Genomic DNA, 72,089 nt, shown 5'->3' with positions numbered 1-72,089 from the left:
GTCAGTCTGCCTAGGGCCTCAAAGGCTCAACGAGCTTCCATCATGGGGAAGAAGCCAGTACACACACAGACACACACACACACACACACACACACAGAGTCACACATCCTCTGATGAGTGCTGTAATAGAAATATACTCAGGAATTTCCTGATCTCTGGATCTTCCATAACTTTTATTTAAGCACTTCTTTTGTCTTAGACAACTGAATAGTGTGGCCTGTTGGGATATCTGATATTTCAGTTCTGGCTCATTGTACACATTTCTTCGTACAGCAGCATATATTGTTCTCTATCATCTAAGTATCTATTGCTTGGCACCACAACATGTATTCTCCTCATCCATGTAAACATATGGGCAAGTATCCCTCTTTTTTCCAAATTTCCATACTGGTCCCAGGCAACCTCAATCACTCACGATAGAATCATAGTGTCTTTTTTTTTGCTCTTTATGATTTGTCTACATTTGACAGAGCAGGGTGGGAAGAGAGAGGAGTTTCAGGCACTCATGGTAAGGGTTTCATCACCCACGGAAAGAAACCATAAGAAACGCTACGTGGTAATACAGGAAAATTAGTCCCCAACAATTCCAGAGGAGCACTTTGCAGATTCTCAAACTGTGGAGGGTGTGTTACAATGCAGATCCTCAGAACCTATCTGTAGAATTTCTGATTCAGTAAGTTGGGAAAAGGGCCAAATAGTCTTTATGTGGGTAAGCCTCCCCTGTATCTGATGCTAGAGTTATACTGGCCACTCTTGGAGAAACACTAGTATCTGTTACTTGTATCATTGTATCCTATGCCTTCTAAATGGTAGACAGAGGAATCATATTCAATATAAAGTTTTAGAGCTAAGGATAATAAAAGAAGATAGATAGTTTAAAGTTTCTATGAACTAAACCTCCTTCTATTCTTTTAAATATCACAGTTTCAAGAAGATGATTGCTCTTAATTTCAGATCTAGTCACATATAAAACACATCTGAGTTCCCAAATATGGATTGTCTTAGGCTATTCCCGTTATTTTTAATGGAGTCAAGCAGGCTACATTTGAGTGATTTTATAAAAGCTGATTTTTTAAAAAAATTATGTTTTTGCCTAGGGCAAAACTTTTAGGAAGAGCTTTTGTGACTGCAGTCAGTATCTTCACATTATGCATAATTTTGTTTCTAACATTCTCATCTTGGATCACAAGATGTCAAGTATAATTACTAACAAGATGGAGAATTCTACCCTCACCTTGAGACATTAACATCTACTCTCACTAACACTATAGGAAAAGGTTCAAAGTTACAAGGAAAATATATGGTACATTTTATTGTTCTCTTCCCAAGCATATGAATTTCAGTGAATAATCACAAACTTCAGGAAAACGATTATCAACTTCTAATGCTATAGAATCCTTTTGGAACAGATCCGCCAGCATTTAATGTAATTATAATTATCCATGTTTCCATTAACTTCCTAGGTGTACTTTCATTAGGTGAAATAAAGGTTTTGTACAAATTTCTGTTTTTAAGATACTCCTTGGCTTTTAAAAATTTTACCACTACATTAAATAATTTAATGTTCTAGGACAAACTGTTCAGCTAAACTTTATTTTTAATAACATATTTAAGAAATATCTGAAAAAATCAATACACTTCTAAATTAATTATTTTTGTGTAGAGTCTCATAAAATCATAGATGAAAGCTCTTAATCCATTAAAAATTAATTCACAACTTTTAACACAGGGTAGCTTGTATCTCTAGCATTTTCTCTTATAATATTAGAAAATATAGATTTTTATCAGAATTACAGCAAGTTCATTTTCATGACGTCTATTATATTATTCATAATAAAATTATTTGTCATGGTGATGGATGGCTTAATAAGTATAAGCTAAGATAATGAAAGCTACTATCTTATAACTTGAGTTGGGTCTTTGAATGAGAGAAAGACTCTAATTCAAACATCACTGAAGGGACCTGGGCAGAGTCCCCTAAAGAAGGGAAGCCTTTGAGTTGCTCGTGGAGCAATGGATTTGAAGGGTAGCCTTTTTCAAAAAGCTGTTTGGGAAACTAGAATTCAAAACTAGCTGATCTGGGACACTTTAAAAAAAATTTCTCTGTATCCTATACAAGAGTTTAAAAAGCATAAAAATTAGCATTAGCTAATAAACCAAAAACTAAAAGAGAATTCTGCTATCACATGCAAAGTGCCTCAACAATTGAAATATAATCTCTAGTATTAATATTTCATTTCTCTGGCCTTCTTGGATCACATGTATCCCATTCATGGTTCCCCTAGTTAGGTACAGCCCTAGACAAAATTGTAAAGAAAGCAAAGCCTGTTTCCCTTTCTACATCTTTTTGTCTCTTCTGACTATCAACCACCAACGTTCTTCTGCAAGCCATATGTAGTTTCACAGAACATCGACCCTAAATGCCAACGCCACCTTATGCAACATTCCTGGAAGTGGGGGTGTACTGACATTACAGAAGAGAACTTTAGAGAGACAGTCATGCCTGAGCATATACAGTTAATCTCTAATGGTGAGATTTCAAGCACCATTCTGATACCCAGGCAGGGACACCAACTTTTATAAATCAGAACCTAAAGCGACTAATTCATACATCTGCATAAGACAAATATTTTCTCCCAAACTTGGATCAATGAAGACAGGAGGGAAGAAGGAAGGAAGGAAAGGAGAGGGAGTGACTGTAATTGATCATCTTCAAGAATTACCAGGCAGGTTTCCTTGCTTCCCTTATTGATCCCAGTCTGCTGACTGGATCCCCCTTCTCTTGAGCACAAGGAAGACCCTGGAAACCCTTGTTTCTTCTGACGCTAGTGGAAAGCAGTATGCACAGTGGTTAAGAGAATACACTGTGGAGTCACACTGCCTGGGTTCGAATCCCAGCTCTACCACAGACAAATTCCTTAGCATCTCCATACCTCAATTTCCTTATCTGCTAACACAGGGATGATACCTTACATGGTGGTTGCAAGAAATAACTGAGTTAATACATACTGAATATTTAGAGAATAATAAGAATGGTGAGAGCTTGACAAATATTGAATATCCTCATTTGTGGAGGTGCAAGCTTCTGTTACTTCCACTACATCTTACAAGGCAAATAAACAGAAGGAAGACATTTCTGTTCCTCACAAGGGTGCTAGAGGAACAGTAGTACATGGAAGAAAGAATTAAGAAGAACTGCAGGAGAGATTGGTTCAAGATGGCAGAGTAGAAGGACATGCTCTCACTCCCTCTTGCGAGAGCACCAGAACCACAACTAACTGCTGAACAATCATCGACAGGAAGACATTGGAACTAACCAAAAAAGATACCCCACATCCAAACACAACGGAGAAGCCACAGTGAGACGGTAGGAGGGGTGCAATAACAATAAAACCAAATCCCATAACTGCTAGGTGGGTGACTCACAAACTGGAGAACACTTATACCACAGAAGTCCACCCACTGGAGTGCAGGTTATGAGCCCCACACCAGGCTTCCGACCCTGGAGTTCCGGCAACACGAGGAGAAATTCCTAGAGAAACAGACTTTGAAGGCTAATGGGATTTCATTACAGGACTTCGACAGGACGGGGGGAAGCAGACACTCCACTCTTGGAAGGCACACACAAAATAGTGTGCACACTGGGACCCAGGGGAAGGAGCGGTGACCCCATAGAAGACCCCATAGACTACCTGCTAGTGTTGGAGGGTCTCCTGCAGAGGCGAGGGGTGTCTGCATCTCACCATGAGGACAAGGACACTGGCAGCAGAAGTTCTGGGAAGTACTCCTTGGCATGAGCCCTCCCAGAGTCTGCCATTAGCCCCACCAAAGAGCCCAGGTAGGCTGCAGTGTTGGGTCGCCTAAGGCCAAACAATCAACAGGGAGGGAACCCAGACCTAACCATCAGCAGAAAAGCGGATTAAAGTTTTACTGAGCTCTGCCCACCAGAGCAACAGCCAGCTCTACACACCACCAGTCCCTCCCATCAGGAAACTTGCACAAGCCTCTTAGATAGCCTCATCCACCAGAGGGCAGACAGCAGAAGCAAGAAGAACTACAATCCTGCAGCCTGTGGAACAAAAACCACATTCACAGAAAGATAGACAAGATGAAAAGGCAGAGGGCTATGTACCACATGAAGGAACAAGATAAAACCCCAGAAAAAAACTAAATGAAGTGGAGATAGGCAACCTTCCAGAAAAACAATTCAGAATAATGATAGTGAAGATGATCCAGGACCTCAGAAAAAGAATGGAGGCAAAGATCGAGAAGATGCAAGAAATGTTTAACAAAGACATAGAAGAATTAAAGAACAAACAAACAGAGATGAACAATACAATAACTGAAATGAAAAATACACTAGAAGTAATCAATAGTAGAATAACTGGGACAGAAGAACGGATAAGTGACCTGGAAGACAAAATGGTGGAATTCACTACTGTGGAACAGAATAAAAAAAGAATGAAAAGAAATGAAGACAGCCTAAGAGACTTCTGGGACAACATTAAACGCAACAACGTTCACATTATAGGGGTCTCAGAAGGAGAAGAGAGAGAGAAAGGAGCAGAGAAAATATTTGAAGAGATTATAGTCGAAAACTTCCCTAACATGGGAAAGGAAATAGCCACCCAACTCCAGGAAGCACAGCGAGTCCCATACAGGATAAACCCAAGGAGAAACACGCCAAGACACATAGTAATCAAATTGGCAAAAATTAAAGACAAAGAAAAATTATTGAAAGCAGCGAGGGAAAAATGACAAATAACATACAAGGGAACCCCCATAAGGTTAACAGCTGATTTCTCAGCAGAAACTCTACAAGCCAGAAGGGAGTGGCATGATATACTTAAAGTGATGAAAGGGAAGAAACTACAACCAAGATTACTCTACCCGGCAAGGATCTCATTCAGATTCAGTGGAGAAATCAAAATCTTTACAGACAAGCAAAAGCTAAGAGAATTCAGCACCACCAAACCAGCTCTACAACAAATGCTAAAGGAACTTCTCTAAGTGGGAAACACAAGAGAAGAAAAGGACCTACAAAAACAAACCCAAAACAATTAAGAAAATGGTCATAGGAACATACATATTGAAAATTACCTTAAACGTGAATGGATTAAATGCTCCAACCAAAAGACACAGGCTTGCTGAATGGATACAAAAACAAGACCCATATATATGCTGTCTACAAGAGACACACTTCAGACCTAGGGACACATACAGACTGAAAGTGAGGGGATGGAAAAAGATATTCCATGCAAATGGAAAGCAAAAAAAAGCTGGAGTAGCAATACTCATATCAGATAAAATAGACTTTAAAATAAAGAATGTTACAAGAGACAAGGAAGGACACTACATAATGATCAAGGGATCAATCCAAGAAGAAGATATAACAATTATAAATATATATGCACCCAACATAGGAGCACCTCAATACATAAGGCAACTGCTAACAGCTATAAAAGAGGAAATCAACAGTTACCCAATAATAGTGGAGGACTTTAAAACCTCACTTACACCAATGGACAGATCATCCAAACAGAAAATTAATAAGGAAACACAAGCTTTAAATGACATAATAGACCAGATAGATTTAATTGATATTTATAGGACATTCCATCCAAAAACAGCAGATTACACTTTCTTCTCAAGTGAGCACAGAACATTCTCCAGGATAGATCACATCTTGGGCCACAAATCAAGCCTCAGTAAATTTAAGAAAATTGAAATCGTATCAAGCATCTTTTCTGACCACAACGCTATGAGATTAGAAATGAATTACAGGGAAAAAAACGTAAAAAACACAAACACATGGAGGCTAAACAATAGGTTACTAAATAACCAAGAGAACACTGAAGAAATCAAAGAGGAAATCAAAAAATACCTAGAGACAAATGACAATGAAAACACGATGATCCAAAACCTATGGGATGCAGCAAAAGCAGTTCTAAGAGGGAAGTTTATAGCTATACAAGCCTACCTCAAGAAACAAGAAAAATCTCAAATAAACAATCTAACCTTATACCTAAAGGAACTAGAGAAAGAAGAACAAACAAAACCCAAAGTTAGCAGAAGGAAAGAAATCATAAAGATCAGAGCAGAAATAAATGAAATAGAAACAAAGAAAACAATAGCAAAGATCAATAAAACTAAAAGCTGGTTCTTTGAGAAGATAAACAAAATTGATAAACCATTAGCCAGACTCATCAAGAAAAAGAGGGAGAGGACTCAAATCAATAAAATTAGAAATGAAAAAGGAGAAGTTACAACAGACACCGCAGAAATACAAAGCATCCTAAGAGACTACTACAAGCAACTCTATGCCAACAAAATGGACAACCTGGAAGAAATGGACAAATTCTTAGAAAGGTATAACCTTCCAAGACTGAACCAGGAAAAAATAGAAAATATGAACAGACCAATCCCAAGTAATGAAATTGAAACTGTGATTAAAAATCTTCCAACAGGGCTTCCCTGGTGGCGCGTGGTTGAGAATCTGCCTGCCAATGCAGGAGACACGGGTTCGAGCCCTGGTCTGGGAGGATCCTACATGCCGCGGAGCAAGTAGGCCCGTGAGCCACAACTACTGAGCCTGCGCGTCTGCAGCCTGTGCTCCGCAACAAAAGAGGCCGTGATAGTGAGAGGCCCGCGCACCGCGATGAAGAGTGGCCCCCACTTGCAACTAGAGAAAGCCCTCGCACAGAAACGAAGACCCAACACATCCAAAAATAAAAAATAAATAAATAAATAAAATTAAAAAAAAAAAAAAATCTTCCAACAAACAAAAGTCCAGGACCAGATGGCTTCACAGGTGAATTCTATCAAACCTTTAGAGAAGAGCTAAGACCCATCCTTCTCAAACTTCCCAAAAATTGCAGAGGAAGGAACACTCTCAAACTCATTCCATGAGGCGATCATCACCCTGATACCAAAACCAGACAAAGATACTACAAAAAAAGAAAATTACAGACCAATATCACTGATGAATATAGATGCAAAAATCCTCAACAAAATACTAGCAAACAGAATCCAACAACACATTAAAAGGATCATACACCATGATCAAGTGGGATTTATCCCAGGGATGCAAGGATTCTTCAACATATGCAAATCAATCAATGTGATACACCATATTAACAAACTGAAGAATAAAAACCACATGATCATCTCAATAGATGCAGAAAAAGCTTTTGACAAAATTCAACACCCATTTATGATAAAAACTCTCCAGAAAGTGGGCATAGAGGGAACCTACCTCAACATCATAAAGGCCATATACGACAAACCCACAGCAAACATCATTCTCAATGGTGAAAAAGTGAAAGCATTTCCTCTAAGATCAGGAACCAGACAAGGATGTCCACTCTCACCAGTATTATTCAACATAGTTTTGGAAGTCCCAGCCACAGCAATCAGAGAAGAAAAAGAAATGAAAGGAATACAAATTGGAAAAGAAGAAGTAAAACTGTCACTGTTTGCAGATGACATGATACTATACACAGAGAATCCTAAACATGCCACCAGAAAACTACTAGAGCTAATCAATGAATTTGGTAAAGTTGCAGGATACAAAATTAATGCACAGAAATCTCTTGCATTCCTATACAATAATGATGAAAAATCTGAAAGAGAAATTAAGGAAACACTTCCATTTACCATTGCAATGAAAAGAATAAAATACCTAGGAATAAACCTACCTAGGGAGACAAAAGACCTGCATGCAGAATACTATAAGACACTGATGAAAGAAATTAAAGATGATACCAACAGATGGAGCGTTATACCATGTTCTTGGATTGGAAGAATCAATACTGTGAAAATGACTACACTACCCAAAGCAATCTACAGATTCAATGCAATCCCTATCAAATTACCAATGGCATTTTTTACAGAACTAGAACAAATCATCTTAAAATTTGTATGGAGACACAAAAGACCCCGAATAGCCAAAGCAGTCTTGAGGGAAAAAAATGGAGCTGGAGGAATCAGACTCCCTGACTTCATACTATACTACAAAGCTACAGTAATCAAGACAATATGGTACTGGCACAAAAACAGAAACATAGATCAATGGAACAAGATAGAAAGCCCAGAGATAAACCCACACACCTATGGTCAACTAATCTATGACAAAGGAGGCAAGGATATACAATGGAGAAAAGACAGTCTCTTCAATAAGTGCTGCTGGGAAAACTGGACAGCTACATGTAGAAGAATGAAATTAGAACACTCCCTAACACCATACACAAAAATAAACTCAAAATGGATTCGAGACCTAAATATAAGACTGGACACTATAAAACTCTTAGAGGAAAACATAGAAAGAACACTCTTTGATATAAGTCACAGCAAGATCTTTTTTGATCCACCTCCTAGAGTAATGGAAATAAAAACAAAAATAAACAAATGGGACCTAATGAAAGTTCAAAGCTTTTGCACAGCAAAGGAAACCATAAACAAGATGAAAAGACAACCCTCAGAATGGGAGAAAATATTTGCAAATGAAGCAACAGACAAAGGATTAATCTGCGAAATATATAAACAGCTCATGCAGCTCAATATTAAAGAAACAAACAACCCAATCCAAAAATGGGCAGAAGACCTAAATAGACATTTCTCCAAAGAAGACATACAGATGTCCAAGAAGCACATGAAAAGATGCTCAACATCACTAATTATTAGAGAAATGCAAATCAAAACTACAATGAGGTATCACCTCACACCAGTTAGAATGGGCATCATCAGAAAATCTACAAACAAGAAATGCTGGAGAGGGTGTGGAGAAAAGGGAACCCTCTTGCACTGTTGGTGGGAATGTAAATGGATACAGCCACTATGGAGAACACTTTGGAGGTTCCTTAAAAACCTAAAAATAGAATTACTGTATGACCCAGCAATCCCACTACTGCGCATATACCCAGAGAAAACCATAATTCAAAAAGACATATGCACCCCAATGTTGATTGCAGCACTATTTACAATAGCCAGGGCATGGAAGCAACCTTAATGCCCATCAACAAATGAATGGATAAAGAAGTTGTGGTACATATATAGAATGGAATATTACTCAGCCATAAAAAGGAATGAAATTGGGTCATTTGTACAGACGTGGATGGATCTAAAGACTGTCATACAGAGTGATGTAAGTCAGAAAGAGAAAAACAAATATCATATATTAACGCATATATGTGTAACCTAGAAAAATGGTACAGATGAACCGGTTTGCAGGGCAGAAATTGAGACACAGATGTAGAGAAGAAACATACGGACACCAAGGGGGGAAAGTGGCAGGGGGTGGTGTGGTGTGATGAATTGGGAGATTGGGATTGACATGTATACAGTAATATGTATAAAATGGATAACTAATAAGAACCTGCTGTATAAAAATAAAATAAAATTTAATTTAAAAAAAACTGCAATTAGAAGACCTAAATAGGCATTTCTGCAAAGAAGACATACAGATGGCCAAGAGGTACATGAAAAGATGCTCAACATCACTAATTATTTGAAAAATGCAAATCAAAACTATAATGAGGTATCACCTCACACCAGTCAGAATGGACATCATCAAAAATTCTACAAACAATAAACGCTGGAGAGGGTGTGGAGAAAAGGGAACCCTCATGCACTGTTGGTAGGAATGTAAACTGATACAAGCACTATGGAGAACAGTATGGAGGTTCCTTAAAAAACTAAAAATAGAGCTATCATCTGATCCAGCAATCCCACTCCTGGGCATATATTGAGAAAAAAACACAGTTCTAAAGGATACGTGCATCCCAGTGTTCACTGTAGCGCTGTTTACGGTAGCCACAACATGGAAGCAACCTAAATGTCCATTGACAGATGAATGGATAAAGAAGATGTGGTACACATATACAGTGGAATATTACTCAGCCATTAAAAAGAATGAAACAATGCCACTTGCAGCACCATGGATGGACCTAGAGATTATCATACTAAGTGAAGTAAGTCAGACAAAGACACACTCATATGATATCACTTATATGGGGAATCTAAAAAAAAAAATGATGCAAATGAACTTATTTACAAAAGAGAAACAGGCTCAAAGACTTACAGAACGAACTTATGGATACTTGGGTAGGGTGGGGGTGTGGGTGGGGGGAGGGATAGACTGGGAGTTTGGGATTGACATATACACACTGCTATATTTAAAATAACCTACAAGGACCCTACTGTATAGCACAGGGCACTCTGCTCAATATTATTTAACAACCTAAATGGGAAAAGAATTTGAAAAAGAATAGATACAAGTATATGTATAACTGAATCACTTTGCTGTACATCTGAAATGAACACAACATTGTTAATCAACTGTATTCCAATATAAAATTAAAAAAAAATAAATTTTAAAAAAAGAACTGCAATTATTTAATCTGCAAAGAGGAAAGCTAAGGACTATTTCTGGTAATAGCTTCTGTTTTGCCCAGAAGAAGCAGAAACGCTCAAATGGCAGCAAGAGAGCGGAGGGAATTCATTTATGTGGGCTCTAAAGATAAATGCTCAGACTGAAAAAGTTGTTCAAGTCTGAGATCACTGCCATGGGAGTGGAGGCGGCTGTCTGCTGCAGACACGGTTGTGCTGGGGGCAAGCAGATAAGCAAGGTGCCCTCGAAAGCTTCTTCATGCTCTGTGTCAGTATTTCCCGGGAAATCTTTTTGTATGTATGTTTAAACATAATAGAAGTGTGTAAATCTCTGGGCTGAAAACTTAAGATTTTAGCAGGAAAGTATTTGTTCTGCCTTCAAGTGTAATAGGAGCACAGTGTCATGTTGAAAGGGACCCGATAAAGCCGAAAATCCTTCTTCATTCTCCATTTGAAAATACTTACACAGAACAATATCGGGAATTCTGTAGCTTGATAGTGATCCTTAGATTTAGGGACAGATACAGAGTTTTGAATTCAGGGAATTTGATTTTGAGACTATTCATGACAAAGTCACCTTAATAGTTTGATAGTCAGGTCTGGGTGAATATCCAATGTGTAAGAGAATGAAACTATAAATAAAAGCAGTAAGTAACTCATTTATAAGCCCTCTTCTGGTTTGGAAATGCAAATTAATTCTTAGTATATAGGCCAATTGTTCATCTAAGAAGTGGGAGAAAAATATTCTTCAGAAAAGTTCCCAGGAGGGATATGGGAATATTTTTAGTAAATATGTCTAATCATTCTTTTTGACCTCATGGCACAAATCATAACAAATTGAGTTATACAGTAACTTTCTGAGATGGCATAACAAAATTCCTATTAAAATATCTCAGGATCTGTACAGTATGCTGTCATAACACACAAATTAAGGGTTTTATATGAAAGTTAAAAAATGTTTTTGGTTTGTTTTCCATCTAAGCATTAATTCTTTTCCTCCTGTTACTTAGGACAAATAGTTGAGGGTTTATTTAATTCCAACATTCTTTTGGTCAATAATCCCAGCAGGAGAATGTTTCTGTAGTTAACTCGCTTTATCTCCCCGAATAAAGAAAAGAAAACAGCAATTTGAGAGTTAAGTAATAGCAACTAGAATCTATCAGGAACTTTATAGTGTACTGATGTAACATTCTTCACCCTGTTTTACAGGTAAAGAAAATGAAGCATAGGGTTGTTCAGTCAGCCAAAGTTACAGGGCTTCTGACCTCAGTGTCAGACTCGGGACCACCTTGCAGCCCCTGTAACAAATTCTCAAGCATTTGGATTTCTGCATTTCTGACAGGGTGGGCTATTATCTATGTGTCGAGATTCCCAGGGGAGTCTTAGTATTGCTGCTGGCTAGAGAAAGACATGGAACAGGGTAGGAAGAAGAGAAAATGTCCTGAGGTCCTTAAAGGAGTGGAGAAATTTGAAGACCACACACAGAAATGCTCTGTTCCTGGGGAAGGACACTCACCATTGAGAAAAAACTGAGGGTCACAGCCGCTGTGAACCTTCACTCATTTCCCACCTCCACCACAGGGCTCCCAGCTCCCAGCAGCTCTAGCCTCCACTGAGGTGATTTCCAGGGAACCCAGTTTTGTCCACCATATGAGTTTTCCTCAGGGCACATATTATTCCTAGAGGGTGAAGAAATGAGTAAAATAAAAGCTAGCATATGTTTAATTTATAGTTAAGTGAACATGCAGATGAGATTGTTTTCAATTCAAGCAATTTCGCACAATTGGCCAACTTGACAGAAACAGATGCGTGGCTAAATTCATTTTTCTAAATATTTTCTAAAGAGTTCAGACATGTTCATTGCAGGGTTTTTGCAAAGTAAGATTCTATTCTCCCGCTCTTTAAGCGAAGCATGGCAACTTTTTTGTGAGAAAAGGAGGTTCTCTATTTCTTCTAAAATGCCTTAATGAATGGGAAAAGATATGGTTAGGTTACAGAGTACAGCAACATTTGCTTTTGGCATCAGTATCTGGGGATTTTTGTGCTTTTCTTCCTCCTTCGCCTTATCTCTTTTCCCTTTTCACAGTTCACACTTACACAAACTGTGTCATTCATTGTAATGATAAAGCAAGTACTGAGTGTTTAGCTTTCATTCTTGTCCTTGGATGTTAAAACTGACAGCTTAGCACCTCTATTACTTTTTATCGGTGAGTCATTGCCCTTGCCAGCACTCAAGATAAGAAAGTCTCACACTTGCCAGAGGGAGAAAAAAAAAAAAAAAAAAAACAGGAAAACTGAAAAGAGCACTGGGGCTGAGTTGTACTAACCACAGAATGGAGGGTAGGAGGCTGTTTTGAAAATGGATGGACCTTGCCATTCTCCAGGACAAAGTTATAAATGAGAAACTGTCCAGTGTGATTTAGGTCATTTCCAATGGAGAGTCAATTTTCAACTACCCGGTTAACCAGTATAAACCTCTAAGGAGTAGAGAAATTCAACACTTGATCGCATTTTAATCCAAATGTTAAAAGACCTACATTCAAAATGAATCTGATCACCTCACACTAAATCCTTATTTATGAAAGATTAGCCACAAGAGCTGAGAATTGCCATTTGATACTACTGCACCGTGTGTGTGTGTGTGTGTGTGTGTGTGTGTGTGTGTACGCGCGCGTATGTAGTTATTCTGAATAACTACAGAATAACTACACCATGAGAGGATCAGAGAATTCAGTGACACATTAAGGCTGTTTTGGGGGTCACTGTTATTCACTGATCAATTTGGGGAGATTAAACAAAATTGTATGTTCCTTTTTCCCCTCTAATACAGACCATCTTTCCTGGCACTGTGTCTTCATCCCTATTGTTTAGGTACTAAAAGAAACTACACAGGGCTGTGAGAGACCTCAAAGACATTCAGTCCTCACCTGCTCAGGGAGACACGCCATGGAGGTTCTGCCCTGTAGTTTGTGAAGGGTTTGGGAAATCTGTGAAAATATTACATTGATTTTAAGTTCCTATGTTGGACTAGTTCATCTTTCTATTGACTGAATGGTTCAGGATATACTGAGATGGAGATTAGCTATATTTAATGTGCAACAGTGACTTTCTATATCATCATAGTTTGCTTTCTCAAAAACTACATGAAGTTCTGAGTAAGCACAAGCCACACCCATAAAACATCCTCTGCTAATTGATTCCCAATTATGATGACTTTAAAGTGGAACAAGAACTTAAAGATGCTTGCAAAGCAAGGTGTGTGAAGAAATCTAGATTTCTAATTTCTCCCCAGTTTTTACAATTGTCTCACCCAAATCTAATCTGATAGCATTGCATGTTAGTGATTACCTGTAAAGAATCTTTCCCAAGCTTCAAATTCATTATTATAGAAATGAAGTTACTTCTGGTAGATGCAATATTTAATTGTGTAATTATAGATATAAACAAGTCTGGAACTACAGTGGGTAGGAGCAAAGAGAGTACTGGGGAGGGGCCGGTAGCCACTAGATTTCAGCTAGTCTTAGGCATTAGTCCATAAATCTTAGAGAGGAAACAGAGAATAATAGGTAATCCAGTAAACTGATAAATGGAAAACAGATAAGAGAGTGTTTATTGTATTCCCAACTTACAGATGAAGAAACTGAGGTACTGAAAATTTAAGTAACTTAATCAACATCACGTAACTGGTAAAACCCGTAAAGGGTATATAGGATACATGGTTATATGCAAAGTCATTATCGCACATTAAGCATTATTTAGGAAGTACTAGAGTGAAAATGGCCAATTACATTCCAGTGAATACCGGATGTGCTGGGAGTGCATTCAAGGGATAGCTAAAACAGGACTCAGGGAAACCTTCTCCAAAAGAGGGATGCTTAAGTCGAAGGGCCAACCAATCAGACAAAAGAGGGGCAGAGAGTGATCTGGACAGAGGGACCAGCATGTGAAGGAAGGCCAAAGGCAAAGAGCACAGCGTGGGAAGAGAACTGCAAATAGGTCCTGGAGTAAAAGAGAGATGAGCAAATAAAATGAGTTAAAGAGGTAAGTAGAGGCCAAGCACACAAAAACACTGCATAAGTCACTCTAAAGAATTTAAACTTTACTTTGAGGACAATGGGAGCCCGAGAAAGGAATTAGGCAGTTGAGTCACAGAAGCAGATTTGAGCTTCTGGGATATCACTTGACTGCACTGTGGAGAAAGGACTGGAATGCCAGATAGGAAAGAGGCTGTGTCAGTAATCCAAGCAAGAAGCTGATGGGGGGCTGAGTTTGCATAATGTCTATAGAGATAGGAGATATATTTAGTTGCTAGCTTCATTAGGACTTGCTAATTGATTGATTGTAGAGGTGGTGGTGAGAATGAGGAAATGTGAATTAGGCTTCTGGGGCAGTAGTCATATGAATGGAGGCAGGTATCATTCCTTGAGATAGTGAACTCAGAAGGAAAAGGAGTAAGTTTCAGGGGTGGTGAAATTTAATTCTAGATACGTTGTTACATTTGAACATTCAATTTGAGACAACCTACAGGTGGTTGAAATACATGGGTCTAGAGTTTAGGAGAAAGATCTGGGCTAGAAATATAGATGTGGTAAATATCAGCATATGGATGTAAATGGAATTCACAAAAGAAGATGAAATAATATAAGGAGCATATAGAATGGGGAAAGAAAATGAGCCAACCCCCCCCCAAACGGTACCCAATTTCTGATTATCTGTCACATGCGTGACACATCAATGAGCAGGCCACCATACTCGTGGCACCATGCCTACACCTAATGGCACGTGTATAATGGCATCTTTCTTCTTTTTAAAAACTCCAGTGCACTAAGCCTGATTTTCCTTATATGAAATAGATGAGAGAGACTGAGCTGGAAAATCCATACCATGACTGGGGTGTGCCTTGACACTCCCAAGCAGGCAAAATAATAACTCAAAACTGAAGTACCCTCATTATAAATATTTTCTAATTGTACATCATTTAAAAAAAAAGGCGGTGGGGTGGATGTTAACAGTAGCTGGAAAGAAGAGGATGGGGTATCATATCTAAAGTGGTGTGCCTCAACTTACCAGTTGAGTCTCTTCCCGCCCTCGTGAATGGTGTGTTCATACAGGTAATTTGCCACAGTGGAAATCAATGGGCATGAGTTGAAGTTAAAGTCTCAACTCTCCAAGCGATCTCCACTCCTCAATAATGAGGAGTTTAAGCAGCCCCAAAGCATGCTTTGGCAGACAACATGCAAGAAACAACGTGTAGAGGTGAAAGGATAAAAATAAGTTTTCAGTTTTTGCCACAAGCAAGTGTATCTCCTCATCCAGAGGAGGAGGGTGTCCCCAGATGGGCTCGGAGGTCTCCATCATTTCCTGTGGCCTAGTCACCTGCAAGAGTAAGTCAAGGCACAGACTTCACTGGCAAGTCCTGTAGGCCTGAATCCTCCCCTGACGGAGGGATCCGGCAAGTACTACTTCTAGCCTGGTAGCACTCTCAATCAGGATTTGTCAGCACTCAAGGCACAGGTGGGCCATGGTGCATGTATTAATTTTTCCTGCAAGTTCCTTGTTTTCCTTTGGCTTTGAAATATTACGGTGACTACTTTTATTATTTTTACCTATTGCGTGCGATCTATGATTGCCATCGCGGTATATTAGAAGGTCATTTCCCATAATTTCCTCCCAGCTCTATCCAATGCACTAACGCTGGCTATTTGTAACTCAATATACCCTTTCCAACACCATGACTTTTTCATTTTATTATTCTTTTTACTTTTGGAGCTGACATACGGAAAAAACGCGAACAGTGTTAATGTTAAAAAAAAACTATATTTTTATTTAAACCATTGTTTCCTCTGTGAATAGTAGAATAATTTATACTTATTTTAAAATTTGGAACGCAAGGTTTCCTCATAACAGAACTAACTTTACTCCCCTGAAGTGCCCCCAAATACCTCCAACTCCGAGAGCTGGCCTAATATTTGCTCACTTGGTTGCTCACTCCCTTTTTCTCCTCAGCTCCATTTGATATATGTTTCCCAGGACGTAGTGGAGACTTCTGGCCCGAGAGGCTGGAAAATGTAACTCGGAATTTCCTACAATCTCAGCTCCGCTTTCTCAGCGCTCCGACCCGGGGCGGGAGCCTTGTTATTGTCACGTGGCCATGGGGGCGAAGCGCCCGGCAGGCCAATGGGCTCGCGCGGGCCTTGGCAGTCCCGCCCCTCGGCTCCGCCGCGCGGGGACTTGGCGCTCCGCCGCGGGGAGGAGGCGAAAAAGTTTCTTTTGCGGGCGAGGAGAGGCCTTGGCGCGCGGACGCTGCTCACACTGCAACTCTGCCGCAGCTGGCCGTTCTTTTCGGTTTCCCTCTCGCTTCCCCGGGGCATGAAAGAGCTTTACTGCCAGGACTAAAAGAAAGGGGTTTACCTGGGAGCGTTAGAGGAGGGCGCGCGCACACGGCCCCGAGCGCGGGCGTCCACTCCCGACTGGAAGTTGGTGCCGGGCCCCGAGCGCGCGCCGGCGCGGAGCCCGGGTCAGAGCGAGAGCCTGCAGGACCGCGATGGGCGCGCCGAGGCTCCGCGCACCCGCGGCGGCTCTGGGATTGCTGCTGTGCGCGGTGCTGGGATGCGCGGGCCCGGCCGAGGGCGGCGGCCGCGGGGCCCTGGGGCCGGCTTCTGGGGTCGGCGCAGAGCACCGGTGCCTCGTTCCGTGCCGCTGCCTCGGGGACCTCCTGGACTGCAGTCGCCAGCGGCTGTCGCGTCTGCCCGAGCCGCTCCCGCCCTGGGTCGCTCGGCTGTAAGTATTCATCCTGAGGGCGGAGGGGGAACCACTCGAGATTCGGGACTGCGGGCGAGGGGCCAGGATGCTCGGCGCGCAGCAGCCTTTTCCAGGGCACCTCCTCTTGGCCCAGGCCTCCAGCGGCCCTCCGCGGAGATGGAAAAGGAGCCGACCGGGCCTCAGTCTCCCTCCATCCCCCAGCGCCTGGCGGGCCGCGCAGGTGGCCCCTGAGTGCGCCCCACCCGGCCGCAGGTGGGCGAGGGGATGCAGCCGCTGACTACTCCCAGGGGCAGAATCGACGTCCTGCACCTGGAGCTCGCCAAGGGGGCTCAGATGCGCGCCCTGCCAGGCCGGGGCGGGAGAGTTGGCAACCTGCTGCCGCCGAGTTCGCAGTTCTCACTTTGAGAGGATGATCCCGGGGCTCAATAGTTTCTAACAGGTTCATGCCACTTTTCGTGTTCCCAACTAGTAATCGAACGCGCTCCTTTCGTTTGGGAAGCCCCCTCTACAGAGTTCGGTCACTGTCCAAGCTGTGGTGGACATCTTTTTGTTGTTCTTTACCCTGGGCTTAATTTCGCGTTAGTAAATTCCCCTCTTCGACCAAACTGTAAGAAGTTGGCAAGAGTGATCAATGGATAAGGAAGGGAAGGAACGAGAGCTGTTCCAGAACCGAGAGCGTGATTTCTGTAGCTTCTCAGCAGGTCCAGAAGGTTTAGGAGAGAGCGCTGGGTGCTGTTATGCAAGTGTTTGGATGCTAGTTGTGGAGTCTGAAAACCTGAAATCACTGCCAACTGCCAGAACGAGGAAGAAAATGTAGTTTAGGTCCAAATGTCATCTTATTCTCTCCCACTCTCGTTTTGTTAAAATTGGAAGATTGGTGCAAAATGTAAACAGTCAAAACTTGTGTTTCTTTTTTTTCAAAGTAGCTATCCTGTTAAAATAACAAAAGTGCAGTCCTTCCTTAATCCTTAGATTTGGCCGTAGCAGAATTGCAGTGGAAATTTGAAACGCTGGAAACAACTCTAGTCGACTGTCCTAACATCCAAATAATAGTGGTAGGAAGTTTGGTCAGGTAGTTTAAGAAATTGTGTTTTTAAATCACTGTGCTCATCAAAGTCTTTATTTGTGAATTGTAGAATTGTGGACCATCAAAAGCATGTTCTTTGTGTTAATATGCCTTAGTTTAATAAAAAAAAAAGTAGAAGTAGAGAGTTTTAGATTGATATGTAATCTCTTATCATGGGATGTCTTGTTTAGTAGTTTTTATTACAATTGAAGAAGGAGATAAGGGCTTTAACCTAAAGCAGGAAGACTTTCAATTAGTTGTGGCTAATTCTGTTCAATTGCCTCTTGTGGAGGTCATGTTGCCTTATTCATGAGATGTGAATGGCTCTATTGACATCATATGGAACTGAACATTTGAATGACTGGAGGTGAACATGTATGAATAATAGAGGGATGAGAAAGAGAAAGAATACAGTGCTTCCTGGGGTGTGTTTAGAAATGCTCGAATCATTCACCAGATCTAACTTATTATTCAGTAGTTTCTCAATGTTAAGTGGCCTATCGGATCATGCCAGTGTGCAGTATATTTTTGTGTGTGTGTGAATGAATGTCTCTTTTAAAAATTGGATGTCTTAAAAAAAAACACAACTGTATTGCTCTTGATTAGAAGTTGAGTTAAACCAAAAGGGGTTTGATACCTATTCAAACATTGTCTTAAAAGTAGCTGACCTAATTAGGATTTTGTTTTGCAGATAATTTGGTGGCACACTAACAACAAATTACAGTTTATTTGGTTAGCACAATCTTTAATTACATTTCCGCCAGCAGTAAATTGTCTTAATACAAGTCCACATTCCTTAAATGTATGCGAAAATAAGTTCCACTTGTACAAATAAGCACTACGCCTGTTGTCAGAAACCCTGCTGTGATCACTCATTGGACAGCTCTGTCATTCTTGTACTTGTGTGACTTTGTAGTTGTCACCAAACCATGTGGTCCAAATTCTTTATTGTAAATGTTTCTTTTGTTTGTGCCTCAAGCTCTAGAGGTCTCCTTTCTCCACCTTTGAAAGGAGCAGAAAAATACGTGGAATTGAGCTTTAACTTCTCTTTAACTTGGTATTTGGAGCAGGAGGCATAAGATAGCTGCTTCTTAAATTTTACATAATTTGAAAAGCTTTTAAGTAGACTGTTTCCAGAGTTCAGAAATAAGTAGAAAAATGCATATTATTCTTCCCCATATCTTAACTTCCTTTTCCTCAGGTAATTAAGAAAGTAAAAGTTCTCCTTAGGAGTACTTCATGAGAGCCCTCTTCAGAAAAAGTTTGGTGTCTAGCTTTTGTTTCATTTGTTGAATTGGTAAGTTAAAAACTTAATCTATTTAATGCACGTGTGTATGTATTTCTTTCCAGTTTATTCAGTTGTAATTTATGGCCATAGGAATCCCATGTGTGAAAAGTTGAATTGTTTGACCTGTAAAATAGTCATATTGTAGTTAGTTCTCTTTTCAAAAAGGAACTTTTAATCCTTTCATGAAAGTGGCTCTTAAAACAGTCACTATTTGCAGCGTTCCTTACAACTGCCTTTAAAAGCAGATTTGAATTTACATCTAGAGTGTGTGCTTACACAGAGTTGGGAACCCAAAGAGGAGTGCTAGTTAGAATATGTTTACTTAGCCAAAAGAGGGAAAAGTTGCCCAATTATCAAGAAGAGTTTCAAGTATTATTAAAATCTCAATGGAATTTCAGAACTATTTGTCTTCTCACATAGAAAGCTTTGAGTTAGCTGGGCTCAGGCAAAAAAAAGTCTGAAAGGTACTTTCTGCTGGTGTGGCTTCTTTAGTGTCTGCCTGTTATAAATCCTCTGGTTCGTACCAAAATTGGGGCTCGGGTTAGGGGTATTAGTCCTTATGGTTTTCACAGCTGTTTTTCTATATTTTCCAGACTAAAACTTGAACATAGCAGGCTGATTTATGAGTCACTTTGGATCAGTGTCTTAAAACAGCTACAGCTTGGCTTTTTGTTTTTCAGCTTTCCAGATTTCTGCTGAATTAGCAGCTCTGCAGGCCCCAGTGGGATTGATTAAGAAGCTGTGCTGGATTTGCATTTTAAAATTTGACTTGGAAGTCAGATTTCCAAATGCTAAAAGGAAGAAAATGAGAGCTGGAACCAAATGTTGTATATTAATTATTTTCCATATATATTTATTCGCTTGCTAATATGCAGGAAAAGAGACTTCTCTCTATTGTGTAGAGTTTGGTTTGCAAGTGTTTGACCAGCTGAGTTTTGGGTAAATAGTTCACACCTCCTTGCCTCGCCACCTTTCCCATTTATTAACCTCATTACAAAAAGTTTTTTAGGAAAGGTTTCTGAGGAAGATGTTCATTACTGGAACTCTAAAAACAAAGAATCTGCCTTCCTTATTGAATGTAATGGGGTTTAAGAAAACATCGACATTGTACAAGTTGAATTTGTTTTTAATGGTCTAGCCATGAAAAACAATACAAGGAGATTTAGGAAAATGTGGCATCCTTTAATCATTTCTGAAACATAAACTGTATTAAATCTAAATTTAGGTACATTAAAAGTTTCATGGCTTTAAGTATTTAGCAGTAAAAGTCACTTCAGGGGTGATTTTTTTTTTCTCCCCCATATAATGTGGTTTTAATAGTACACGCAGCTCTGGAATGGAAGTGTGTCACAGTAACTGAAATATTTAAGGTTGCCAGCTCCTGCTTCTGGATCAGAAGTGAGGGGTCCCCAGCATGTGCCCTGTTCTCTGAAGGCACAGTTTCTCATTTTACAGGTCTTTTGTTGGAGATTTCATCCTGTTACTGGTCAGAAGAAAAAAAAAAAAAAAAAAGTTAAAGCACGCAATCTTTTTATTTATTTATTTTTCCTCACGGGATTGCCCTGAGAAATAATCCTTAAAATGAAATGAAAAGTGGAATTTTCGTTTTTTCTAATCAAAAAGAAAATCACCTGTGTGAGCTGGAAATGCCAGATGGGTGCCCCCTTTCCACTGAACACTTGAAACAATAGGGGATGCAGTTGTAGGCTTAGTGCAACGTTCTTTAGTTGAGTGGGTCCAAATGAGCCTTTCTGTTGATTCAGGCTACCTCCCAGGTGAAGCCCTCTTTTCCACGGTTGTTTTTTAGAGCCTGTGGGAAATCTGTGACTGTCTGGGGTGCTAAAAGCACACAGGTTTTGTCTGAATCCTAACGTGAGCCGTGGGGCCCATGGTTTCCTTGATGAACTCCAGATGGATGCGAGCTGGGCCGTGAGGGAAAGTGTCTGGTTCCAGCGTGGGGAGCATGCACGGCAGTGGTTGTAATTGCAGGATTTTTATAGTTTAAAGACTGTGCCAGATTTTTTTTCATGTTATAACTCTACCGGAACAAATCTGCTCATGTCTGTTACTGTCTGGTAGGTCTTTAGGCAAACATGTTTCAAATAAAACCTTTTGCAAAAATTTTTTTTTTCCTTTTAGGTGAACTAGAGAAATCCAGGTTTATTGTCAAAACAAAAATTCAAAGACTGACAGGATCTCTGATTTCTAATTGTTACCCTAATGGATGTGCACAAAGTAACACTGTGCGTCTCTGGATGTGATTTCTCTGCCTTTTCTTTTGTTGTTGCGGGAGGCGTGCTTATGTATTAATATATAGCAAATGGTTCCTGCTTTTCTCCAATCAAGTCTGGTTATCTCTAACTTTGGTTATTCAAAAATCTTCACTTTTAAACACTGAAGGAATTAATCTAGGAAGGGTGGGTATGCCTCTTTCAGTGGGAGAGCTTTCAGCCATCCTGTTTGGCAGCCGGGTTTTCAGTAGCTGTTCAGCCATTTCATTTTCCTTAGACCAGTTTGAAGGCACTTAGTCAATGTTTTGACCAATATAACCAAGTATTTGCCGGATTTTGTTTCACATTTTCATCCTCAATGCTGAGCTGACATCCTAGCCTAGAGTACTGCATACGTAGGAGTTCGGTTGATGTCCTGTGGAAGTGGTTACTGAGTTATATTGAGTCTCTGAGTTAGAAGCAGGTTTGTTTTAATAATTGAAAAGAAATCTGATCATGGATTTCTGAACAGTCTCCTTAACTTTGTTAGGTGGTTGATGTGGTTTAAATTATACATTATATTGAGATATTGAGATTTGGATAATTCAGGAAAGCAGAGAGTTTGGGTTGTTTCCTACCTGCTCCACACACACACACACACTTTAAATAATTTGGTGCCTTAACCCAGGGAAACAAATATATGTGAAAAGGAATTTCTACTTTGTTTGACTGTAATAAGGACTCTGATGCTTAGTTTTGTGATAATAAAAAGGTTTCTTTAGAGGTTTTAGTTTCAGCCACCTGACTAATTAACCACTTTTCATAAGCTATGACTTCATCATATCAAGTTGGAAGTGAGGAGTTGGTAGTGGATGGGGAGGGTGAAACAAAACAACCAGTTAACAAAAGATCTGTTCACCCTGGACCAAAAACCATCTCCTAAAACATTTGCGGGCTTGGAGCATTTGAAGCTGCCAGCCTCCTGAACTAACTTTGTCCTCAGAGTTTGTATTTTGGAGTTTGCCCTCTCGTTTATGGGCAGGGTGGGCCAATTATTTCTTATGCTGTCGCTAGCGTCGAGAGAGAGTTCATAAATCCACTCTGTCTTGCACATCGTTAAGCACTAATAGTGATTTTTGGAAACTACTTATAATTTTATTTTTGTGTTTTCATAGGGACTTAAGTCACAACAGATTGTCTTTCATCCAGGCAAGTTCCATGAGCCACCTTCACAGCCTTCGAGAAGTGTGAGTTCAGCTATTTTCTGCTTGAGGTTTGAATCAAATGTACTACCCATCACAGTATTTAATTGTAAAGAACGTTTGGGTTACAGTGAATTATTTAAAACTTTTAACTTGGGAGGGATCTTTAATTTTATAAAGTTTTCACCTCTGTGGATTACAGATTGCATAATCTGCTTCTCTCTCTCTCTCTCTCTCTCTCTTTTTTTTTGGCACTTATAGGAAACTGAACAACAATGAATTGGAGACCATTCCGAATCTAGGGCCAGCCTCAGCAAATATTACACTTCTCTCCTTGTAAGTGAACGTTAGGAGGGTTTTGAATGTATGTTTGCAGGGACCGGGGTGGGGGAACAGTTCCATATGGGCTAGAGAACAGATCTTACAAGCAAAATAAGCTTCCTTTAAACTGGTTGACTTGTTTCCTAGCCTCTCTCTGTCTTGCTCCTAAATTTTAAGTATCATTGTAACCAGAACACTTTACACTATGCTGTTATTGCTGCTGTGGCCTTCAAGACTCAGAGAAGCCGCCTTCACCCCACAGGGACATGTATTTGATTATGGTGGACTGAGACTTAAATTCTGGTATCACTCAATGGTTGGCATGGGATCTGTGGATTCGGTATTACATAGTTCCTAGTGGAGAGTGATCGGAGTTATTTGGGGAGGAGAAATGGAGTTGGTAATGAAACATTGAGGTATCCTCTTTTATCCAAGTGTGGCGCCTGCAGTGGAAATCAAGGTCCAGAAACATCAAATCAAAATATTGACTTGATACAGTTAAAATTCAATAGGTCCTTGAAGTTAGAAATATCATTGCATGTTATTTTGCAGTTCTGAGTTTTCAGATAAGAGTAAAATTGTGTTAAATTTTGTGTATTATTAGGGCAGATCACGTGTTTATATTCATGCAGTGGAGATGTTTTGGAATAATTTTAACTTTTGGCCTTTAAAGACAGCATTTAGAATGAGCATGGTTTGATTTCTAAAATTAAATAGTCTACCACCTTAATCTTGAATAATTTAAAAATATATTTCAGCCACTGAAGTTTAAAATGTTTTCCTCCTTTAAACAACTTAAGAAAAAAAAGCACCATTGTTAGTTGTATCTGGGAAAGGTGTTAGGAGGGTTGAAATTGTACAGTAAATTTCAGGAAAGCTGTTCAATTAATTACAGTGATCACTACCCGATTGCTTACATCTGGTGATTTATAGAGGTTTGTTTTTACTGAGGGCCCAGGTCAGCTAAGTCACGGGTATAGCCACTGTGTCTGCTTTCCTCTGTTTGAATGAGAACTAAGTGACATTTGATACTGATGTGGTTTTTCCAAAGATCAGAAACAGAAAGGAATAAAAGAAAACGCAGTTGGTATTTGACAAATAAGCGCTGAATTTAAAAAAGGTTTTTATGCTAGCATTAATACCTGTTTTGGCTTTCCCAATTGCTTAAAATTTTGGAGTCTGAATGGAATACTGCTTTTGGTATCTTTAACATCTTTAGCTATTCTCATTTGACCGCTGAGGCCTATTTAAATCCCAGGGAATGCCACTTCCTTGCCCTGCTGTCCTTGTCCTGTGTATTGGCAGATACTGTCAGCATGTTCAGGGGGTCTTGAGGGTCACTGCGTGATTCATGGCTGAGAGGGTCTGCAGTGGAGTTTTGGAATCTGGGTGGGATGAGGAAAACAATCTTCTCTTTGGCATGGTATAGAGGTGAAAGCGTAAGAACTTGTAAGGAAATTAGAAAGTTTGATCAGAAGTAAATAACCTAGTGATTTTTACACTTTAAAGCTGTAGTTTGTAATTAGAAAACTAGAAACCTTCAATATCTGAGCTTTTCTCCATATTTTTGTTTGTGTTTCACTTTAGTGAGTGCTGAATAAACTTTACTGAACTCGAATAATCTCACTTTCTTCCCCTTAATTTGTCGTAGTACATCTAACCAGGGATTGCTTTGTTCCTCTTACATAATGATAGATTCTATTTATTACCTAGAACACATAGACTCTCCAAAGAGTAATTTGTGTCACGGGCCTGCTAATTCCATGTGCATAGTAAAAATTGTTTTTATATCTATGAAATATCTTGAAAAATTTACTTCTCTGGCTGTCCTTTTCTGTAAATGTTTTGTTTCTTCTGTAGGCTTCTTTGGATTTCGTAATACATAGTCATTGTTTCTAAAGCACTGTTAATTTCTGTCTTGTGTAGGGTAGACTGTTTTTGTTTATATAGAAGCACTTGAAAATAACCAGAGCCAAAAGTCAGTACTTAAATGCATTTCTGAAATTTCAAAAACAAAAAATTGTTAAACCACATAATATGGCTCAGATTAGAAATTTGCTGTAGCACCACAATTAAATCCCATATCTTTCCAAGTAGTTCCCGAGACTATCTGACTTCTGTCAAGATTTTTTTTTTGTACCGTTGCTGCACTGTGCGGTGAGGGCCCCTGCCAGCTGGATGGCCTGGATGCAGGGAAGACTGTACCTGGTAAGACCCTCCTCTTCTCTCAGCTGCAGGAGCCAACAACTAATATTAGGTCAGTTGTCACCCATGGCCAGAGGTGAATTCACTTAGGGACCAGTTCTGATAATGTCAGGGAAGCCTGGTAAAATGCCAGCATCTTGGAATGAAGGTTGGATGAGCATTCAACTTCCCCATTAACAAAGCTCATCTCTGACCATGGGAACTTTCAGGAGGTAAAAGACCTGAATAGATTTGCTTTCCTTTGAATCCCACACAGCAGTAGCTCAGAAGTCAACTGGCACGCTCTGGGCAAAACATGGTTTGTGCTTTGTGTTTATTTTTCTTAATTTCCTAGCCACACATGGCAGGATGGTATATTTTAAGGGAAGAAGTGGAATAATTTTTGGAATGAACATGTCTTATACTAAAACTGTTGACCTGGCATAAGCGAGTTGATTTTACCAGATGTGATAGTTCTGGCTTCTTGCATGTTGCACGAGCTGCCCAACATTGGACATTTTTGAAACCTGTGACCTGAGTTAGGACAGGTTTGAATCCATAAGTTATGTAACGTTACTGTTGAACAAGAGGCCTTACTGGTCATAAAATAGAGCTAGTTGGGTCTTGTCTTGACACTGATCGTTTATATGGTATCGTCCAACATGCAGGTGCTTTGCCTGGTATCTTAGATTTGAAAAGGTTTACATGAAGGAATGTCAAAGGGATACCTAGATTACTGGTTAAAATGTAGATTTCCTGACCCCATCCCTAGAGATTCTGAATTAACGTGTTTGGGTGGGGCCCAAGTAAATCCATTTTAACACATCTACTTGAGATTCTGATCAGACATTACATACATATTTCTGAATTACTGAAGAGGCCAATTTGTCATAACCAGATAAGCCTTTTCTCATTATTATCTCGAAGGTAGAGCATTTCTCCCAAGTCCATCCTTTTCTTCATAACCTGTCATTTTTTCAGAGAAGACAGTGTCATCCTTCTAGAGAGGTTATTACAAATATTGATCACTTTTGCCGGTGGGACCCCAACAGGTATGCTCCACCGCCATTGAAGAGATTTAAAGCAGAGTGAGGTGATTAGTTTTGCTATTGGAAAATGTCATTCTGGCTTTAGTGTGGAGAATGGCCTGGCAGTGGCAGGAGGGGGCTTAGAGGGGCCAGATAATGAGGAAGCCACCACAGTAGACCTGACGCGATGGTGGCCCTGTTGTCCCACAGTGCAGCTTCCGTCGAGTCAGTAGAACAGTGATTAAAAGCAAAGCTCGAGTTGGATGGCTTGCCGTTAATAGCTGGCTCTTCTCTTTGGTAGTTTGTGCCCTTGGGCAAGGTACAGTCTGTCTGTGCTTCCTACTGTGTAAAATGAGAATAATAATAGCACACACCTCATCAGGTTGTTGCGAGGATTGGGAGAGAGAATATAGTGAAACCTGCCTGGCATAGGCTGAGTGGTCAGTGGACATGAGCCACAGGCATGGGGATGACGGTCATTCACTCAAGGAAAATTTGTCAAAGAAACAAACAGTGCCAGGTTCTGTTTAGAGTGCTGGGGACACCACAATGAACAAAGCAGACAAAAAACTCCCTCTTATTGTGAAGCTTCTATCCGTGTGAGGGGCGAGAGAAAAATAAGTAAACAAACTTTAAAAGAAAAGATAACTTCAGTTCTTGATAATGGCTGTGAAGGAAAAGAAAGGAGGGCGAAGGGATGGAGAGCTCGGTCGGCTGCCCTTTAGGATGGTCAGGAAGGCTGCTTTTTGAAGACTTAACAAATCCTGCTATGTGTTTGGTGCTATTCTAAGGCCAAAGTTCAACAATGAACAAAACAGACAGAAATCCCTGCCTTCGTGGGGCTGCCCTTCTCATGGAAGGAAAAAGACGGAGAGTAAAATAAATAAGAGATGGGACTTCTCCAGTGGTCCAGTGGTTAAAAATCTGCCTTCCAATGCAGGGGACGCAGGTTTGATTCCTGGTCGGAGAACTAAGATCCCACATGCCGCGGGGCAGGTAAGCCCGTGCGCCTCAACTGTAGAGCCCACGTGCCGCCAACTACAGAGCCCACGCACTCTGGAGCCCGTGCGCCACAACTAGAGAGCCCACACACCACAACTAGAGAGAAGCCTGCGCGCTGCAATGAAGATCCCGCGTGCCGCAACTAAAGACCTGACACAGCCCAAAAACAAAAAAGAGAGAGATGTGATCAGAAGGAGCTAAGTGCTAGGGAGAGAGGAGGTATAGGAGTATGTGTGGTGGAAGAGGGGGAGCAGTTTACAGTTTTAAATGGGGCTGAGGGGAGGGGCTCACTGGGAATGTGGCACTTGAATTAGGGCCTGCAGGTGAGGGAGGGAGTCATGAGGAGCATCCTGGGGGTGGGGCTCATCTCCGTAAGCCTCCCCTGCCCTGTCCAGGCCCATCTTGCCTTGTATGTCCAACTGTTACATGGCCATGAGATGATTTTGTTCATATTTTTCTCCCCTACTATGAGGCCTCTGGGGCTGACTCTTGTTTTCCCTAGTACTTAATGTAGGTTATATGGCATACAATCGGTGCTTAATTAGTATATGAATTGAATTAAGGAATATTTATGGAACAACCACATGCATTTATCATTATTCAGACAGATCTCCTCCTAGAGACTTAGTCTATAGAAGAGGCTGAAAATTTACAGTGGAGAAAATGCCTACCTATGTCTTAACCTGTGTTCAGCTGTGCATGCTTGGCAATAAACAAAATAAAAAATTATAGCAACAGCAATACTAATAATTAAAAGAAAGAAAGGAAGAACACAAGAGAAGTAATTTAAGTGGCAAAAGGATTTAGCTCACCATTCTACCCAGCGAGCACATGCCCTGGAGTGTGTGTGAAATGAAAGTATGCAGGAAATAAAAGCCCCCTTTCCCATTTGCCTTTTGAAGTTTGTATATCTCAGACAACCGAGGATGACTTTGGTCTTCAGAGATAGATATATTTCCTAGCCCCTGTGCCCGATGTTCATGGGAACTACTGCATCAGGTCCTGAACTAAAAATTCAAAATACAAAACAACAACAACAACAAAACACGAAATTGACCTGTCCTAACACCAAAGGAAAAACTGGCCCTACAGGAATCATTGAGAGAGAGAAAGAGAACACATGTGTGCATAAAAAACCTTTGCTGGTGTTGTAAGGGTTTTTCAAGGGTGTATCAATGATAGATGATCTTCCCCCCTCCACGGGCTTTAGACCCTGATTCTGCCTGAGATGTAGCACCATCACATCATGGGAGATGCTTTGGGGATGCAGGAAGGTATGAGAGTCCTGCCTTCCATCAGAGGTCTGATCTGATTTATATGCTACGGAGAACAATCCTGGGTAGTAGGGAGTATTAGCAATTGCTGGAGCGTGAACAGTAGTCATTGTAGAATTTGGAGAAGGGTGGTGACCTTTCTTTCTTCAGTTTTGAAACTCCTACATGCGCAGTACCTGTGGTTCTCCCATGGCATTTGTCATACCTCTCACTCCAGGGTTGGACTCGTGTCTTACTGAGCTCTCTGTCGCCTCAGGAGCCCAATCCAGTCTCTGGCACATAAGAGGTTCTCATTAAGTATCTGAGCAGATGAGAGATCTCGGGCCCTTGTGCGGAAGTAGAGAGACCTGAGCTGGAAATGGGGCCCCCAGATTTTTGTTTTGTTTCACGCTAATGACCTGTCTGACCTCAGGCAGAGCTAATGAACTCTGCTTTGTTTATCTGTGGGAACAGTGTAAGATGTCTGCCCGTCTATCTCATATGGTCCCGGTGAAGGATCAAATGGCATATTGTACATGAAAGGGCTCCGGATGGCGTGAGCGACCACAGCTGCTGCTGATACAGTTGCAGTGGGCTGGGGGGAGGCACAGAGACTTGGGGGGGGGGGGGGCACAGTGGATTCTCGAACAGGAGGGTCACAGGAGGAGGGCAGGATTTAGAAACATTATCCTGGTGGCAGTAGATGAGGGAGGAAGGAAGAACTTGGCATTTGGGGTGAGTTTTCAGGAGAACTTTTGCTCTCTTCAAATAGTTCCAAAAAAATCAGTGAGCACTCAACTATAATTAATAAATGAACACCGTTTCTAGCCTGAGGGTTTATATAACTATAAGGTGGATTTGGAGCTGTTTAAAGTGCCCCCAAAACACCACCTACTATGTGCTGAGTGCTGGAGAATGAAGAAAAGTAGCACTTGGCCTCTGCCTTCCAGGGGCTTTGAATAAATATAATGGGCAGACAGACAATAAAGAATAAAGAGATACTCCAAGGAGGAGATGCCCTGGATAACAGAGGGAAGCAGAGGAGGGCTGTCCTTTCAATGTGTGTAGAGTGAGAGGGTGAGTGAGGTCTAGACTGGGAAGGGGATTTGGTTACACTGACAGGGATCAGCTTAGGTGTTTTACAGGTTTTGGGGGAGGAATTGACTTTTTTTTAAGCAGAGGAATGAAATAACTACATTTCAATTAAGCACCAAATCTGCTTCTCTCCTTTTTCTCAAGTAGTCATTAAACAGTGCTCATATTCAAAGTCAAGTGCCATAGACCACTCAGTAATGTGACTTTGATAATTAACAGTTATGACTTGCCAAATACCTGTTATCCATCCACCTTTAGAACCGTTCTGTGCTCTGAGCCTTGCTGTATGTTAGGGCCACACCTCCTTTTCCCACAAAAGGAAATTGGCCATGGCGTGGGAGTCATGTGAGCGTGGGCTCCTGGATGCTGAAAGGAGTAGAGTCGAACTAATGACTGGAAGTCAGATCTGCAGTGTTCTGTTATCTGTGTGCTGAACCCGGCACCATGTCAAGTGGGAATTCCATCCAGAAGCATGCGTTCTCATTACAGTCCCCAAATCAGGCTAATGAAAAATCAGTTTGGGAGACTTAAGAGGCTATTGCCTGGTTGCTTGGCACAGAATGTATTTAAATGATTCACCAAATTCTGCTTATAACTTTTAAAATGCATTGTTATTTTAATAGCTCACAGCTCAGAAATAAAGCTGCATGTGGGAAAGGCAAGCATTTTTATATGTTCTCAAGTGATGGTAGAGCTAAGTAATTTTATAACCATGAGGTAAAGCTGAAAGGTAAAAACAGAGTTTTTTTTTTTAAACCAAAGCCTATATAAATCAGTATTTGAAAAGCAGTCACCAGTTTATCATGGAAATTAAGGAAATTAGGGAGACGCTTCACTCAAAATGAGAACTTAAGTTTCTGGGGAATCAGGGTTCTGATGAAGTGGACACAAACGGTATCCCATCTTTACCCACATGTGGGTGTAGACGAGCCCAAGGAATCTGACCACCTTAACTGAAAAATTCATCCCCAACTGTGTGCTCTACAGATGAGGATAAATGGACTAGTGTCTTCATATGTGAAGGACATTGCATTTGAGGGTCACCACCTTCACCAGTACAAGCAAGCCAGACATTACTGTGTTTAATAGCAGTAAGCTCATGAAGCCCAAGTCTTACAGAGCAAACACATAAACACCTTAGTATGATAAGTTGCAATCTTTTCTTGGATTTTAAAATGTTTATATGTGATTTGCACATAAGAGAGCTTACTGTACACAGAGCCGTATGTGTAATACTCTCTAAGTTTACCTTCACATTTAATCATAAACTGGTCCCCAAAATACACATTTGCTAGGTGTTTGAATTCTCAAGTTACAGTGGCTGTATTTGAAACGTAAATTTGTGATCGTGTCATGGCTCTTTAAACCCTTCAGGAATTTCCCATTGCTCTTAGATCAGGAGCAAAAATCCTTCTCAAGATAGACAATTCTCTGCGTGACCCGAGTCCTCCTTTCCTGTTAGCCTTCTCTAGAATCATTCCTCATTTCTAGGAATGTGCCAGCTTGTTCCTGCCTCCAGTCCCTTTGCCTGGAGTACTCACCCTCCCCCCAGCTTTTGCTAAGTCAGACTTACACATTTTCATATTTCCTTTATTTACAATGTCTATGTTGTTATCATAAATGCAATCTCATTTTCAGTTGTATATTTGTGATTCTTTAATGTCCACTTCCACCACCAGAATGAAACTTTATAAAAGCTGAGATCATGTCTGTTTTTGTCCCCGTTGTAACCCTGTCATGTAACTCAGCGCCTGGCATATGGTGGCCACTCAGTCCATGTTCGCTAAATGAATGACTGAGTCAGTTTCCCAGTCCAAATTAATACATGGTTAATTGCAGAAGAGACTAGTCAGTTAACCTTTTTGTTCCTGCCTCTCTGTACACACTTAAAATTGTTTTCATTAACAAAACTTTGTTCCAAGGTGGCAACATTCTTAGATTTGACTTGGTGACCCATTGGGCACCTTTCTTCAATGATGGCTCTTGGAGCCCATAAAATTGACCCACAGTCCCTCGAACTTGACCTTCCAGTATAACTTGCCACAAGAAGTCCTGTATTACCAGTGTTTATCCTGAACCTACAGCATTTTCTCATCCTTTCCCTCAACTTCACGTTAGCCTTTTGTTGGCTGCTTTGAAGTATCAAATACAGCTCCTGCCAGAGACTTCTCTCTGCTTGTGAGGCTTGTGCTTCCAAGACAGACAAAACAATAATGTTACAGCAGTTGCTTTTCATGACTGGGAGGCAAGATTCAACATGTGTCTCTGTCCTGGCCTAGGTACTTTTCCTCCTTCTCTCCCTTCTTTTACTGTCTGTGCTGTCCTCCATAGCCTAGAGGTATGGGCTCTAGTTGTTGGTTAGAGAGAACAGAACAATGAAACAGGGCTCTAACCAACACCTCCCCTTTTCTGTCTGGCTGCAAGTTGCTTAAGTACTAAATTCAAAACATGAAAGAAAAGACAGTTATAAATATTAGCACCTCCTTTCTAGCACTTAAAGTCACCTTCCTGGCTGTCTCCCTTCCTCTCCAGAAAGCTTCAGCTGCTGGATAGAGCAGTCTCTAGAGTGAGGCTGAAGGCAGCATGAAATATTAAGGTAATATTCACTGCACGTACCATTCAGCACAGGATAAACATGGTATACATTCTTGGACTGTCAGTTTTACAATGCACAAACCATTTTAAATTTTTTATAACAAAACGAACATACGGAGTTAGAATCAAAACAAGCATAATTTTTTTTGAAAAAAATAAGATGCTTTTGTACTTCGTCACCAATGGCCATGTCATCCTGCGTAAGATATTGGCCTGGGAATAGAGGGCAGTACTCTTTAAAGATGAATGCATGTTTACAGAATCAGGACTCTCATCAGTTCATCGTATAAATCCCTCTTTTCTCTTATTCTCCTCCTCCTGTCAGTCTTGCTTTCACTTCCTCACCTCTATCCTCATACAAGTATCAACAAAAGGGTGAAGGGAATTCGAAATGGTTTACTATATTATATAACTGGTCAGAACCCATGTCTTGTTAGTTTTGAGTGTCTGCATGCAATCCTTGTAACTTTGAATTGGAAGAGATGTTTCTCACTGAAGGGAGGTTATGCAACCTCCCCTTGAGCCCTTCCGGGGACAAAAGCTCACTCCTGGGTGAGGTGCTGTTCCATTTGGAATAGTTCTGATTGCTGGGACTCTTTATTTGTTAAGCTGGGCTCTGCCTTTCTGCAGTTTCTGCCTATCGTCCTAGGTCTGTGCACCGGGGAGAACAACTTCAGTCTATTTTCCGCATCATAACATAATACTGACAAGTCTTAACCTGTAAGGTCTTCTTAAAGCTTTCTCTTCTCCTGGCTCAAGTTCCAGTTCCCATTTTCTGTACGATGTGGGGTCTAGACCAGTGCGGTCCAGTAGTGCTTTCTGCGATAATGGAAATGTGTGCAGTCCACGGAGGTAGCCGCTGGACACATGGGGATTGAACACGTGAAATGTGGCTGGTGTGATGGAGGAATTAAGTTTTAAATTTCGTTTAAATTTAAAGAGCCACATGTGGCCGGTGGCTATTATGCTGGACAGTGCAGGTCTAGACTCTGAAAGTCCTCCTGTCACCCTCGTCCTTTAGCATGACACTAAACTCCAGTGCCCAGAGCAAGATATTGAGATGTGGTCTAATGCAGAATATGGTGGACTGTGTCTCTTGACCAGAATATGGGATGTTAATGAAGCATAACATTATATTAGCTTTTTAAGGACCATGTTGTATTATGGGCACATACCAAGTTGCGGTCAGCTGAAACCCCCAAGTCTATTGTCATTCTTGCACGAATTGCTTCCAAATAGGCCTTTTTAAATGATTGATTAAAAATTAAAAACACTGCCTTTCCCCAGCTTAATTTCTCTAGTTGCTTCTAGACCATCACTTTAGTATATTGAGAGGTTTGGGATCATATCATCTAACGGATGAGTTGCACTTGATTATTCACATCTCTATTCATATTCATACAAACGTTGACAGCACAAGGCCACAGGCAGCCTCAGTAGCAGGCCACTTAGCATCTTCCCTAAAGGTCCATGCCAGTCTCTGAATAAAGACTAGGGATGCAGACTCACTCGTCTATGTGATCATCACCACCGCATGTTCTGTGTCTTATTCACAAGGACAAGTTAAGTACTTGGTGAGATCAGGACATTCTGTGTTCGTGATGTTCCTAGTCCATTGGTCTGTGGACCACGTCAGAAAAATAAAATGACATTAATTTAGCCTGATGTGTTCATACAGGATTCATCCCCTGTATGAGAACTGTTTATTAATTTGAGGTTCAGAATAATGATGCCATGTTTTCTGGTTCATAGTGTCATCTTAAGGTAAAATTTACATAGGCTAATTTTTTGTTAGACTATCTAAGTTGAATGATGTTTCCATTTAAAAAATTACAATAACTTTTGTGAGGGAAGGTTTTTAGAGAAAGACTGGTCTTATTCACTGATCAGATTCCCATTAAAGACGTCCTATCAGGCATGGTGGACTGAGCACATTTGTTTCACTCTGCTCCATCCTAGAACCCCCTTAAAATGAAAATAAAGGACTAAAGTGCACACCGACAGGAACAAAGAGAAAACAGGAGAGGAGACAGTCCGAATGAAAGATTTCATTAAAATCTTTCAAGCAAGCACGCAAGTTGTAAATGATTTAGAGAGAGTGGAGTGAATCCCAAAAGAAGCAAACGCTTTTTTGCTGCAGAAGCTCAGGATGCTTCAGGAATTCAAAGTCGGTAAAGATAGGGATGCAGAGTAGGACTGAAAATGGGGGATTGGTGAAAACTCTTTTATAAGAAGCAGACCTCCAGGTTCCCCCTCCAAAACTTAAGGCCCAGTGACCGACCCTCCCTTGATGGAGGCAGAAAACTAGAAGTTTACTCTCTAGAGAGTTGAAACGAAGTCTCTGGAATTTGGGGCACAGGCCCAGCTGGGCAAGGGATGGGGATTGAGGGCAGCATCTTCTGCAGTCAGGGAAATTAAGTCTGATCTGAATAGGAGGGTGACAGTTCTCCCCTCAGCTTATGTTCCTGTTCACCTTCCCAGACACTAGCAGTCAAGCTTATCCCCACCAGCCTGGAGGTTGGAGGATCTGAGCGATCAGACAGGTGCCTGTGGATCCATCGTGAAACAGACCACCTGTGGTGAGACTCACCAGTCAGCAAGTCCTTACCTCACAGCCCTCAGCAAGCTTTCCGGGACTGCTTTTTACTAAATATGAGTGGATAGCCAGTGATCACTGTCTCTTGAAAGGGTTTGTAAGAATAAAGTCAGAGTCTGAAATACATAGGAAGAGGAAACCAGAGACAATGGAAGGAGAAGGGAACTTCAAAACAACTTAATATCTCCAGAGAGAAGAGAGATGTTATATCCACAAAATAAGAAAAGAGTAGTAAATAATAATAATAAAAAGGAATATTTCAGAAAATAAGAAAGGGACTCTTAAAAGTTAAAAATATAATAACAGGGACTTCCCTGGTGGCGCAGTGGTTGAGAGTCTGCCTGCCAATGCAGGGTACACGGGTTCGAGCCCTGGTCTGGGAAGATCCCGCATGCCGCGGAGCAGCTAGGCCCGTGGGCCACAATTACTGAGCCTGCGCGTCTGGAGCCTGTGCTCCGCAACAAGAGAGGCCGCGACAGTGAGAGGCCCGCGCACCACGATGAAGAGTGGCCCCCGCTCGCCGCAACTGGAGAAAGCCCTTGCACAGAGGCGGGGACCCAACACAGCCAAAAATAAATTTAAAAAAAAAAAAAAATAATAATAATAAAAAGGAATATTTCAGAAAATAAGAAAGGGACTCTTAAAAGTTAAAAATATAATAACAGGGACTTCCCTGGTGGCGCAGTGGTTAAGAATCTGCCTGACGGTGCAGGGGACACAGGTTCGAGCCCTGGTCCAGGAAGATCCCACATGCCGTGGAGCAGCTAAGCCCGTGCGCCACAACTACTGAGCCCACGTGCCACAACTACTGAGCCCGCAGCCTAGAGCCCGTGCTTCACAACGAGAGAAGCGACTGCAATGAGAAGCCCGCGCACCACAACAAAGAGTAGCCCAGCCCCTGCTCGCTGCAACTAGAGAAAAGCCCGCGCGCAGCAACGAAGACCCAATGCAGCCACAACAACCACAACAACAAAATATATATATATATATATATATATATATATAAAATAATAACAGACACTTTAAAAAGGTAATAGAAGTGTTGGAAGACAGTTGAAAAACTCAGAAAGAAGAACCAAAAGATAAAAAGATGGAAAACTGGAGAAGAAAAAATAAGAAAATTAGAGGATCAACTTGGAAATCTAATTGGAATTCCATGAAGAGACATCTATGGAAATAGAAAAGAGGAAATTATCAAAGAGGCAAAAAAATTTCCCAGAGCCACAGAACACACATTTCTAGGTTGAAAGACCCTACTGAGTGCCAGCAAATGGGAAAAAAAAAAAAAAAAAAAAAGACCTACACCAAGGGACATTACTGTGCTCTTTTAGAACATCGGGGTTAAAGAGAAGCTCTGAGAGGAGGAAAAATAAAATACACAGCAGGTCACCTGTAAGGATAAATAGTGGTTCTCCCCAGTGTGAGCCTCACCGCATCAGCATCACCTGGGAACTTGGTAGAAATGCAGATTCTCAGGTCGCACCCAGGCCTACTGAAATGGAAACCCTGAGTGTGGGGCTCAGCAATCTGTGCTCCAAGAAGCCCCCCACCCCCAGTTCTGATGCCTGTTGCAATTTAAGAAACACTGGAGTTGAGAAGCAGAATGGCCGCTGGCTCCTCAAACTTGCATCCTTGAGTGTTGTGATAGGGTAAAACAGTCTTCAAAACCCTAAGGAACATGGTTTCTAATCTCAACTCGGTACACGCCCAACTGTCAATCCCATAAAGACATTTCCAAGTATGAAAAAAAAAAAAGTACCTCTACAGATGGTTTCTTAGAAAGCTCATGGAGGATATGCCCCAGGAAAATGAGGGAGTAAACCTAGGAAGACTGGGCAGCCAGGCAGTGGGACTCCCCTAGGAAAGAAATCCCCCAAAAGTGAGGCCAGGATCTGTAAGAGGCTGCAGTTTTATATGATGATTATGTGAAGCCTCTGTAGCAAATCTGGTCATTTACTGAATTGTCATCCAAATCCACAACCCTTTAGAGCTGGAAGAGGACATTTCCTTCCATTTCCTCCCATTGACAGTGAGAAAATCAAGGTTTACAAAGTATGGTAGAACAAGACACACAACTGGGAACAGAATCAAAATCTACTTGCTGGGGAGCTGTGATATGAACTGCTGCTTCAAAGAGATCCTACTTTTGACAGGTAGATTGATGCATGGAATCCCAGTTTTATGTTTACTTTTTCTGGCTGGCAGCTGTGGTGGTCATACCACTTTCTGATGGTTGTATGCATCTTGAACCACCGTGGAGGTACATCCTTACGGGCCAATCTAAAGCTTGATCTAGAGTTTCAAGACTAATTAAGACTATTTGGTCACTTCAGCATCTTGAATCCATTCATTTAATCCTGAGTTTGGGGAACCAAATATGAATCAGAGATTTTCTTCAATCACAAGTAAATCACAAACTTGTGGGGAGACTCAAACTCACAGCTTAACCATAGCAGTGGTTTGACCTGTGAAAATGGCTGTGGAAGACCCTGCCTCCAAAGAGAGGTAGGGAAAATTTTTTTAATTTTACTAAATAAAAGTAGAGTTAATTTTTATTGTATATAATTCAGTTATTTCAGATTAAAATAATTGTTCAGTAAATGTCTTGTTTAGGATCCTGTTGTCTTCTAGGACCTGCCCTTAAATTTCTGTTTACATAAAAGGACTAAATAGAATTTCTATTTGGGGATCAAAAAAGGTTGTTTTTTATGTGGTGTAAATGAGTTTCCTACTTCTATTTCTTTTTTCAAGCTTACATGTATTATAATTGGCACATAACTAGGGCTCTGATTATTGAAGGATCTCTGTATTTTAAAACATTGTGGGCAACTTTATCATGTTCACAATCCAAAAGATAATTATATTTTATGTTGACCTGACTTTTAGCTGAAAGAACGGATTCTTTGCTCCTTACCGTGGCTCCTTTGCTGCTTAATATCACTGCTTCTTCATCAAGAATCTTTCTCCTTGCAGAAGCTTCCTCAGTTGGCTTTATCCTTTGATGCCACAGGACCAGTGGACCGGTCTAAACATGTGTTCTTTTAATGAAACTTCTTAATTATCTTTTTAGAAAAAAAAAAGATGAGCAGAGACAGTTTATTTTTATCTGCATGGGAGAGGTTCTTTGCTTGCTAAGTCTCTCTGCTAAAAGAAGCCTAATCTTATGGGGTGTTAGTTATTCCAGCCAAGGTAGTTTTCAAGGAAGCTTTTTTTTTGGTGGGGAAGGGGGGTAGGGAGGGGAGACGAGTTATTGTTGGAAATATAAGTGATCTTTAATGTGTTTGCAAAATGTCGTGTTTTCTTTAACAACTTGTAATACCTTTATAAATGGTGTTAAACCAGTTGCTTACAATTTATATATAGAAATCAGTATTTCCTTGGGGCCAGGCCAACTGTCCCAGCCAGTACCGTTAATGTGCTTGCTCTTTGGTTGTACAGAGTGAGCACGGATTCAGCAATTTGTTGGCTGCAGTAACTGAATTGGATTTCAGGGATGTGGTCAGAGTAATGCATTCTAACAAAGGGGGGCATTGCAACATGTTAAAAAAATGGTTTCAGATTAAATTTCACTGCACATACCCTCTCTAAAAGGAAAATGCCACACGTGCATACCTTCTCTAAATAGCCAAGTTTGCACCTCTTTACACATCAAGCTGCAAAGCCTTCAGCTGCCTTTATGTTGTGCAGTAGGTAGGAGACACCTGAAACTATTGACAGAGATTTCTTATTCACCAAGAAGCTACACTTTAATTGGTTTCAGGAATTCCAGTGTGAAAAAACCTGATATTCCGGTTCCTCACAAAGAATATTCCACTCTGGGACTCTCTTCTCCGACTCCAGAAATAAACTCATACCATTTATATCCACTTAGGTGTGCATGAAGTTCTTTTGAGACTCTCATGCTTTCTGGAGATCACAGTGAGTCAAAAAGAACCAATCATCATCGTACCAAGTGGTCAGTAACCTCATAGATTATATTTTACTGTTATTAATCTAGTTCGGGTTTACATTTATTACAAGTGTTCCGAGTATCAGAACAAATGCACACATTTCTTATATATAAGAATAACACATTTGTCCATGTTCCTGGTGATTACAGACATGAAAATGCCAGAACTGGGCTATTCTGGTCAGTAGCTTCTCACACCTGAGCAAGAGAGGACCCTACTCTGCTTTCGAAGGGGACCTGCTGCTTTAGAGGGCCTCTCGTATAAGCGGACAGATCACAGGGGTAGTGAGTAGTGTGGATGGGAACTCCAGTAGTGCTGAACTGGGTCCCAGTGTCCAGAGGCTGCAGAGCTGGAAACCTGAGCCTGTATGTCAGGGGAGGGGGAAAGCACGGCCTGTGCCCTGGAAACCAGAGGAAGAACGGTGCTTCACCCCCAAAACAGGTGTCCAGGCAGACCGTTGCCATTATCCCTCCATCCCTCCTCGGTCCTCTGTCCTTCCTCTTGCCTGTGCCCCACCCAGTCTTTCTCCCCACTGCTGCCAGAGCAGTCTTTCCAAAATGCACATCGAATATTGTCACCCCACCGTTCGAAATCCTCTGTCCTCCTTCCTCTACTTGATCTTGAGACAAAGGCTAAATGCCCAACATGGTTGACAGGGTCCCACTTGACCTACTCTCTTCTCCTCCTAGCACCTCACTCCTCAACTTCCTTTTTCTCCAGTGTCCACTGATTTCCTCAAGGGAAAGAAGCCTTGCCTTGCTCTCACTTGCTTCTGCTTGGAACTCTAGCCTTCTCCTTGCCACGGGAAGTTTGGCTGACGCCCACACCCCTCCCATCACTTTTTAGGAGACTGTCCTTTGTTCTTCCACTTATCCCTCTGGTGGCCACTCCCTTTTGCCTGCCTATTCTCCCCCACTAGAATTTCAGTGCTGTGAGGTCAGGGACCATATCCATCTTGTTCGTTGTCAGATCTTCAGGACTCTCAGAGCAAATATCATCATGTAAATATCATAAGTCGGGTTTGCTTCTGCTTAAAGGTATTTGGCAAAGGCTGAAAGGTGAAATTAGCGACGAAGTGAAACCATTATGTTGGGCCTGAGAAGCCAAGGCTGACATACCTAGGCCTCCTGTTATTCCCATGGCATCTGAGAAGCCTGAGGGAACCATCTGCATTCCAGCTGACCAGGCCCCCAAGTCTGTGTTTGTCTGTAAGGGACTGGTTGACCTCAGCAATGATTTGACCATGGAACGCCTTGACCTCAGCAATGATTTGACCATGGAACGCCTTGTACTATCAACAAACATAGATGACCAAAATATTCGTGGTCCTTACGGTGGATTTGCACAAGGCTGAAACGCCCTCCTATGCTCAGAGTACAGATTTTTGAACAATGGAAAGATGACATTTCCACATTAACTTAAGTAATGGAAAAAGATAGCTTGTTTTGTTTTGTTTTGTTTTTTGTTGAAGGATTGCACATTTCCTGCCAAAAATATTAATTAACTGCAGTGCTTTAATATGTTCATCAAATTTGGCATTTATCCATAATTGGAGAAAAATTGAAGCCAGAGTTGAATTGAATCTTTGTCTCCTAGAAGTGGTTACTTGTAACCCACTGTATTATGAAGTATGTTTATTTTGAGGGTTTTAGGTGATAAAAAGATTTTTTAATCTAGTTTTTTAAGGTAGTTGTCTTTTTTTTTAAACCCTTCTTGTTTGACGTAAAGCAAGTTTTTTTTTCTTTTTTTTTTTAAACTTGTACATATTAGGTGGTTATTTGCCAGTTAGTCTGAGAGCTAATATGAAACTGGTATTTGGACTTAGTTCAGTTCCATTAGAACAGAGTTAAAATTTTGCGATACAGGGACCATTATCCTGGCAGTTGTAAGGGATTTTTGTGCTGGGAAGAAGTGCTGACAAAGACGCACTGTACAGGCTCCGTTTATAACTGAGCACTTTCACACTGCAATTTAGGAGGTGTGCAGCTCAGGAAATTGCTGGCTTTGGCTGGAGCATACTTTTAACTGCAAGGAAAATTTTATTCGTCACTCAAGTAATTGGCAGTTTTAATACCTTGTTCATAATTACCTTATAAACAAACGAATACACAAACCAAAGATTGTATGGCCTGTTATCTAACTTGTAGCCTTATTTGAGCAACGTGATAGACACCTGTGGGCCTCCCTCTCCCTCCCACCAGAAACCAGTTTGCTCCATTTATTGCGAAAACCTATGGCTGTTTCTTCTTGTTGTTAAATGTAAGCGTAGCTGTACTAGCTAGCCCCAGACAACCTGGGGACCAAAATCAGGTGCAGAATTTGATGGGCGGCAGTGGCTGCGGACCGGACGGAGAGGAAGGAGATGAGAGGAGGGTGCTTCAGGGTTACTCTGCTGTTTGTGGGGGTGGGGGGCTTCCTGGTAATGCAAACATTTGGGTTGTGTATTTAAGAGAACATTTTTGTCCCCTAAAGTGTGGTTTTCTTTAACCCACACACCCTGACCCTGAGGCCCTGTGGCTTGTCTCTTGGACTGAATCCATCTCCGGGATGTAGAAATTGACTAATTGTCTCACTTGCATTACCCTGTACCTCACAGCTAGATCAAGGGGTTTACACACTGACGAATCCAGATGTGGGAAATGGTCAGAATCAGAGGTCATGGCTGACTTGACTCTAAACAAAGTCTGTAAGACTTCATGGGAATCTGAGGGGTTTGATAGTTGTGACTTGTACATGGGACTGCTAACCACCCCCCGTTTTTTTAAACCTTACTATTATCACAGAGTTCAGCTGTTAGGGTATACATCACCCCTGCCTGTTACCTTGTATAGGATTACTTTAAAAATAGGGTTAGATTTTTGGATGACTTGGGTCAAAAAAGACGATTCCCTGACAGTCCTTAGAAGTAACATAGGGAAGATTTTTCACAATATTTTGAGAAGTTTTGTTAGTTCATTGTTATTTAAATAGATTTAAAATGTACAACCTGGTTTCTCCACTTACTGGGGAAAGCAGCACCTGGCATTTGCACACATTCAGGAAGCTGGTCTTCTACTCTGTTGGGTGCCAAACACATGCAAACTCTTGGTGACACTCTTTTCCTCCTGGGGTGCAAGCACAGACTGGGGGGAACCCAGTTTCCAGGGCATCCTTAGTGTTGGCATGATGATGGCTCAGTGAGCTGGTGTGGATTCCCACAGCAGTTTGGAACCGGTAGCTCAGCATTTTTGCAAGAGTGGGAAGTTGCGGGCCTTTCTGGAGGTGCATCTTCACCTCCAGAAAGTAAGAACTTAATTGCCAAAATTAAGTTGTTTGAATGTTTGAAACTGTGTTCTATGAAACAGCCTTCAGGGATTGCTTTGGGACCAATAGGGACTTACTCTGTGAGGTGGCCTGGGGGGAGTGCTTGGACTTGTTATGTTAAAAGCTCTAGTTTCCTAATTTAAACAGCAGAGAAATGTTATTATAACTAAATGGCATAATATATGAAAAATGCGTAGCATAGGGCTTGGCATCCAATGCCCTCAGCGTTACTAGATTCCATATACATTCCAAGACGGGGATAGATATATAGCCCTGCTTTAAAGGAGCTCACAGTATGGCAGAAAAGACCAACAGCATAAAAAGTGCTGTGTCACACACAGCAGAGGATTTTGTGAAAACACATAAGAGGTGCTCCTAACTCAGGAACCTTCTGTGATGGTGAGAGGCCTGAGAGTTACAGTAATGCAAAAAAACTTAATGAACTCAAAGCACTATACAAATGCAGTTATTGGTAAGAAAGATACACATATGAAATCTCTTTCTAAGTTTTCCCCTTAAGTGAGGGTTTACCTAAAAATGGCAGCATGTGACTTATATGACATACAGAGATCTACTTAGAGCCTTCGATTGTTTCATTGTTCCTTGAGCTGTAAAGCGAAGACCCTTCTTTGTAGGTGGACTCTGCCATCATCCCAGCCTTTCTCCCTTGACATGTCATTTTTCCCCTGCCTAATAATGGTCTAAAAAGTCCAAGCTACCTGGTCTAATATGACAATTAAGATGGCTTGCACATCAGTTTGGTTCCTGTTTTCTAGCAAGATTGTTGTTTAATGCTGAATCTCCCCCTTGGAAACTGTTGTATTGATGACCTTCTAAAAGCTTTGACTTGGCCTCTTTTTGTTTTATTTTGTTTATCTTTTTTCATTTGTGGTCTAGTATAGTGCTCGCCAGTAGAGCTTTCCACGATAGTGGGGATGTTCTGTGTGTTTACTGGCCCATTTGACAGATACCAGACACCTATTCAGGACCTGACATGTGGCTACTATGACTAAGGAACTGAACTTTAACATTTAATTTTAATTTAAATGTAAAGAGCCACATGTGGCTACAATATTGGACATCATGGTCTGGTGTTTAAGACAGTTAATGCCAAACTTTTAAAAAATCTAAGTGCTCCCAGAGATTATTTAGACTGGTGTGCTCTTATTTTTATAATATTCAAAGCCTTGGAGCATATCCACTGGTTTTGAAGACTATGGCCATGCATTGAAACTTGCTATTTCCAAAGAAAAAGAGATTTCTCTAGGATGGCTTTTAAAAAGCCCAATCTGATGAGTATTTTAAGTTCATTGGCACCTGTAGTGTGTGTGCTTTCCAAGAGAAGAATTAGAAATGCATTAGGACTCAAGAAGAAAGAATAGGGAACTAACACACCAGTGCCTGGAATGCCAACTTGGTGCTAGTCATTTCATATCCCATTTCATAAAATGATAAGGAAGAAAGACTGTTAACAAAATAACAGAAAGAAAAATCAGTTTAAGTGCATTGCATTTAGATAACCACAGCTGTTAAACACACCCAGATTTATATAGGAAAGCTTTTCATAATTCTAAAATTATGATTTACTATTTAATGCAACATTAAAGTGACTAAAGAGTTGCTTTTTAACGTGCTGTGTAGAACAGTTTTCTAAATTTCTGAAGAACAAGTTAGAAGATATTTTTCACCTTTCAGATTGTTGTACCATTAACCCTGTTATCTGTGCTATTCTTTAAATCCAGAGCTGGAAACAAGATTGTGGAAATATTACCTGAACATCTGAGACAGTTTCAATCCCTCGAAACTTTGGACCTGAGTGGCAATAATATTTCAGAGCTTAAAACTGCACTTCCACCCCTACAACTCAAATATCTGTAAGTCGTTTTTAACAGTTTTCACCTGTGATGAAAATATTGTGCTATATTAAAAAAGGAAACAACTTTAAGATAGGGACCAGAACTCTGACCATTTCTTACTGCTGATGGATCAAAAATGTAACTTTCTTATTGACTGGTAATTTTCTGTAAGCCCGAATAACCACAATCTTCATTTTATTCTTACACTATTGGATTACAAAAATTGAGACATCTTTTGACTGTTATAGAAAAAACAAGTGCTTCTGTAAAAAAATAATCAAAATTAAACCCCTGGTGTATTTCATTAATAAATGAATTTCACAAAAATTGGGTAAGGGTCTCTAACAAATGTTTGTTATCTTCCTATATTTTAGTCACTTTTTCCCCCAGAGATATGTGTGAATCACAGTCGATATTGGCCTGCAAGGGCCTAAAGAGTTAATTATTTTAAGTGCCCATTGTTACAAGTGATGGGTAGGTTCTCTGGAGAGTCTTTTATGTACAGAGAATACATGCACTTTAACTTCCCGAAGAACCAGAAAGAGAAGCTCATCTTCAGACTTTCAACAGGTATATCAACAGCAACCGAGTGACATCCATGGAACCTGGGTATTTTGACAGTTTGGCCAACACACTCCTGGTGTTGAAGCTGAACAGGAACCGGATCTCAGCTCTCCCGCCCAAGATGTTTAGACTGCCTCAACTGCAACACCTGTAAGTAAAATGTCCTCTTAGATTCTGTGTCCTCACCTCCTCTAAACCTTTGGCACCTACCCCCTAAAATCCACAATGTGGCAGAAGGAGTTTAGAAGCAAGGATGTAACCACCTTTCCTCTGAGAGCTGGAGTTGTAGAATCACTGAGTCAGAAAGAGCCTTAAAAGTCACCCGGTACAGGCTTCTGCCTGACGAGGCAGGTTGGATTGTTCCTGAAAGAGTGAGCAGTGTAATCATTGAACAACCTCCGTACAAAGGCATCATAATGGCACTGAAGACATCATGGTGACTCTGCACAGCTGTGGATCGTGAGAACAGTACCAATGACTGCAGGGCCCCTGATAGCTTAAGGAGCTGTGAAGCACTGTCTCATTAATAACGGTGGAATAATCTGTGAACAGGCTCCTACAGTATAGTGGTTTTCAGCTTTGGCTGCACATTACAGACACTTGGGGAGCTTTTAAAAATCCCAGTGCCCAGGCCACACCCTAGACCAATTACATTACAACCTCTGGGGGTAAGATCCAGGCTTCAGTAATTTTTTAAAACTCCCCAGGTGATTCCAGGGTGCAACCAAGGTTGAGAATGACTGCCTTAAAGAGGAAGCATTAAACACAGTACAAATCGTGACAGAGGAATCAACTTTTGTAAGCAGTTGAACAGGATAAACTTGACGGCCCTGCTCCTGAATAGACCTCGTGTTTTAATGTGATATTCAGTACTCCCATTCTGGATACTTTAAAGACCAATATTAATGTGTTTACTTCTATACTGAATGAACAACAGTTTGGAAATTGAAGTGCAGTCTGGTGTCAGTATTTGATTATCCCAAAAATACATCACATGTTTCAGAAGGAAATTTACTCACTGCTAGTAAATCAAAATTCTTCTCAATAAAAATGCTTAGAAATGTAAAACATTCTATGTAATTTAACACAGCCTGGTTTAACTATATTGCAGTAATGTCACATTTTATTACTGCTTCCAGAATTTGTCATATAAGCTAACTGTTTAACTATAACATCCAATGTAGTGAACTGAACCGAAACAAGATCAAAAACGTCGATGGGCTCACGTTCCAAGGGCTTGGTGCTCTGAAGTCTCTGAAAATGCAAAGAAATGGAGTGACAAAACTTATGGATGGAGCTTTCTGGGGGCTGAGCAACATGGAAATCTTGTAAGTGCGGGTGATCAATTCCTACTCAGGTGGTATGATCATGGAATGCTCAGTGAGCATTCAGCAGCGTTTATTTGAAATCCTATGTTAAAATCTCATCATTTACAATCTTATAATTTAATATTAAGTTTTGTTTCAGGTAATGTAACTGAGAATTTAATAAGCATAGTATTTTCTGCTGATGTCTTTGTATAACAAAGGCTACACATCTCATGACAATAGGAATATGTAATAGGTTGTAATATGTCCCCTTTGAAGAGTCTAGATAATGAACTTGGGATCCTGCTTTTGATTCTTATTGTAAATGTAGGCAGCTGGACCATAACAACCTAACAGAGATTACCAAAGGCTGGCTTTACGGCTTGCTGATGCTGCAGGAACTTCATCTCAGCCAAAATGCCATCAACAGGATCAGCCCTGATGCCTGGGAGTTCTGCCAGAAACTCAGTGAGCTGTGAGTTGCCTTTTATTCTCCTCAGGTTTGAGAGCAGGAGTCATGCCAGAGCATGAGCTTCTTACCACTGATCTGTGAAATTTTCATAACAAAGTTTCCAAGGTGACAGCTTTTTTTCACAGGCAACCTGGTCATAGTTTTGTGATAAGTTGAAGCCAGCTCTGCTGTTTCAATTCTGTGGCACATGGGCTAAAGCCATGGTGGTGATTCTCACGTAAAGAGAATTTTTTTGTAATTACTGGGATTAGAAATAATGTTTACCTGAGTATTATTAAGAAGGCAGAGTTTTAAAATAAGGGTAATTGTGGCAATATATATTACCTGTTTTTGTGTGTTTTTTTTAAACAAATCATTGCATTGAACTGGAAAATAAAAGCTATCGTTTGTTTTTTTGTTCCTTTTTTCTTTACAGGGACTTAACTTTCAATCACTTATCAAGGTTGGATGATTCAAGCTTCCTGGGCCTAAGCTTGCTAAATACACTGCACATTGGGAATAACAAAGTCAGCTACATTGCTGATTGTGCCTTCCGGGGGCTTTCCAGTTTAAAGACTTTGTAAGTTACACATTTTGCTCTTCCTCCATGAACCTAATTGGTTCCTAAATGTGCCCACTTTTCTCCAAGCAGATTTCCTTTGTTATGAAGGAAATGTGTACAACCTCAGAAGTAGTGTCTTAATCTTTCCCAGATCAGTTTGATTAAGATCGGTCCATTTCATCCATGTGTGCTTCTTAAAGGGATTAAAAAGGACAGTGGTCAGATTGGTTTGGTGATTGCAGTCAGCCTTCTCAGGATCTCCAGGAAGCTGGTCACTGCTCAAGAGGAAAACAATTTTAGATCCACTAATTTTTCTTCGTAAAAACGCAGATTAAAAATTACCCAGAGCAAAAAAGATATACAAAGGGCAGCAAAGGAAGACGCCTGTTTATCGGACCAGTTATATCCAGACTTGATCTCTGTTCCAAGAGAAAGAAGAGAGAGCTGGATTAAATGGCCTTTGAAAAATCTTTCAAATGTTAATTTTAACGTTGTGCAATGGGCTTTTGATTTTTGCACTGTCAGAAAGTTTTGCTGTGTTCACTGTTCGAAGCATTACATGACTGAAAGACATGCTGTGTGCTTTGGCGAGCTGCTGCTTGTGTGGTTGGAGCAGTGGTTTTAAAGTTTAATGTATTTTTCAGACTATTCAAGTCTTTGAGAATTTAGTCATCTTGATAGAGGAGTTAATAGGGCCGGAATCAACTCTCCTGATCTCGGACAAAAGTATAAAATGCTGCTGAGGGAGGAGGGCAGGAGGTAAGATCTGTGTTAGGGAGAGAAACAGTTTTCTGTTGTTTTGAAAGGGGCAGAGAGAGATGATATGGGGAGTTATGAGGAATTCTTCCAAATTACATGCCACCTGGGTGGTGATCTTAGCTTTCTAAGCATATCTCTAACAAGAATGCCTGTATCTTTTGTTAAGTACCTGGTACCACTTTTGGTAACTCTCCTTTTTTGAACCAGGGATCTGAAGAATAATGAAATTTCTTGGACCATTGAGGACATGAATGGTGCCTTCTCTGGGCTTGACAAACTGAGGCGGTTGTGAGTATGATGTGCTTCATAATTGGCGTTGCTTTTTGACCTAAACATTTTGGGTTTTGGGGGGGTTTTTTTGGCTACACCACGCAGCTTTCGGGATCTTAGTTCCCCAACCAGGGATTGAACCCCAGGGACACGCCGAGTCCTGACCACTGGACCGCCAGGGAACTCCCTAAACACTTTGTCTTAATTGAGCTCAGTTCCACACACAAGTTGACATCTTTAAAGAGTTTTAAAATAGGTGCTTAATCTGGTTGCTATTGATAAGATTTTCTTCCTTGGGTATAGTGGTTTTACTCAACACTTGGGTTAGTGCAGCTGACTTTAGTATCCAGATAAGAATTTTAAGTTGTTTTGAGTGCTTAGACCCTTGGGATTACTACTGTGTAAAGGTTAGTGCACTAAGTTCAGCATTTGCAAATGTGCAGTGTTGCACTCCCCTCACAGGAATGTTTAAGTGAAGTGATCCAGTGACCAATGATAACACTGCGGTGGGTTCCAAGCAATACAGGATAAAAACATGTTTCTATTTAGCCACAAAATGGCCTTGAAGATGGCTAAATTCTGTGTTTTAAGCAAGCGATCTTCAAATTGACTTCCATTTAGTCCTAAACTTCTGTGGGTGATGAAGGTATCCATGGGGTGGGGGGGTAAGGAGAAAGTCTCCAGTATTACCTGCTTTATTTATTAGTGTTCTGAGACATTTTACTTGGAATAAAGTTTCTACCTCTTTGAAAAATCACTGCTTTGACTTAACCATCAGAGTAACTTCTCAAATACCTATTTTTGCTGGGTTCCCTGTCGAACGCTTTGCAGCCACGCTGAACCATATTACTGAACTAGATGGCACAGGTACATTTTTTTAAGGATATCTTGTTTAATTGAAGAAAATAGAATATTCACAAATGATTTAAAAAGCAGTTCTTTTCAGGAGAGTTGCACTCCAAAATGGCTTTTATTAACTGTTCCATTATAATTTTTTTTTTTTTTTAAGAATACTCCAGGGAAACCGGATTCGATCCATTACCAAAAAAGCCTTCACTGGTTTGGATGCATTAGAACATCTGTGAGTAGCAGGAATTTAGTTACCCTAAAGGCAGTCTGAAATGGTTATCTACTTATATGTCATGAAAGATAACACAAACTAGTACATAATTTTGTTGGTATCCTCTCAGTACAATAAAATATACACATCTATCCGTCCTTTGTCTACCTACCTACCTACTTATCTGTCTGTATATCTATATGAAAGTATAAGTGTACAGGTGCATATTTCTTTTGCCTTTAAGGGCATTGCTCTGTATCACTTTTGGGTTTTCTTTTAGTTATTTCTCTCAAGCAGTGGTATATTTAATTTTTTTTAAAACTACCATTTATCACGCACCCACTGCATATCAGGCATTATGCTAGGTATTTATTTATATTTTCTCATTTAATACTCATGAGAAAACTATTTAATAGCTATTATCTTAATTTTTTTTTTTTAATTTATTTATTTATTTATTTATTTATTTATTTTTGGCTGTGTTGGGTCTTCGTTTCTGCACGAGGGCTTTCTCCAGTTGCGGCAAGCGGGGGCCACTCTTCATCGCGGTGCGCGGGCCTCTCACTGTCGCGGCCTCTCTTGTTGTGGAGCACAGGCTTCAGATGCGCAGGCTCAGCAGCTGTGGCTCACGGGCTTAGTTGCTCCGTGGCATGTGGGATCCTCCCAGACCAGGGCCCGAACCCGTGTCCCCTGCATTGGCAGGCAGACCCTCAACCACTGCGCCACCAGGGAAGCCCCTATTATCTTAATTTTTAAGTTAAGATGTGGTGGCTCTGAGGGTTCGTTGATTCCATCGGACAGTTAAGAAGACAACGCACATCTTAATGCTCAAGAAAGAAGATCCCGGTCCTGGAGAGTGACAGGAGAGTTTTAACACTACTTTGAGAATTTTGTTTATTACTACTGTTGTTTAATTATGAAGCATACAACCTGTTTTTCCTCCTTTATTCCTTTTCTCGCTCTCTTTTGCAACTAACCTGTAAGTTAGCAGCTGGCAGAAGCAGGGCTCAAACCAGGGCAGCCCCTGCTATCACAGCAGCTCTTGCCTTCACATCTTCTGCCCCCAGTAACTCCTGGCATACATTTCTGAAATGACACTTAGGCACTCGGATATTTTCAGGCACTAGGAGCACAAGCTAACCAGCCTTGATAGGAGTCAAAGCCTGCAGGAGCACAGAGCCAGCTTCTGATAACCGTGGGTGCACGTATATGTGTTCAGTGGGAGTCTGAAGCAGCATAAAGTGTGTCCACCCTGACTATTAAGGAATGCTTATAGCCAAAAGTTGTATGATCTGTTAACCTGGACAGAAGAAGTTATCATGTAAAATACACATTTGCTTGGTACCGTCATTGGTGCTGTGTTTAGCTGTTAATCTGTGCACCACCATCTTGCCGTCTTCGCAGTGACCCGTTGGTTGCAGGGAGCTCTGGATCGCCAGCCATGCCGACAGGGTAGCAGGGCAGGTTGTAGGGGATAACTGCAAAGCGTCATCTGGAAAGGCGGGCCAGTGTTGCTGGGCTCACTGAAACAAATTATTTTCAAAGGGAAACTAGCCAAAAGGGTTTGTCCTCTGACCCATTCCATTTCTGGGAAAGTGGAATTCGTGGATCCGTGGAGCATTAGCCTCTGCTTCAGTTTCCTAAACCTTCGTGACTCTTTCAGCCTCTTTCTGTGCCCACGTTCGGGACCTCGATTCTGTCTTCTGTTGCCACTTGTCTCATTCAAAATCCCTTTTCTCCACTCTGACCCTTTTAAAGGAAAACGGAGTAGTAATCACTGTGGAGAGCACTTTAATCCAGAGCGCTCATAAGCACCAGTTAAAAATAAAGCCAGCCCCGAATATTCTCTCATTTTATAAATGTCCTGCCTGAAGTCTTTGTTGGTTTGTTTGTTTTAGTGAGACCCTCTTGTCTGAACACCTACCTGTCTCCCCATGAGTGAGTTGTGTGTGGCAAAATGGGCTAGTGACTGAGAGCGTAGGTTTGGAAATTGAAAATAATTGAGTTCAAATCTTATCTGTCCCTTTCATGCCAAGCCAAGGTAGTTATACCATCTGCTTTTGGGTTGATGTGAGGATTAAATGTAATAATGTGTAAACGTAAATCAGTTAACATGGTTGCATATCATAGAAGGTATTCTATACATGATGGTTTTTTAAAAACATAATTATGAGGAATTTTATTTCTGCATTTAAAAGTTACTAATGGTTACTAATTTGAATAATAAGAAGTGTAATATAATAACATGGCAGAACAGCTTAGGCCCTTAAGAGTCAAAAAACCTGTATGTGGTGATATGAAATCTCTCTCACCGTAACAGAACCTGCCTCTGATGCAGATATCCTTGTTCTTGAATCCAAGCTTCCTAACGAGTTCTTCTAGTCACCCCCATTTGTGCATCTCAGCACAGAGAGTGTTTTTGTGGCGAATGGGGTGGCAGCGTGGGCCCACCCTTTGCCTGAAGGCACATAGTGACTATAATTCCCTCTAATGTATTTGATTTGGTTTCTTTTTCAGAGACCTGAGTGACAACGCAATCATGTCATTACAAGGCAATGCATTCTCACAGATGAAGAAACTTCAGCAACTGTAAGCTTTTCTTTTCCTTCCAAGAGTTTCACGTAAAGCATCGAGGGGGAAACTGACGTGGGGTGGATCATCCTGGATTATGTATCTATAGAAAGTGTCTGGCACATTCATCACATCCCTTCACTTTTGTTACCAGAAAGCAAGAGGAGTTCGTTTTTTGTTCCCTTTGTTGAAAAGAGGCGTTTCTTTTTCTTTCTGTTACAAATTGGCGGTTGAAATTTGTGGGACCCAATACAGTACAGTGCCTCATCATAGTAACCAATTTTCAGTAGTAAGGTATTTTCGGTATATCAGCACTTCTGTCTCTGCTGGTCAGTAAGAACACCACCAACAAAAATAAAACAGTGCTAGTTCCATGTCTTGCATTTGAAGATGGACTGTAGAATATGTAGTCCATGGGATGTGTGTATTTGGTTTCCCCATTCATTGCTTTGTTAATATTTACTTGAGTTTAGGTTATACGTGTAGAAATCTGCATTTTGTACAAAACAAATTGCATGTAATTACTCTCCTCAGGCACTTAAATACATCAAGCCTTCTGTGCGATTGCCAACTAAAATGGCTCCCACAGTGGGTGGCGGAAAACAATTTTCAGAGCTTTGTAAATGCCAATTGTGCCCATCCGCAGCTGCTGAAGGGAAGAAGTATTTTTGCTGTTAGCCCAGATGGCTTTGTGTGTGGTGAGTGGAACTATGGCCTTTGACTTTTCTATTCATTCTTCTTTTTTTTTTTTTCTTCTCCCATTTGTCCAAATAATGGACTTCAATAAATTTATGTTCCCTTAATAAAGCTCTTATTTCTGCTGAGGTAGATGAGAATGGATCTGTAGCTTGCTGATGATCACAGTTTTACTGATGGAAAGAAAAACTTTTTCTATAATTTTTTCTATAACTTATAAAATTGGCATCAGAGTGGTTTGGTAGAAAGAGAATGACGTTGGATCTTGGGAGAACTGAAGGATAGTCACAGCCCTTCTACTTAACTGTGATTCCCTAAATCTCAGTCTTCGCATCTATGAAATGGGAATGCTGCTGTCTGCTCTCCCCAGTTCCGGGGGTTGTTGAGAGGCTCTTGTGAGCTCGACTTAAATCCTGTGCAGATGCTGTTTATGGTGAATAGAAAGAGAAAATTATTAGCTAGTGATGTATAGTCTGCTAAAAATTTTACTATTAGTGGGTAAAACATTACAAGTAACAGAAAGTTTGAGTTTACTGTAAATAAATTTAAGGTCCATTGTTTTAGCATCTAAGCATCTCAGCGTTAGAAATTTGCTTACCCAACTTCAGATAGCTAGTTAGCAGATCTGGATCAAAAACCCAAGTTTTCATCTCTCTGGTGCCGTCTTCCGTCTGCTGCGCTACACTGCTGTTTACTATTTGCTGCCATGGAGACCTTTGTAAAACTAAATGTGCGTACAGAACATGAAATCAAACTTTGTTTGAATTTTAGTATGTGTGTTAAGATATTGCAGAACCTAATTCTACATTGGCCTTTAAAATTTTATTTAAAACTGCTTTGCCTATGATTGTTTAGCTAAGTACAAGAAAACCATATTTTTTTTAGGTTGCAGCATTAAGTGGTGCCAACAGTTTCTGGAAATAAAACATCTGATGTAGCTTTTGGATCTAAATAAGCATTTGGCATTCATCTGTAAGGGCCTGAGCTATTCCTTTTCCATGGTCTTGATTTCTCAGTTCTGTAGTCTTCAAGATATGAACTCTCTATTCCTTTGACACACACACACACACACACACACACACACACACACACACAGTCTCTCATATCTATATAGTACCCATAGATTTTTACCTGATGAGAATTTTAGAATAATCACACAGAAGAAGAAACTATCTTGATTACAGCATGCAGGCGTGGCATTGGAAATTACCTGCATTGCAGTTGTCAGAGGGTCCCCCATACCCCATTCATAAACACACACACACACACACACACACACACACACACACACACACACACACACACACGTTATTTTTTTCAGAGCACCCAAATAATACATTTTGGTTGCTTTAAGATGCTTCCTTCTGGGTTTAGACCGTCTCTGAGAAACTGAAGTTCAAAAAGGTAACTTTTCCAAAAAGTAACAGAGAACTAAAAATAACTGTTTGGAATGAAAGAGTTGCTTAGCTGTAATTATAATGTAGCTCTGACAGTGTGGCACAGCGACCTGATGGACTGTCCACTCTAAACTCCAGGCTGCAGCCAGGGGCTCACAGGGAGCTTGAGAAATGCTTTTCCTTTCACTACAGGATTGTTTTTTCCTGCTCTACCTAAAAATGACTGGTCTTTTTAATGAGTTCTGTTTTTGGTAAGTGGGGTGTTAATTTGCTGTCTTTAGTGGTATTGATTATCATTATTCATGTTTGATTTCTTAATTTTTCTGCTTATTTATGAAGAACATGGGGAAAAAATGCAGTTCCTAATAGTAGCATTTAAAGATGATCCATGAGCCTGGAAGTGTCTTAACCGATTTCTTCTTGTATTTATGTTAAAAAAAAAAAAAAAAGCACAAGAGGTCTGCAATAAACTGTATTCCAAAATATCAGTCTCCTCCCAGTTAATGATGGATAAATAGGGCTCAGTCTCTAGTTGAAATGAATGAATTACTTTATAAACTCTCTCCCAGTCTGTTATTTTCAACACTGGGACTGCTGGTCCAGCTGTGAAACATACACAGAGGGTAAAAACCTAAGCCACTGTTTGTTTTGAGTTTCTTGGTGTTCAGATCTGAGTAGCATTTGGACTCAAGCTTAAAACTGTTTCGTTTCCTCCTCTCCATTTTGAACAGATGATTTTCCTAAACCCCAGATCACAGTTCAGCCAGAAACACAGTCGGCAATAAAAGGTTCCAATTTGAGTTTTGTCTGCTCAGCTGCCAGCAGCAGTGATTCCCCAATGACTTTTGCTTGGAAAAAAGACAATGAGCTACTGCATGATGCTGAAATGGAAAATTATGCACACCTCCGGGCCCAAGGTGGGGAGGTGATGGAGTACACCACCATTCTTCGGCTCCGCAGTGTGGAATTTACCAGTGAAGGGAAATATCAATGTGTCATCTCCAATCACTTTGGTTCATCCTACTCTGTCAAAGCCAAGCTCACAGTAAATAGTATGTGATCTGACTTTTCCTTTTGCGTTTAAAGATATGTTTTAGAAACAGAAAGTACCTGGTTTCCTCTCTTTTTTTTACTGCTAACCCTGTCCTCTGCTCTTATAGTTCTCCACCTAACCCTTCACACTCCACAAGATTAATAGTCTTGGTTAAGCAAGCAGTTTTTGTGTTGAAGACCCCATACTTAACATGGTGGGTAACCAAGATGAACCAGACACGTTTTGCTCTGTGAGAGTTCACGATGTAGTGGTCTGATGTGGGAGGCCATGAAGTATAGAGTTAAAGGATATCACCTTTTTTTTTTTAAATGAAGTATAGTTGACTTACAATACTGTGTTAGTTTCAGGTGTACAGCAAAGTGATTCAGTTATATGTATTTTTTTTCAGATAATTTTCCATTATAGGTTATTACAAGATATTGAATATAGTTCCCCGTGTTATACAGTAAATTCTTGTTGCTTATCTATTTTATGTAAAGTAGTTTGTATCTGTTAATCCCATCCTCCTAGTTTATCTCTCCCCCTCTCCCTTTCCCCTTTGGTAACCGTAAGTTTGTTTTCTGTGTCTGTGAGTTTGTTTGTTTTTTATATATATATTAGTTTATTTTTTAGATTCCAGATATAAGTGATAATACTTGTCTTTCTCTGTCTGACTTCACTTAGTATGATATTCTCTAGGTCCACCCATGTTGCTGCAAATGGTAATATTTCATTCTTTTCTATGGCAGAGTAAATATTCCATTGTATATATATACCACATCTTCTTAAACCAGTTGTCTGTTGATGGACATTTAGGTTGCTTCCACGTCTTAGCTATTGTAAATAGTGCTGCTATGAACACTGGGGTGCATGTATCTTTTTGAATTAGAGTTTTCATCTTTTCCAGATATATGCCCAGGCGTGGAATTGCTGGGTCATATGGTAGCTCTATTTTTAGTTTTTTAGGAAACCTCCATACTGTTTTCCGTAGTGGCTGCACCAATTTACATTCCCACCAACAGAAAGCACACCACCCTTAGCTCAGAGATCTGGGTTTGAACCCTGCCACTCCTGCTTACAGCTGTGGGACTCTCAGCAAGTTATCTAACCTCTGTGTGCCTCCTTTTCCCCATCTTTCAGTTAGGAGTAATAGTACCTACCTTATAGAGGTATGATAATTGTTAAATAAAATCATTCGTGTAAAGAACTTAGCAGAGTGCCTGGAATAGCGTAAGTACTCAGTAAATGCAATAAGTGTTAGCTGCTGTTCATAAAAGTATCTCTTCCTGTGCTTTGTGTGGCAGGTAGACAGTTTTACAGTTTATCATTTAATTGTTTATATCTTTCATGGTAGTAAATATGATTCATTCATTCAATGAATGGTTGCTGAGGCCTGACACATAGGGCAAAAAATTGTGGGACAAAACACGTGTCTAAAGTCATAGAATGTTAGAACCAGGAGGGACTTAAAAAAAAAAAAATGGAGTGGTCAGGGTAACAAAGAGATAAACTGATTTGCCTAAGGTCTCACAGATAATTATTGAGGAAACTAAAAAGCGACTGGAAAACAGCAGAAAGACCATCAGTCTGAAGCTCAGGTGACCTGTTTCATCCTGACTCCCATCATTTCTGTACCTGTGTAACCTTGAGGGAGTACCTTAATCACTCCATCTCATCTTGCAGTTGGAAATAACCCCTGCCTTACTATGTCAGGGACATTCATAAGTATCAAAAAAAAAAAAAAAATAGGGAATGAAAATGAACCTCTCAAACTCCAGAATGCTAATTGCCCATGTTGTGTCTCTGATTTCAGTGCTTCCTTCGTTCACCAAGACCCCCATGGACCTCACCATCCGCGCCGGGGCCATGGCACGCTTGGAGTGTGCTGCCCTGGGACACCCGGCCCCACAGATAGCCTGGCAGAAGGACGGGGGCACAGACTTCCCGGCCGCGAGGGAGAGACGCATGCATGTGATGCCCGAGGATGACGTGTTCTTTATCGTGGACGTGAAGATAGAGGACATCGGGGTGTATAGCTGCACAGCTCAAAACAGTGCGGGAAGCATTTCTGCGAATGCAACTCTGACTGTCCTCGGTAAGTGGATATTTTCAGATTTTGTGATATACGTTAGTCTTAAATATACCAGCTCACCCAAAGGCCCTAAGAAGCTGTGAGAAGTTGTGTCCGAAGTTGAGAGGGTGAGAGATGATCCACAGGACACTGCCCTTTCCCGGAAGGGACAATGGCTTCTCAGAAGCTTTGAAGTCGCGAGTGTATTACATCTTCAGGCCTGTGGCCAGTGAAATGAGTCTGCTCCCTCCCTTGTGAGGAGGGGGAAAAGTAAATGCTTTGATGCTTTCCCTTTTGCAGGAGTCACCTTTCTCTGCTCTTTCCATCATGCAATCTCTACTAAAAGTCTTAACAATATAAAGAATATAAGAAAATAAGTGTATAAACAAATGGAAAGGGCCCTAACTTTTTTCTCAGCCTCCCATAACCACTGTGGAAATCTGAGTTCATCTTTTATCATTTACCTAAACAGATGCTTTTTAAAAATGTGAGCATGTTAGTCATTTGTGTATCTTTGAAAGAGTAAATCAGAGTAACCTATGAACACCAAATAATAAAAGTAAATTCTTTTCAGAATTTTAATATAGGCTGGGACATCTAGCACTAGAAAGTTTCCCTTTGAAAATGTAAACATTCTGATTTTTTTCATCCATCAACACACAGTTGTGCTTGAAATTATTTTTATACATTTTCTAATTCTAAAGAATGTCTAAAATGTTTTGCTTTGCCCCACTCCCACCATTCCCCAGCCTTGCCAAGAGTCAGACAGACTGAGAGAAAGGAATAGTAAATATTATCCTTAACTGATGTTATAAGTAAATGACAGCCAAATGATGAAATGAAATCCCAGATGTTATATACATGTTTAGGGTTTTAAAGAAGCATGGGCATGAGTTTGTGGGAGAATACAGTTTTCAGCTCCCATTTGAATAAATTTAAGCGCGAGGTCTTATGCTGTGCAAACCCTAATTTCATGTCGGAGATTATAAACATAACTTGTCATTTCAGAGACGCCATCATTTTTGCGGCCCCTGTTAGATCGAACTGTAACCAAGGGGGAAACGGCCGTCCTGCAGTGCATCGCGGGCGGGAGCCCTCCTCCCAGATTGAACTGGACCAAGGATGACAGCCCTTTGGTGGTCACTGAAAGGCACTTTTTTGCAGCAGGCAACCAGCTGCTAATCATTGTGGACTCTGATGTCAGGGACGCCGGGAAGTACACATGTGAAATGTCGAACACCCTGGGCACCGAGAGAGGCCACGTGCGCCTCAGCGTGATCCCCACCCCCACCTGCGACTCCCCTCAGCTGACCGCCTCCTCACTGGACGATGATGGGTGGGCCACCATGGGCATCGTGATCATCGCGGTGGTTTGCTGTGTGGTGGGCACGTCGCTCGTGTGGGTGGTCGTCATATACCACACACGGCGGAGGAACGAAGATTGCAGCATCACCAACACAGGTGTGTCGACAGAAGCCTGGCACAGGGTGCAGGAGTCGTGTGTGTGCTTACGGTCCCGCCGTGATTTCCTTCTGAGTGCGCGTCTCACAGTCTCAGGCCGTGTCACGAGGGTGACTCATTTGTTTCAAGCTGCAGAACTACGGTTAGCTAAAAATAACACCCTGGCCCAAAATGAAGCTGATGGTTAAAGATGAGTGCTTTCTGTCAAGACAGAATATCTCATCAGAATATCCTGTTGGCTATGAGAGACGGTCCAAATCACAGCGTGAACCAGTCTGACCCTGTCACAAGCTGGTGATGGGGGACCAGGAACAGCCCTTCGGTCATGAGGCTTACACTCCGCCGTCATTTTTCGTTTGGTCATGTGTGAGCATGTGTGCATGTATGTGTACAGGAATCTAGGGAAGATTCTAGTTATTGGTGGGAGAGGGACTTTGACTTATATGTGGAAAACTTCTACATCAGTGAATAATACTAAGTTGGGAATATGGCAGAAATCAAGCTTAATTCAAAACCTTAGATATGCTCTCATGAAAATTACCTTTACCTTTGTCAGCATTTGTTGTTTTTGAAATTTGGGAGGAATCTCCGACAGGCCATAAAGTAGAAAGTCAGCTCAGGCGCCCCAGAGCAGCAGAGCCCTGGTTTGCCTTACATCAAGATGGTTTTGCAATAGTCGATTGATTTGATTTGCACCGAAAACCAAACAGAACGTACCATTCATAAGGGAAGCCCGTGTGGCATTTACGATCATTCTTGGTTAATGGAATGCTGTTGTTTGATTCCAGATGAGACCAACTTGCCGGCTGACACCCCGAGTTATTTGTCATCTCAGGGAACATTAGCTGACAGACAGGATGGGTACATCTCCTCAGAAAGTGGAAGCCACCACCAGTTCGTCACGTCTTCAGGAGGCGGATTTTTCTTACCACAACACGGCAGTAATGGTACGTGTTTAAAATGAACGTGGGCTGTAGTTGTTTTGAAATAACCCAATGGAAGGTTCAAATATAATATTAATTTTCACAAGAAATTGATACCCCCATATATGGAGGGCCCTGGCCCAAAATCACTAGCAAAGCTGAAATTAGATAGTTATGCCCTTCTCTTAAATACTAGAAAAATCTTTGTTTCTAGCAATAACAGAAGACAAGTAGGTTAAATAAAATTTAATTCCTCCAGGCGATGTAATACTTCCTTTACGTTGTAAATGTTCTTTGGCCCTGAATGTTCTTCTTACTTAAATGACATTAACTGGTTTCATGTGTGGTCTTAAAAAGTCAAAGGATTTAAAATCATTCTGTTAGAGACATCTAATACTGACTCTCACTTTAAGAACTGTATTGTTTGAAGAATAATAAGGAGGCAGCGTAATACAAGGGCATCAGCTTGGTTCAAGACCCACTTCTGACACTCCCTGTGTGATCTTGGGCAGCTATAATCCTTCCCTATTAAGTTGTTGTGAACTTTAAATACAATGATAACGGAAGATGACACGTATTAAGGGCTCAGTAACTAGCAGCCAGTGACATTATTCTCAAACATCTTACCATCTTTTCCCACAAACGTTGATTGAATATCTGCTCTGTGATGGACTCCGTAGTTGGGAGGGAAGAATATTTGTTTTCAGTTTCACAGTTTAGTCAGTGGTGAGACAAAAAATTCCACAAATAATTGCAAAGTGCTTGGCAAGGCAGTGATAGAGGGCATAGAGATAGAAGATTTGAGCAAAAAAGCTGTAGTCCCTGTTAGACTCATTCGGCTGCAAAGAGCAGAGGCCCAAGCTCATTCAGCTGGAGCAGGGTTTACTGAAAAGATGCTTACAAAAGTCTAAAGGGACAGAACTGGAGCATAGTAGTGCCATGTCGCCTGGATGCTGGGGCTGGAGATTGGTCCCCCCTCAGAGCAGCCCTAGAGGCCACTAGCATTACTGAGTCACATTCTGCACGCTTGCTTCTTGCTGAGACCACCACCCACCCTCCAGCTGCCCAGTTCTTGCTGCCCAGGCACATGGTCCATCGTGGCATCTCTCACCCTCATGACGTCTCTTGTCCTTCAGCTGCTGTGTCCACTACTAACCAGCATGTCATTTCTGGATCATTTAACTCAGATACTCATGGATACGTTTTTTTTGTTTGTTTGTTTGTTTGTTTTTTTGGCCGGGCTCATCTTTGAGCTGGCCATTAAGAGGTCATTGGTTAAATGCCAATGCCTTATCCTGGTCATCAGTGACTTTCTGGAGGAAGCAGGCAGTGCTGGTGGCATCATGTGGTTCAGACCATGGCTGCTTCAGCTGCAGTGTCTGTACACAGATCAGTGTCTCTTGGAAACTAGGTGGGGCCAGCAACGAGGTTAGCTCCAGTTCAATGGTTAATCAAGTCCTCCTTTAGTAAGATATCACACATTTACTCAGTTACTAATCCATAGGCATCAATACATTTTGAAAAAACTCTACCATAAATTTCTGCAGTGTTTCCTTTGTATAATAGTCTATATAAACTTTTCATCTATAAATATGGAAAATGTCAAAAGTGGAGAGAGACTGTTGAATGGTACTTGAACAAAATTGGTTCAGTGACTAAGATGTGGTTTTTAAAGGGACATGCCACATTGACAACAGCAGTGAAGCCGATGTGGAAGCTGTCACAGACCCGTTCCTTTGTCCCTTTTTGGGACCCTCAGGCCCTGTGTATTTGAAGGGGAGTGTGTATGGCTCAGATCCTCTTGAAGCCTATCATACAGGTATGTGGTTTTCTTATCTGAGTTCCGTTTCCTGGAGAGACCTCCAGAAGCATTAACTCTGTCTCCTGATATTGTCCCCAAATTTAAAAGGTCGTGGTCCTGACCCAAGAACAGCTTTAATGGAACACTATGAGCCCAGTTACATAAAGAAGAAGGAGGGCTACCCGTGTCCTCATCCTTCAGAAGAATCCTGCGAGCAGAGTGTCAGTGATACAGGGTGGCCTTCCCATGTGAGGAAGTTACTCAGCTCTTCTTACTCTCAACACGAAGGACCTGGAATGAACAACTTATGTCTGAACAAGTCTTCGGCAGATTTTAGTCCAAGTCCAGAGCCAGCATCGGTTACTCTGAGTAAATCTTTCATGGGTAAGTTTATTAAATTATTAGACACCTTGACTCAGGACCCACATTCCAAGTTGCATGCGGGAGAGCCATGAGAGCTTTGAATGCCAGAGTGGTGAAAAATAGTTTTTGGTGTTGTTTTTTGGTTTGTTTTTCTTTTTAATGATGCTGCCGTGACATCGTATTAGTTAGTATCTTTGTTTCTAAAAGCAAAGGCAGATGTGGGGATTTTACTTGATTATGTATTTAATCCAGCGCTGAGCCTTAGGAACTTTCTGGGCAACTCTGTGTGTGGCATCATCTAGAAGACAAGAGTTTTGGAAGTGACTTAGGAGTGCAGTTTGTCAGTCATGTGGAAAAAGTGGTTTTGGGCTACAACAGCCTTTGGGGTGGAGTTGTGTGCACAGCATGGCTGTGGTTTGGGATGTCTGGTGGCTTATAACTGAACTCACAGTCAGAGGGCAGCCGGCGTCCTACCTGGCAGCAGCTGCTCATCAGCCAAGCTGGACCACCTCCTGCGAAGGAGGCTATCAGAGCCCTAAAGCCCTCGGTAGTGCTGGTGGACACTGGCTGGCGCTGAGGTTCATTTGTGGATTTTTCAGTCTAGTGCATGGGGACGATGGGATGGAAGAACTGAGATCATCTTTTCACTGCATGGAAATATGGAAAAATGAACCACAACTTTTTTTTTTTTTTAAATAGAATTTTAAAATATTTTACCCAGCTTTTAAGAAATTTCATGTTTTGTCCTGGTATAATTTTTCATATTCCTTTTTGAAAAAATGAAAATAATATCTTTTACATGACTGAGGCAAGAATTTGAGTCAATGGAATAATAATTTGCTACTAAGGAAGAAAGGGCAAGACATACGGGTTGTTCTGAGAGAAATGTGCTATACTCAGGAACAGTTGACTTGTACGTTACTATCCAGATGCGCTTTGTGGAGAATTGGGAACTCTCGATTAATACAGCTAGGACTCGGGAGAACTTCTGTTGGGGGACTTCATTGCTCCATGATGAATGTTACTATAAGTCCTGAGACGTGGTGAAGAAGGGCTGCTTGTATTCAGTGGATGTGTGTATAAGAGGGGCACACGTGCCCTCAGCTCCATTCTGTAAGGTCTTTCTCCATAGCACAGATATACAACCATACACCTGAGTCCCATAATGTGGACTTGTAGAACGTCCGTGGGGTACTCACATTCATGGGGGAAGATGCTCCTTCATTTGAAATGCATTTTGTTGATTGCTCCAAAAGGCCCCATGTGCTCAAGGGGGTTCTTTCTTTCAGGAACATTTGGAAAGCCGCTGAGAAGACCTCACCTGGATGCCTTTTCAAGCTCTGGACAGTCATCAGATTGTCAGCCAAGAACCTTTCACTTGAAAGCTCGTTCTTCCCCGAACTTGGACTGTGAGTCCGAGGAAGATGGGAAAGAAAGGACAGATTTTCAGCAAGAAAATCACACGTGTACCTATAAACAGACCTTAGAAAACCACAGGACTTCAAATTTTCAGTCTTATGACTTGGACACATAGACTGAATGGGACCAAGGAAGAGTTCTAACATACTACCTCAAGTGGACTTTTATTTAAAAGAGAGAGAATCCTATGTTTTTAAGTGGAGCTTTGAATTTTAAAAGGATAAAATGTCTTATTTATACCGATGGACCAAAATTACAAAAAGTTATAAAAATTTTATACTGGGAGTAACTTTCATATAAGAATACCTTTTAAAACTATTTTACTATTTTATAACTTTGCTTTATGCAGAAAATATCTTATGTAAATTAATGGTATAAATCCATGACTATTTTATGTATTTTTATAATGCCAGATTCCTTTTTATTGAAAATGAGTACTAAAGCATTTTAAACAATAACTGTCTTGTACGTTTTTTGAATAGAGGCCACTTCATTTTATTTTGCACATTACATTTAATAAATGTGTCATTTTGATCCCAAGCCCCATCTAAACAAGAACAATCTTTATTGTTTTCAACACGTTTTAGGCTTAATGATTTCATATTATCATGTCTCACGTTGGTGAAAATTACATTCAGCACGTTAAAATATGAGCAAATGATCGTTCTTCGTACCTCCCAGGGTGGTTGTAATATAGACTCAAACCAGATCAGTGTATGTGAAAGCACATTGTAAATGAGAGCTACAGAGATCTGAGGTACATTAATTTATTTCTAACTCTACAAACGAAAAGATGTGTTGTCGTAGTCCAGTGTACTGTAGTACAACCACCATTGCTGAAATCACTGCTCACACCACGTTTCCTTAATTATAATAATGCTTTATGTCGTCTAATGCTTTGTGCTTTTCCAAATAGTTTCACATCCACCATCCCTTTAATTATAACAAGAGTGGTTTATTGCGCCTTTCTATTGTTAAAATGTCTAGAGCAGATGTGGTGTTCATCCTCTGTTCCAGGTTATAACGGGACGCTGGTGGAGTTCTTTGCTGTGCTTGGTTTTCTGCTGAATGAGCGGTTCTTACAGAAAAGGTACTCTTAAGCTATTCTGCAACATTCTTGAAGAATTAAAATATTTTCCTAATTTGGTCACCACAACTCTACTTGTTAAAAACTGAGTATCAAATCTGTTACTTAAACGTATACAATTATTTAAAATACTTGTTTTAAGCAGTATTTAGCTGAAAATATCATTACATGACTGGCCTATATACACATATAAAAAAGAATATAGTCATTTCCAAAATTAAGTGACATAGTTTGAAGTAATTGAATGAACAAACATTAAGTTTAATAATTCAGATGGTGAAACTGTTTTTTTTTCCCTTAGTAAATCCTTGAAATTAGCATTGAAGAAGTTAATGTAGTACATTAAACTTTAAAATCTACTAACCTGTTGAAGGTGTGAATTTATGTCATTGTCAGTTCTTTGAACTAAATTAAAAGCATGTATTAGAAAAGCAGATTCTTCTCAGAGGGTATGTTGGGGGTAAAATTTTCCTATTTAGTGAGTTTAGAGCTTTGTTGTTTGTGAGCCAGAAGCCTGGAACCCAGATTGCAGTAAGATTTTCCTCCTTTAATTTAAGACACCAGAGTCCAAGACAGGAAGTTGATCCTTCCTGGGACCACCAGTGACTAAGAGCGGAGAAGCGATTTTGTATGGTTTGGCTTTATCATATTGCCAGATCTTCCAAATCGTGTTAATTTGTCTTCATTATTGCCAGATGTGATCCAGGCATCGATAAGGGGTCTACGCAAGGATTATGAACTTCTTTTAAAGGATTTAATTTTTCCAGACTTAAGCACAAAGGTTTAAATCATTAACACCTAAAATTCAAAAGTTAGATTCACTCTACGTTAACATGATTTTTCTTTTACTCTTCTTGTGTGCTGAAACTTATGGATGACATATAATCTTAGCTGTCTGGAGAAACAGCGGGAGCTTAATTTCTCTTTGACATTTGCAGGAAAAGAATATCTATAATTTTGAGACTCCATATTGAATTAACAAAGTGAATCTAGTAGGTTAAGATATCCTAAAATAACATAGACTTAATTAAAAATGTAGATAAATATCAAATCACTTGGCTTATTTATGAGAAGGAATGCTTAAAATTTTCAGTTTGATCTTTCTGTGCTTTCTGGTACAAGACTATTCTTTTTTTTTCTTTTTTTTATTATTTATTTATTATGTTTATTTTTGGCTGTGTTGGGTCTTCGTTTCTGTGTGAGGGCTTTCTCCAGTTGCGGCGAGTGGGAGCCACTCTTAATCGCGGTGCGCGGGCCTCTCACTATCGCGGCCTCTCTTGTTGCGGAGCACAGGCTCCAGACGCTCAGGCTCAGTAGTTGTGGCTCACGGGCCCAGTTGCTCCGCGGCATGTGGGATCTTCCCAGACCAGGGCTCGAACCCGTGTCCCCTGCATTGGCAGGCAGATTCTCAACCACTGCGCCACCAGGGAAGCCCCAAGACTGTTCTTTTACAGTGTATCTTAATAGATGTTCACACAACTTTTGTATATTTTCTGTCAGTTGCACTAATGACACTAAATGATGGGATAGTTACTGTGTATAATCTTATCTGTTTTTTTAAGATATTGGGGAATAAATATTCCTTAATTGTGGTAGGCAACATTTCATAAAAATTAAATTTCTGTGTAACATCACCATTTATTTTCAGTTAGAAAATAACCAAGAAAGAAAGAAGACCAAAAAAAGAAAGAAACCAAAAGTTGTTTCTCAGAATAAAGCCAATGGTAGGTACCATTTTAAAAACTTGACAGAAAAAGGAAGGGATGATTTGGTGTTTGTACACACTTGAGGAGTTTTAGTCCTCTTGATTTAATGTGATAGGAAGTACTTTTTATAACCAGTATTACAATAGATGTGCTACCCTGGTATTTTTCAAAGAGAATGAGAACCAAATGTCATTGCAAAATGCCTGCTCTGTCTCTCCTGCTCTTGGAATCTGCAGTGACTGGACTTGTGTAATGGGATAATTTAGAACTCACTATTTTTTAAGACAGCATTCTTTTAACACATTGAATAACACAATGTCCTGCCAAAGAAGCTATTAAAGTCTTCAGAGAGGTGTACGGTTTCTTCATGAATTGAATAGCTTCAATATTCCAGAAATATCTCATTACTGGAACTTATCATTTCTGTGGGACATTTCTTAAACTAACGTATAGAGAGTACTGAACAGTCTCAAGAGGTTGCAGATTTGACCTGAAATGGCTCAGAGTTACTTTAGTAGGTATTTTCTTTTAGAAGAGGATTTGCCCACAATATTTATACTGAATTATCCCAATATATTTGGGGCCATTTGGTTTTTGGTTTTTGGTTTGTTCTGAGAAATCTGATACTGGTAGGGTGTCTTTTATTTATTTATTTATTTTTATAAATTTATTTATTTATTTATTTTTGGGTGTGTTGGGTCTTCGTTTCTGCGCGAGGGCTTTCTCTAGTTGCAGCGAGCGGGGCCCACTCTTCATCGCGGTGCGCGGACCTTTCACTGTCGCGGCCTCTCTTGTTGCGGAGCACAGGCTCCAGACGCGCAGGCTCAGTAGTTGTGGCTCACGGGCTTAGTTGCTCTGCGGCATGTGGGATCTTCCCAGACCAGGGTTCGAACCCGTGTCCCCTGCATTGGCAGGCAGATTCTCAACCACTGCACCACCAGGGAAGCCCAGGGTGTCTTTTAATAAAGATGTTCGATTTTACCTGAGGCATACAATGAAGATAAAACATACATAAAAGTCTATTATAGATTGAAAGGTATACAGTTTATTGAATACATTCTTACCATTGCAAAAATTTCAAGTTCTTTTCCCATTTGTATTCTATTTAGTATCAAGGATCTGAATTCTGTATCCTGAATTCCATATCCTCCCATACAATGATTGATACCTATGAACACAGAAATTATATCTACTATTCACCTGTAGCTTTTTATTAGAATTATTTTTTTAATTAAAGAATTTTTAAGAATACATTTTAAAGCATAAGGCAAAGCAATCCACGACTGTTACAATTTCATTCTTGGATTTCTTCTACAATTATTTTTTTCTTCTGTCTTTATTGGGTTTCATGGTTGACTTGGCCTTTAAAGAACAAGTTTAACTTTTTTCTTCAATCATGTTTGAATATAATGCCTAATTCCTTCATTGTTTGGCAATACATTGAGAGTGTTGTCATTGTTTTGGTGGTTATTGTGATATCTCTGCATATGGCTCTTTTCCCCCACTCATTACAGAGTGGGAGAAAAATAATAGTACAGAGTAAAACTACATATAATAGATATACATCCACACTTTTTAACGTATCATCTAGAGCTATCTCTTTTAAAAAAAATGTTTTAATTGAAGTATAGTTGACTTACAATGTTGTGTTTCAGGTGTACAGCAAAGTGATTCGGTTATACATATATGTGTTTATGTACACATATATATATTCTTTTTCAGATTCTTTTCCCATATAGGTTATTACAAAATATTGAGTATAGTTCCCTGTGCTATACAGTAGGTCCTTGTTGGTTATCTATTTTATTTATAATAGTTGTATATATGTTAATCCTAAACGCCTAATTTCTCCCCCCCAGCCCCCCACATATGGCTTTATTTTGACCTATCTACAGCTCAGAGTTGGAATTTGGTAACAACACACCATCAGTTGTCAAACTTTTTTATGTATTTATTTTGCATAGGTGATGTGAAATGATTAAAATGATCCTTGTCCCAGTTACCGGTGGGACAGGAAACAGGTTCATAAATAAATTCTTATCATTCAATGTGTTAAATGCTATGGGTTAGTAGGGAGCCTGTCACTGGCACCGATTTTGTCTTAATTCTAACTGAACTACCTCGATGTGTTACATGCACTCACTCATCATGTCCTAGAACAAGCTGATTACCTGGTTTTTCCACCTGCGTCCCAAAACGATTCCAGATCTGGCACTCCCGTTTTTGTTTAATCATCAGTCATCACCATTCCTGTTGTTTTGCACCTGAATTTTCTCAAAGCTGTTTATATCTTCCCTCTTATCCCATTGCCATAGCCAACTTCAGACCCTTATCTGTCTCTTGCCGTGGTGTCTTCTTGTCCCTTGTTTCTCTCTCTCTGTTTCACTGTTACCAGAATTATGTTTCTAAAATAGATCTAAATGCGTCACTTTTCTGTTTAAAACCTCCGATGGCTAAACTTTCAATCTAGTTACAGTGTATAAGACCTTTTACACACTGATCCCAGCCCACCCTTCAAACCATGTCCCCTCCCCACCCCCCAACTCCCAGCATTTGTACACACAGTACCTGTGACCATCCCCTATGCCCCTCTGTGGCTTTATTTTGACATATGTACAGCTCAGAGTTGGAATTTGGTAACAATACTGTCAGTTGTCCCTGTGCATATTTTATCTTTGGTTCAACATTTTTTGAGTGACTACTACGCTAGGCGCTGTCTTAGATACTTGAGCTGTAATACCATTAAAACAAATATTCTTCCCCCAATAAAGCTCCTAGACAGATGACAGAATTACTACTCTGAAATGTTTTTTCTCTTATCTGGCAGAATCCAGCTCCTTTTTCAAAACCAAGCCTTTCCTTTTACCCCAAGCACAGCAACTTCTTCCCTTAGGACTTCCTATGAACCATCGTGAGAAAAACCACAGGGAAGATGTTAATTACAGAGCCAGCTGTGATGTCATTGTACAAGAAATACTAAGAACAGTTAACTTGTATGTCAATAGGACATTTTCTAGGAAGAAATAAAGTAAGTTAAAAGATCAGTGGATTTTTTTTTAAAAAATCACCAGATGTTTTAGTCTATCACTGATCAGGAAAATCAACTCACATTCAGTCTATTAAAGGTCTAATAATAAAAGATATTAATATGATCAATTAATTAGTGGATGTGATTTGCCTTTCTTATGACACAGCTGATCACTACTCAAAAAAAACAATAAAAATAAAAAGTGCTGTTGCCCACGCAGCATAGTTCCTTTGAGTGGCCTTATAATTCACATATGTTACATGGATGCTAATATCTAAGAAACTCTATGCTAATAATAATAACAGCAGTGTAGGAAAAGAAAAGCCATTAAATCTGTGCAAAAACTCCTTGTGATCAAAAGTTAGAATTTTCTCCATAATACTTAAAATTTATAGTTATACATTTATAATTTTAAAATTTTATTATTGACATTTTTTTTAATCTGAAAATGACTAGCCCCTAGACCTCCCCTTATTTTCCTCATTGAACCATAATTATAATTGAAGCAATAGTTTTCAGGCATTATGCATTAGGCATCACAGGGCAGTGTGATGCCTAAGAAAAGGGAAACAAATGAGGTGAGCCCTACGATACCAGGTGAGACCCATGTACTAGGCTGTAGCACAGGAGGAAAATGGAGCCAGCCATCTATCTGAGTCAAGGGGGCAGAGCTGGGAGTCTGGGAAGGCCAAGGCCACTAGGGCACTACGAAAGAGAGAACTGCACAGATAGAGAATCCCAGAGATATGCAGAGGGTCCCCCTCGAGTCTTTGGCTGAGTACCAATCAGAACCTGCATGTAGGGCTTCCCTGGTGGCGCAGTGGTTGAGAATCTGCCTGCCAATGCAGGGGACACGGGTTCGAGCCCTGGTCTGGGAAGATCCCACATGCTGCGGAGCAACTAGGCCCGTGAGCCACAATTACTGAGCCTGTGCATCTGGAGCCTGTGCTCCGCAACAAGAGAGGCCGCGATAGTGAGAGGCCCGCGCACCGCGATGAAGAGTGGCCCCCACTCGCCGCAACTAGAGAAAGCCCTCGCACAGAAACAAAGACCCAACACAGCCATAAATTAATTAATTAACTAATTAATTAATTAATTAAAAAAAAGAACCTGCATGTAAGGAAACTACCAAAGACCAGGGAAAGAGGAACCTGTAAAAGGATTAGAAAGAACAATTCTCAGCGCTCCCAGAGGGGCCCACCAACCAGAGTGGAAAACCTCATGGTTCAAACGGGCAACAGAGAGAGTACTAAGGACATTGCCTCAGCAGTGGGGCAAAATTAAGCCTGGGCTGAAGACTGCTCTTGTTCGACCTAAAAAAGCTTCAAAAGCAAGCCTTGAAAGGATCAACCTGTTTTCAAGTAACTTAGCTGTCTTTCAGAACAAAGCTCAAGAATATTTATAGGAATTCAGAAATATCCAGCACTCAACATGGTCAAATTCACACTATTTGATATACAATAAGACATTACCAGGCATGGAAAGAAGCAGGAAAACATGACTCGTAATAAAGGGGAAAAATCCATGGCTAGAAACATATCTAGAAATGACACAGATAATAAAATTAGTAGATAGGATGTTTAAAAACTCATTGTAACTATATTCCATATATAAATAACATATTTAACCTTGTTATAGAAGAAAAGACTGTTTTTACAAACTCAGTGGATACAATAGAAGGAGGGTTTGTTTCTCCTAGGAGAAGTCAGAGATTTTCCAGAGGAGGGCATATTTGAGCTGAGTCTAAAGGGATGGGTAAGAAGTGGCAAAAAAGGGATTGGAATTCCAGGCTCTGGAAACTGTAACCAATATCAAAGAGAGGTGAAGGTATAAGGCTATTCAGGGACCAGTGAGTGGCCTTGGGTTAAAGAGAATGTGATTTATGTCGGGGGGACTAATGAGATGTAACTGAAAACAGAAGTTGCCACCCCTCCATCTTAATCTCTTTGTCCTCAACCTATGGTTATATGAGTCCTATAAAGCAATATTCATCTTTCCTTAACCTCACCTCTAGGTAATCCTCTCTCTTATTTTTCCTCAAACTTCTCAAAAGCATAATTCCTTTTCAACTTGGGAGTTAGGAATTTGCTCAAATTTAATTGAATTTGCTTTTGCCCAGATCACCAAAAGAGCTCATCAATATTCCTTATTGACTGGACTGATACATTGTTGCATGCTCCTTCCTTTCCGAATCTCTACATTCTTCTAGTTCTACTGGTGTTTTGCTGATCATTTTTTTCTTGTTCTCCTTCACTGAAGCTTCTTCCATGACCCACTCCTTAAAAAGCAATGCTGCTCAGGGCTTAACCTGATTGGAGTGCCTAACGTCCATCTATTTATTCTACACCAACTTAATTTTTTATTTGCTTGGTGTAGTCTTCTCCAATACTGTCATTTTCAATCTTTCTGTGCAATTTTTAAAGTACAATTTTACTTATTTGAGGTACCTAAAGTAATCAAGTTCATAGAAGCTGTAAGTAGAATAGTGATTACCATAGGCGGGGGGAGGGGGACAAGGGGAGTCGTTTAATAGGTATAGAGTTTCAGATTTACAAGATGGAAAAATTCTGGAGATCCGTTTCACAACAATGTAAATACACTTAACACTACTGAACATGTACCTGAAATTTTTCCCTACATGGTGTTCTTTAGTTTTTTGTTGTTGTTTTTGTTTTTGTTTTTTTTAATTGGAGTATAATTGCTTTACAATGTTGTGTTAGTTTCTGCTGTACAGTGAAGTGAATCAGCTATATGTATACCTATATCCCCTCCCTCTTGGACCTCCCTCCCACCCACCCCCTACTCCACCCATCTAGGTCATCACAGAGCACCGAACTGAGCTTCCTGTGCAATATAACAGGTTCCCACTAGCTATCTATTTTACACATGGTAGTGTATTTATGTCAATCATGATCTCCCAATTCGTCCCACCCTCCCCTTCCACCCCTGTGTCCACATGTCCATTCTCTACGTCTATGTCTCTTTTCCTGCCCTGCAAATAGGTTCATCTGTACCATTTTTCTAGATTCCACATATATACGTTAATATACGATATTTGTTTTTCTCTTTCTGGCTTACTTCACTCTGTATGACAGACTCCAGTCACTGTGGTGTTCTTTAGTTTTTAATAGAGGAGTTCAAGCTGTTATCATTTCAGATCACTACTATATTTGGAATTATTTCTGCCATTTTATTTTGTTCTGTTTCCCATCCTTTTTCTTTGCTTTCTTCATTTCTCCCCTTCCTGACTTCTGTTACATTACTGAAATTTTCCTTGTTTACTTTTCTTTCCTCTATTTTTTTTTTATTCTTTAGGAAGTTACCACTAAAATTTTGACATGTATTTCTCTCTCTCTCTCTCTCTTTTGTCTCTTCCTTCTTTTTTCCTAACAAAAGGTGAAACTTTTCTGTCCTTCTCTCAAACCAGGTAATAACTTAAACACATTTTTCCTACACACTGAGT

The 72,089-nt window shown here is 40.5% G+C and overlaps 1 protein-coding gene across 6 annotated transcripts; it reads left to right on the top strand.

Moving 5' to 3' along the window:
* Positions 1–16,649: 16,649 nt before the first annotated feature.
* Positions 16,650–63,959, top strand: LRIG3 (leucine rich repeats and immunoglobulin like domains 3). 6 transcript variants are annotated; one of them, XM_036867051.1, is made up of 19 exons: positions 16,650–17,166; positions 22,888–22,959; positions 23,176–23,250; positions 43,984–44,115; positions 44,668–44,811; positions 45,846–45,989; positions 46,300–46,443; positions 46,856–46,999; positions 47,948–48,028; positions 49,020–49,091; positions 51,588–51,659; positions 52,176–52,339; positions 54,466–54,786; positions 56,581–56,862; positions 57,847–58,299; positions 59,088–59,246; positions 60,898–61,041; positions 61,132–61,407; positions 62,676–63,955. In XM_036867051.1, exons 1-19 carry the CDS (start codon positions 16,931–16,933, stop codon positions 62,918–62,920), a joined length of 3,360 nt encoding a protein of 1,119 aa, XP_036722946.1. In that variant the 5' UTR covers positions 16,650–16,930; the 3' UTR covers positions 62,921–63,955. The 6 variants fall into 6 exon arrangements, with proteins under 6 accessions (XP_036722946.1, XP_036722948.1, XP_036722949.1 ...); XM_036867053.1 differs by having other exon boundaries at positions 16,666–17,166; positions 63,823–63,959; XM_036867055.1 differs by lacking the exon at positions 16,650–17,166 and adding an exon at positions 25,330–25,443 and having other exon boundaries at positions 22,914–22,959; positions 62,676–63,234.
* The last annotated feature ends 8,130 nt before the right edge of the window (positions 63,960–72,089 follow it).

Source organism: Balaenoptera musculus, chromosome 10 (genome assembly GCF_009873245.2).
Source record: "Balaenoptera musculus isolate JJ_BM4_2016_0621 chromosome 10, mBalMus1.pri.v3, whole genome shotgun sequence".
NCBI lineage: Eukaryota > Metazoa > Chordata > Mammalia > Artiodactyla > Balaenopteridae > Balaenoptera > Balaenoptera musculus.
The sequence above is the reverse complement of the archived record's forward strand: the minus strand, read 5'-3'. Positions and strand labels throughout refer to the sequence as shown.

What these genes read in the sequence shown, in the direction of transcription:
- LRIG3 (XM_036867051.1), top strand. Translation starts at nt 16,931, where the DNA reads ATGGGCGCGCCGAGGCTCCGCGCACCCGCGGCGGCTCTGGGATTGCTG. An exon ending in AATATTACACTTCTCTCCTT is followed by an intron (nt 23,251 to 43,983) that starts GTAAGTGAACGT and finishes CTTTAAATCCAG; the next exon opens with AGCTGGAAACAAGATTGTGG. An exon ending in CTGCCTCAACTGCAACACCT is followed by an intron (nt 44,812 to 45,845) that starts GTAAGTAAAATG and finishes CATCCAATGTAG; the next exon opens with TGAACTGAACCGAAACAAGA.